The sequence below is a fragment of the Leucopleurus acutus genome (genome assembly GCF_964270905.1).
Source record: "Leucopleurus acutus genome assembly, chromosome: 19".
In the NCBI taxonomy this organism is placed as follows: domain Eukaryota; kingdom Metazoa; phylum Chordata; class Mammalia; order Artiodactyla; family Delphinidae; genus Leucopleurus; species Leucopleurus acutus.
The window spans coordinates 53,985,752-54,049,937 of record NC_139161.1 but is presented as its reverse complement, the minus strand read 5'-3'; the positions used below and the strand labels follow the sequence as shown (position 1 = coordinate 54,049,937).

The window sequence follows — 64,186 nt, the reverse complement described above, 5'->3', positions numbered from 1 at the left end:
TGTATGGTAATTCCTACCTAGTCAAACATTACTTATGTTTCAGCCAAAAAACAACCCGAAGCAACCGTAAGAGTTGTCACAAAGACCATGTCTTTTCATTGAACTTCTAGAACTTCCCATGGAACTTCTGACTCCTTTTTTCTTTTTTTTTTTTTTCTTTTAGCCTGCTCATCTGTTTCCCATTCTATAGCAGATTAGGAAAAGGAAGATTGGGCTCACAGAGGCAAACACACTAACCACAGACAGAATACAGCTGAGTATCTTGCCGTGAAGGTGTAGATATAAAAACTAGAAAGGTGACAAAAATTCATTGCAACCTAGGAACAATTAGTGTAGGGTAAAATCCACGAAGAAACTATAATATCCCTGACAATGTTATTACATCACCTCCCAGGCCCCTGAGTGATCAAGGAAAAGTTAAAGTCTATTCAAGATACTAGATTAAATAAATCAAGATAATATATAATACATTTTAGAAAGTTTTCCATCTACAATGGATTTTTTTAACAAAATAAATTAATGGATAAGAATAGATGTGTTAGATGGACCTAGAGATTATCACAGACAAAGCCAGACAAAGACAAATATATGATATCGCTCATATGTGGAATCTAAAAAAAATTAAAAATGATACAAATGAACTTATTTACAAAACAGAAATAGACCTACAGACATAGAAAACAAATTTACGGTTACCTAAGGGGAAAGCGGGGGGATAAATTAGGAGTTTGGGATTAACATATGCACACTATTATATATAAAATAGAAAAACAACAAGGACCTACTGTATAGCACAGGGAACTATACTCAATATTTTGTAATAACCTATAAGGGAAATGAATCTGAAAAAGAATATATAGATATATACGTGTGTGTGTGTATATATATATATATATGAATCTCTTTGCTGTACACCTGAAACTAACACAACATTGTAAATCAAATATACTTCAATTAAAAAATAACATTTGGGGCTTCCCTGGTGGCGCAGTGGTTGAGAGTCCGCCTGCCGATGCAGGGGACGCGGGTTCATGTCCCGGTCCGGGAGGATCCCACATGCCGCGGAGCGGCTGGGCCTGTGGGCCATGGCTGCTGAGCCTGTGCATCCAGAGCCTGTGCTCCGCAACGGGAGAGGCCACAACAGTGAGAGGCCCACATACCGCCAAAAAAAAAAAAAAATTAAATAAAAATAACATTTAAAAAAAAAAAGAACGGATGTGTTAAATGGCCAATCTTAGGTTTTCCGGAGATTTCTGAGAAGAGGCGCACACCACCTCACGTTTACGATGCTGGGTAAAGGAGATGTAGTTAGCATCCATGCTGTTGATCACCCATCGCTTGACAATTCACCCTGTGGCTGTGCCCTTCACTGACCTTCTTAGCACACTCTGCCCCAGTTCTGCTCGGCCTCTAGGACTCTCTAAGTCTCAAAGATCTGTGTCCAACGTCAAAATCCCTTCGCAGCTGACTTGGCATTATACAGCCTCCGCTGGTCCTTTATCCAAGTAACTTAACAAGAGTGAGAGATCAGGGCTACGACGCCTTTACATCTAGGGAGTAAATGGTGATCCCCCAAATACAGCCAAGTGAGAGTGCTGGGCCTGCACATTGGGGAGTATAAAGGGAGCTGGGGGGACCACACTTTCGAAACTGCTTCGACCGCAGCATCGCAAGGTAAGTGCTCACAAGTGCCCGCTTTTTTGCTCCATGTAGCTGTGATCATACCTGATCAGGTTACCTGGAGAGGAGAGAATGCAACACAGCAGCCTTTGCTGAGGGTCTACTAAGCGTAAGGAACTGTGTTAAGGGCAATATGGGAGACAAGATGGCGAGGCCTTTCAAGAAGCTTCCACAAAGAGTAAAAAGACAAGAATCTAAGCAATTATGACACCAAAAAACCCACAACTAACCTGCAGGATATAAAGCTGAATATAATGCATATTACCCCTCTAATTGTTTAGGTCAGTATTATAACTGCAGTTAGCAAATAAACATGCTAATTTGTGATCTCTCTTCTGTGATTGCCTTGAAGTATTATTTGAAAGTTTTGTGGTTACGTAAATTTTTTTCTTAGGATCTCTGGGAGATGATTGCGGGAAGAAATTCTCTCATGCATTTTATGCATCTCAGAATGCATCCTAGTTTGCTTATTAATGACCAGTTTCCAGACTGCTCATGCATGGCATGCCTTGTGGACTTTGGGCTGGGTCATGTCTGACACTGCAGGAGCATCCCCCAAAGGGATTCGATAGCTTTAGGAGACTTGCGATGCTTTGGCTTCTGGCCATCATCTTCACCAGAATACCTTCTGTCATACATTCACAGGGCTAAGAGAAATCTTGGGGATTTTCTGGTCCATCTGCCTCATTTTACAGAAGGAAACCAAAGCTCAAAGAAATTACAACAGCTACTTTACAGAGCTGGCATTAGAAAACGGAGGTTCTGCCTCCAAGTGTGATTTCGTTTGAACCAAGGATTCAGAATATGATACTTAATCATTTAATCTTTTCCTGAGAAAGTTGTGAGAATTTCAGGATATAGCTGGAGATTATTAGAGACTCATAAAAGGAAGAGACCAAGAGTAGGCAACCAAAGTAGGAAAGCAAGTGCTGAAATGTCTCTTCCTGCCTACATGGTATTTCACGACATGTTCCCCAGGTTCCATAAAAGTACTGTGTGGCAAATGGGAAGTTTAAGTTAAATTTGATATTGAAAATTATTCAGACTCTTATGGTATCCTGAGATCTTCATGTAGGTTATAAACTTCTGGACTGAGATTCCTTAGTCCCAAATAAGTTATCAGCTACCCTACCTTCATATTCTCCAAGAGAATATAGGATATTTAAGAGAGTGCCCTTCCTAGACCTCTTAAAGAAGTCTTGCCCATAATTCACAACTTTTCCCTCATTGCCAAAGAATTCAACTTCTGGTCTAAAAGCATCCAAGTTACAATCCGGATCATTCCCCTCCGTCCTTCCTTTGTTTTTTGACTCCTCACAGCCCCCTACCCTCAGCCGGAAGCATCATCTCTCTAAGTCCCCATAACACTTGATTCAGATGCTTACAGAATTTGTATTATTCTTCCTTGTTCAAAGATTTATTTGAGCATTTCTCTTAACTGTTCCTAAATTTTGCCTTCCTTTAGGGTAGAGACTGTCTTTATCCTTTTTTATACCCCCTTAAGGAGCTGACATGGTACTTTGCACAGACAGAAGATACCCAAAAAAATTGTTAATCAATGCTGTAATTACCCAATTATTTAAAGAATGATGATTTAACCGAAGGGAAAGATGGAAAATTTATTTCCAGCCCACACCATCCACTGTGTACTATTTAAATGTAGCTAAACTTAGAAAAGTACAATTTCTAGATTTATTTAAACTCTTCGTAGTTCATTTGTTCTTCGTTTGGTTTGGTTTTGATTTCTGGAATCACTCTCTCAGAAGCCACTTCATTCCTGAAAGACACTAACCATTGCTTTGGAAACCAAGAAGGTAAGAGTCACTTTCATCTTGATTGGGAATACAATCATTGAAATTAGCAAACAGTGTTTTACACATTCTCATTCTTGCCACACTCACAGGAATCTGAAATTGATGAAATTAAAATCCATTACTTAAGTATTTCTAAAGACAGATTACAAAATATGCAGCTAAGGAAGAAGGGCTTCCCAAATTTGCTCATCACACTAACAGGAATAAAACACACCGCAGAACTGTGACACACAAGCTCCAGGTCAATATACTTAGGTTGGCCCCAAACATGATGTTCGTAGGCTCAAGATTCAGTCTTCACACAAGTCTAACTTTGTTGTTTTCTGAGCAGAGTCCGCACCCCTGAATCCACTCAGCTGTGTCTTCACTCACAAATAATGCTGAGAGAATAAGGAGAAATGGATTCAAACCTATGTCCACTGTAGTAATAAAAAAAAATTACTCCCCCACCTCAAAATCTGTGTTTATTGGAAGTAATTCTAGATGAATTAGGACCAAGGAAACCCAAGTATAATTAAGTCATGACCACACCATTGCTGACAAGATGCAGTAGCTGAGAAATTCCCAGGAGAGGGATGAAAGTTGAGAGCAGTGTCATAGAGCACTGACAGCAGAAAGAGGGGTTGGGGAGCAATCAGAAGGTGGTGCTGGAGGTTAGGTAGACTGGGATGGCCATCCCCATTGGAAGACCCCTAAAGACAGGAACAGAGGGGATGGTTGGAGGGACACAGCTGTGTAGGGTTGGAAGGAGGTCAAGCTCTCAAAATCAAGAAGAAGATAATTAGGGGACTTTCTGGGGGTAGAGTTTCCAGGGACACCATGAGTCATGCCAAGAGAGTTGGATGAGACCTAACAAGGGAAAGTTTTTTTTTTTTTTTTTTTTGCAGTACGCGGGCCTCTCACTCTTGTGGCCTCTCCCGTTGCAGAGCACAGGCTCCGGACGCGCAGGCTCAGCGGCCATGGCTCACGGGCCCAGCCGCTCCGCGGCATGTGGGATCTTCCCGGACCGGGGCACGAACCCGTGTCCCCTGCATCCGCAGGTGGACTCTCAACCACTGCGCCACCAGGGAAGCCCAAGGGAAAGTTTTATCAGCCAAGAATAAATGGTTTTAGCCCTGGGTCCCAGAGTCCAGTTGTATAAATATGGGGACACGATCTGACTTGGCAACCGCACGCACGCAGCGTGCGTTGAGGGGCTTTGCTTGACAGTGAGTGGTGAGTCATCGGTGTGAGGGCAGTCACCACCTAGGGCGTGACACCTAGGTCAGGAGAGGTGAGGGTACATGCTGATGGAGGACAACATGTGGCCTGGATGTCACACTTAAGAGATTAACAGGAGTGAGCTCACTGTGATGGTAAAGGAGATGCAGAAGCATATCACGGAAGAAACAGATGAAGACAGCACTGGGGCTACTTAGCTGGAAAAGAAAAAGCTAAGGAGGGACTTCCCTGGAGGTCCAGTGGTTAAGACTTCGCCTTCCAGGCTCAATCCCTGGTCGGGGAGCTAAGATCCTACATGCCTTGCAGCCAAAAAACCAAAACGTAAAACAGAAGCAATACTGTAACAAATTCAATAAAGACTTTAAAAATGGTCCACATTGGGCTTCCCTGGTGGCGCAGTGGCTGAGAGTCTGCCTGCCGATGCAGGGGACACGGGTTCGTGCCCCGGTCCGGGAAGATCCCACATGCCGAGGAGCTGCTGGGCCCGTGAGCCATGGCCGCTGAGCCTGCGTGTCCGGACCCTGTGCTCTGCAGAGGGAGAGGCCACAACAGGGAGAGGCCCGCATACCGAAAAAAAAAAAAACAAAAACAGCTAAGGAGAACCCAGAGGAGCCATCAAATGGGTGAAGAGTTGTCTTGTGGGGAGAAGGTTTGAACTCTTTCTGTTACCAAGAGCCAAAAGGAGGATCAAACATCCTGAATCACAGAGAGCCAGATTTCAGTTTCAAGCAGGAAGTATCTTTGGCCTCCAGAAACTACCCCAAATGATTTTCCAAAATTTCCGAAAGGGAAAAAAGTCACCTTGAAGGCATCTGAGTAGGCTGGACAACACTTTTGCAAGAATATCGCTGAGACAACTCAGGCATCATCTAGGCAGTAAAACTAGGAGATACTGGATTCTGAGTCATGGTTAGAGCTGTGGGTGGAAGAAGAAAAATCTCCACCTCAACACACGCAGTGACTTGAATCCCAGACGGAAAGTCTTGTTTTTCTAAGAGACCTAAAGGTATAGTTTGACCATGAGTCACTGTAGGCTTTCCCCAACTTCAGACTTCATTCTTACACTACTACCACAAATTTTGCAATACCCATTTAAGACCAGTACTGCTAATTCACTTAATATTTTGATTTACCTTGATTCCTTTTTCTTCTTAGATGTGTTTTTCAAAGTTACCCTATATGCTTGCTACGAAAGTCTGGACCGTCTATCTCAGCATCAGCGGAGACATTTAGATATTCAAAATCTCAAACTCTACTCCAGATCTGCTGAATCAGAATATCTATTTCAACAAGATTCCCAGTTGGATTCCCTATGCCCACCGAAGTTTGAGAAACACTGCTTAATATCACTACTATAAACAGATATTTCACTGTCTCTAAGTGGTTAGCACATATTATTCTATTTTATTCTAACTTTCTTCACATTTTCACAAAATATTATCTCTAAACTTGGGATGCATCTTATAATCAATGAAAGGAGTATTGTAATTAGCAGGATGTTTTCCTTTATTAGTGGGACACAAAATAGTTTATCTTACAATTGATGGCATCTTACATTTTGCTAAAATAAGGTAATAGACTTTAGTATAACTATTAAAATTAAGAAATAGTTACCTATAATCATTTTGTATTTGACCATTGGGACCACGCCACGGTTTTGGAAAAAGTGGCTTTATGAAAGCAAATTAATGCTCCCAAACATCACTGTGTTTGAGGCCCTTGAGAACAATTCAGTTTCCTCAGTCCCAACCACAGAGATTCTGTTGCAGATGATTTTGATGTGGGTCAACTTTCAACACTTTGGGTAGCAGGCTGAACACTAAGTCAAGCTAAATGACATCAGATCGTAAACTTGCAGCCTGACGAGATTCCCTCACACTATAGTGCAACCATTCTCAAACTGTGGCCCGTGGATCCTTGGAGATTCTTAAGAACTTTTCAAGAGGTACATGAGGTCAGAACAATTTTCATAATAATAGCCAGATGCCATGCGCTTTCTTCACTGTGTTGACTTAATGATGCAAAAGCAAGGATGGATAGGAGTTCTGTAATAAAGTTCACTTTATTACAAAATCAAGACATGACATCAAGCCGTACTAGTAGTCATAGTATTCTTCACAGCCATACACTAACAGTGAAAAAAATTTTTTTTTAATTTAAAAAGCCAGCTTCCGGACTTCTCTGGTGGCACAGTGGCTAAGAATCCACCTGCCACTGCAGGGGACACGGGTTCAAGCCCTGGTCCGGGAAGATCCCACATGCTGCGGAGCAACTAAGCCCGTGTGCCACAACTACTGAGCCTGCGCTCTAGAGCCCGTGAGCCACAACCACTGAGCCCGCGTGCCACAACTACTGAAGCCCGCACGCCTAGAGCCCATGCTCCGCGACAAGAGAAGCCACCGCAATTAGAAGCCCACGCACCGCAACGAAGAGTAGCGCTCGCCGCAACTAGAGAAAGCCCGCACACAGCAATAAAGACCCAATGCAGCCAAAAATAAATATAAATAAATTTTTTAAAAAGCCGGCTTCATTGAAAAATGACCTAAAATTTGCAGCAGTGGAAAGTATTAATTTTATTACATCTCAATTTTATCCACATCTTTATAATATTCTACATGATCAAACAGGAAGTCCATGAAAAGCACTCCTGCACACTGGACTTTGACATTTGTCTCAAGGAAAAAACACATGTGCAGTTGTCTGAGCTGCAAGATGAACCAGCCACTTGATTCATGAAGCACCATTTTTACTTGAAAGAACGACAAGCGGACAAACTATTGTTTCTCAGACTTGGATATCTGCCAGACAGCTTCTCAAAAAGCAGTGAAGTGTGTTTATCCTTCCAAGGAAAACTACTGACAGTATCTTTTACTAATGATATAGTTGAGTTTTCAAGCAAAAATTAAAATTTTGGAAGACTTGTATCTACTATCATTAGCTTGACAACTTCCTAATATTTGAATTTTCTAATGAGATCAGTACTTATATTAATGATTGTGATTTTTTTATACTGTATAGTGAAACGTGCCAATATTTGGAAGTTCCGTATAATTCAGTGAACAATATTTTCCAAATGATCAGTGTATGATGTTTACACATGGGTAAAAGTTTCATTCAAAGTTCAACACAGACCAACAGATCATAATGTTTGCTGATATGGTTTCAGATTCCACATTGCAACTAGCCTTTAAGGAACTACCACAGAAACTACCACGTGTCAAGATTTGGTATAGTATCTAAAAAGAATATCTGCAATTATTTGAAAGGGCAATTAAGATACTCTTTCCTTTTCTAAATTATATATCTGTGAAAGATTTTCTGTATCTACTTTAACCAAAAAACAAAAAAAACAAAAAAACCATACAGCAACAGACTGAATACAGAAGCAGGCATGAAAATCCATCCATCTTCTACTCAGCAGACATTAAAGTGAGTTGCAAAAGTGAAAAACAATGGTACTCTTGCCACTAATTTTTCTGTTTTGGAAAATATACTCATTTTCATAAAAACATGTCATTAATGTTAACATGCAATGAAGTTGATAGGAATTTTAAATGAATTAGATTTTCTCAATTTTGACTTCTAATATCATAAATATTGGTAGATATGACCTGCATAAACCAAACTCACTGGGTTCTCAATGATTTTTAAGAGTGTGAAGGGGTTCTGAGAGAACAAAATTTGAGAACTGCTGCTGTCGTAAAACTCACTTAAGCCACAAAAGAAGGGACTGTCTTCACAGATGAGGAAACAATATGGATGAATTCTTCCTCTCCACCATGAAGCCTGCAAGCCAGAGGTCCTCTTTGTGGTGCTATATTGAGCTCCAATCTCTTAACTATGAAAACTTAACCACGAGCACACAGATGGTTCAGCAGGGCCGCTGGCCAAAGTAAAATCAAAATGCAACTTATCCTGAATAAGATCCAGAGGGAAGCAGTTGCTCCTCTTTCTGTAGGACTAGATCCCCCCAGAATCTCAAGGAGGGATATTGAAACAACAGTCAGTTACCAATGAAGAGTAATTTCATAAAGTGTAAGATTGGGGGCAGGGGGAGTTCCAAGAGACAACTATAAAATGTTCAATTTTCCCACTTTTAATAGGAAACATAAAAGGCCTTATTCAAAACATATGAACTACTTCTTAAGAGAGATATGGGGATACATGTGTGTAATTGAACTCCATTTTATGGTCACTTACAGAAGAATGTATATAAAAGAAAAAGCAGAGAAAGAAAGGGAGAAGGGGGAGAGTTGTGGGGAAAAGAAGTAGAGGGTCAGGAAGGATGCGGGAAGAGGCCCAGAGGGAACAGGAAAAGCAAATGCAGATGAGGAAAAGGAACCAGAAAGGTCACACAACCTGCAGGGGCCTTAGAAATGAGCTAGGCTTGCTTCTTCATTTTAAGTGAAATTAGTGGCCCAAAGAAGGTAAGTGGTTTGACCAAGTTCAGTGCTGGGACTTTAAGCCAAAATTTCTAGCTTCTAAGCAAGGAAAACACATAAAGAGAAGGTCTGTGAAAGGGGATGGTTTGGAAAGAAGTGATGGGAGGGATGAGCGGGAGGGTGGACAGAGAGAGAGAGGCAGAAAGATACATAAATACATGCACATGCACACACACACACACACACACTCACACACACACGCTAAGCAGTGAGTTCTAAAGCAGGTATTTAATTAAACACTGTTTGTCACACCCTGACACTGCTACACATAACTAAAGTTTGGAGACCCCTGCCTTAAGCCCAGGATTTCTCAACTCTACGATGCCTAGAAATCACCTGGAGATCTTGTTAAAGTGCAGATTCTGGTTTTGTAATGCGGGGTGGTTCTGAGATTCCAAATGTCTAACAACTCCTCCGTGATGCTGATGCAACATGTTCAAGGATCACAAGGACCACACACAAGTTCCATTGCCTAGGAACTTGCTAGAAATGCATATTCTCAGGCAACATCCCATACCTACTGAATCAGAAGCTCTGGGGGTGAGGCCCAGAAACCTGTGTTTAAACAAGCTCTCCAGGTAATTCTGGTGCATATTAAAGTTTGGAACCATTGCACTAGGCCATAATGTCTCCTATCACCTTGTTGCCCGTAATTGGCTAAACAAGTGTGGCAGTACTTTATGTTCAAGTCATTACTTTTCACTGGGCTATCTGAACTTTCTACTAGGAATTATCAACATTCCAATAATTCTTTTCAGACACCCTTAAGATCTGGGAATGCCACGGAGATCATGAGGCTCAAATGTGATGTGTGATTAAGGAAGTATTTTCTGGGGCCTCGTTTATTAGGCTCAGCTTGGCTTCCTCTAATTGGTTTAGACTTCCAAACCTGGAGCTGGACTAAGAGATGTCCCCTCAAACCTTTTTCTTGGAGTAAAATATCCCCTTTAGCTCATCCCCACTTGCCCACTCTAGGCCCCTATACCAGGTCCTGGATTCCTCAGAACATAGGTTAATCCCAGGAACTTTTGAATGTGGCCCCCTGTCTGAATGGAAATAACAGGATGGAGCTCCCCAAAGCTCCAGACTCAGCAGCCCTGGTCTTCCCAGCCCCTGCAGTCATGAGCTCTGATGCGGAGATGGTCATTTTTGGAGAAGCAGCTCCCTACCCGCGGAAATCAGAGAAGGAGCGAATCGAGGCTCAAAATCGCCCATTTGATTCTAAGAAGGCTTGCTTTGCAGTGGAGGATAAGGAATTTTATGTGAAAGGTATGATCCAGAGCAAGGAAGATGACAAAGTCACAGTCAAGACCCTCGACGACCGGGTAAGTGTTGATCTCAGATGTCCTTGCTAACATGGGCATCCTCCTTTTCCTTTGGAGTAGAATAGTAGAAATTGCATGCTGGTCCACAGGAATCTGAAGATAGCACAAGCCTCACACTGATCTCCCCTGAGCGAAGCCGCAGGTAAAAACTGCCATGGCACGTACCTCTGCTCTGGCTCTTTCCTTTGAGGACTTGGGCTTTGAGAGTTTTTATGATGTTTGCTTTGGAGAAAGGGGAAGGTGGTGGTGGAAGCGTTTGGACTGCTTAAGGGAGAGACTGATACAGATTGCTGCTGGATGGGCGAATATACCGAATAGAACTCTCTAGGCTGCAGAGTGACTTACAGAGGGAGCTCCGGAGGCAATGCCTAATTTAATGCAGAGAATTACAGAGCACCATTCAGTTCAACACTTACTGGACACCCATCATGTCTAGGTCACCGTGTCTATCACTTTGCAAATGTGAGCACATCTCAGTCCTGCTTCCCCAAAGTTTATCATCTAGTGTAGGAATCAAGAGTACACGGTGGGTATGGGGACTTCCCTGGTGGCACAGAGGTTAAGAATCTGCCTGCCGATGCAGGGGACATGGGGTCAATCCCTGGGCCCAGAAGATCCCACATGCCGCGGAGCGACTAAGCCCGTGCGCCACAACTACTGAGCCTGCGCTCTAGAGCCTGTGCTCTGCAACAAGAGAAGCCATGACAATGAGGAGACCGCGCACCGCTCACCACAACTGGAGAAAAGCCCGTGTGCAGCAAGGAAGACCCAACGCAGCCAAAAATAAATAAATAAAATAATTTTTTAAAAAAAGAGTACATGGTGGGTATGAATCGCAGTTCACAAATTCAAGCATACGAGACAGATGATGATGATGATGATGATTGTTATTATTAAACTTAACCTCTGGTGTCAGCCTCTTTTCACAGGGCCGGAAATAAATTTTCTGGAGTTACTATTGGAGTCCCCTCCCCAGAGCCATGCCACGTTTTCAGTAATACCACATGGGGTGTCTCTGCCCCCCTAAAGGATGTGCTAAGAAACAAGCCCCAGTTTCTGAATCTTCAGGACACACAGATTCCATCTCCTTTATGCTATTTTGGGTGTCTCTCTCTCTCTAGTTTAGGGCAGTGGGGCAGAAGGACTTCCTTTCCTCAAGAGATTTGGTCCATATCAACAAATCTCCCTTTTATCTTTTCGGTAAAACCCTCAAAGCTCTTCTAAGGATTTGGGCTTTTGGAAAACAAACGCTAGAAAGGCTTACAGGCTCTCTTGCTTTTATGCCCCATTTTCTACCTTTCCTGAGTAATGGAGTGCCAGTTGTATGCTTAAAGGGAAGGGAAAGCAGAGAGGGGAAAATTAGGTAATAGTCTCAAAATACTGTTCAGCCATGGACCATGCTTCAAGTCCAAGTGTTTTAACTATGAGAGCAGCGGTGCAAGGATTTCTGGAAGCCTTGAAAGGACAGGGGAGAGCAGAAACAGGTCATGGAAGAGGTGGCACTTAAGAAGAGCTTTGCAGGTTGCTAGATGTAATTTCAATGTAGATATATTCCAGACAAAGGGACCCACATGAGCAGAGGTATTGAGGTGGAGATGCACAGAATACACTGGAAGAGTTTTTTCCAATATTCCAAGCTTGAGCTCATTGCAGCACTCATAGCAAATGGGGTAAACAGAGGCAAGCTGCCGCGGCCATGCTGAGTTCCACCGGCCACCCTGAGGCTGAAGGGCTCTCAACGTTGCACACCTCTAACCCGCTTCTGGCACACAGAATGGCACGCTGACGTGGGGGCATCAGACCAAAATTGGTTACACACTTTGACCAGACTTAGATTTATCAGGAACAGTTATTTACGGATCATCTCTGGGCACAGAAATGATCCATAGAGTTAGCCACAGTAATGGGGTAATCACACCACACTATCTCACCGTTTTCACCACACTGGTAGCTCACCACATCGGCTCTCCCACTCATCACGTGATTTTCCTCTCAATATCCAGACACTCACTCTGAACAGTGAACAGGTGTTCCCCATGAACCCTCCCAAATTTGACAAGATCGAGGACATGGCCATGATGACCCACCTGCACGAGCCAGCAGTGCTGTACAACCTCAAAGAGCGTTACGCAGCCTGGATGATCTACGTGAGCGCCCTTCAACCTCTCTTTATTCCATTCCCTTCTCTGAGTAAAATCAACATCCATAGGTTGAATTTTCTGATTTTCTCAGACCTACTCGGGCCTCTCCTGTGTCACCGTCAACCCCTACAAGCGGCTGCCGGTGTACAACCCCGAGGTGGTGACGGCCTACAGAGGCAAAAAGCGCAGGAGGCCCCGCCCCACCTCTTCTCCATCTCTGACAACACCTATCAGTTCATGCCGACTGGCGAGTCATTCCTTTAATGCATATTAAAAAGAATAGTTTTAGTGAAGCATTCAAGTCCTTTACCTGTACTGGTTCTTAGTTCATTACTCGAGCCCTTCACAGGCTTTGGTCATCCAAATGGTGCAATGACCAAAGTGACCTCAGGAGATGCAGAGGATGTCAGGATGGAAAGCCAGGGGCGCAGCATCTTCCATTACCAGTCACGGTTCTTGAAGCCACGCTAAGTACATGCTTCTCTGGGGGTGGACGTGGAGCACAAGGACATGCGCTGCCCCCACCTCCAAAGAAACCCCCAACATGAACACACTTGGAAGAGAGACTATATTAGTAGCCACTTAGGAATGCAAAGTTGGAGAAACGGGCACAGCAACTTCCCTTCGCCTGTTTTCTCAGGCTCCCTCTTTCTCCTCCTTAAATTCCCAGAATAGCAGATGAAATGGCAGAGATGTGGTAATACCGTCACCCTGTCATGCCTAACATCACTTCAGTCTGTTCAACTTTCACCTGATTTGACTTGGTGCAGAGAGAAGAAGTAGAAGGAAGCATCTGAGATCTGAAGATGCTTAAAAGTCATCCAGGACAATGTTGCCCAAACTTCAGCCATGCCAATTTCACATTCGCGATCCTGGCCATTTCTGCATATTTAAAATCTTTCCTTATAGTGACTGAAGTTCCGTCCATTTCAAAAAGGAAGAATAGGGACTTCCCTGGCGGTCCAATGGTTAAGACTCTGTGCTTCCACTGCAGGGGACACGGATTCGATACCTGGTCAGAGAACTAAGATCCCACATGCCACGCGGCGTGGCCAAAAATAAAAATAAAATAGGAACCGAACAAATCTGCCCTTTGATCCGGAGGAAAACTATTTTTTAAAAAAAAGGAAGAATAATATCACTATTAGTATTAGTTTCTTAGGACTGCCGTAACCAAGTACTACACACTGGGTGGCCTAAGCAACAGAAATGCATTGTGACATAGCTCTGGAGCCTGGGAGTCTGAGATCAAGGCGTCAGCAGGGTTGGTTCCTTCTGAGGGCCGAGGGGGAGAATGTGTTCCAGGCCACGCTCCCAGCTTCCAACGGTTTGCTGGCCAGCTTTGGCATCCCTTGGCTTATAGAATCATCACCTTGATCTGCAATTTCATCTTCACATTGTGTTCTCATCTGTCTCCAAATTTGTGTGTTTATAAGGACACCAGTCATATTGGATTAGGGGCCCACCTACCCCAGTATGACCTCATCTTAACTAATTACATCTGCCATGACCCTATTTCCAAATAAGGTCACATTTTGAGGTACTGGGGGTTAGTTAGGGCCTCAACATATTAATTTGTTGGGGGGAACACAATTCAACCTATAACACTCTTGTCAATGGAAAACCGCGGTCACTATCGACAAGTAGAAAGTAAAGATGACAGAAAAATGCAATGACAACAAACCAGTGTCCAGAAATTCTAATTAGAAGCTGTGGCTTCTTACAAGTTCTAAGTCTGAGACTTGCTTTCTTTGTTGAAAAGGGAGATAAGAAAGTGCTAGAGAGGAGGTAAAGATCTGTGAACATGAATAACTTTCACACTGTGGGACTCACCATTCACTTCCCATGCTGCCCACGTTACACATCCAGCATTTGGGAAATCTGCCCAAATTGTCTCAGAGAAGACTAGACATGACCAAATCATCACACCACTAAGTTAATGGCAAAGCCAGAACTAGAACTCATGGGCTCTGTCTACCCCCAATGTTGCCTGATTTGTATATCCTGCCTATATGTTGTTTATTTACTCCATCCTGCTTCCTTCTGCGTTTCTAGATCGAGACAACGAGTCCATCCTCGTCACGTGAGTAACCTGTGTTTTTGCCATGATGACTTGGAAGGGGCTGTCCATTCCTTCTGCTCTCCTTTATCTCACTTTTAAAAAAAAATTTATTTTATTGAAGTATAGTTGGTTTACAATGCTGTATTAGTTTCTGCTGTACAGCAAAGTGATTCAGTTATACATATATATTCCTTTTCATATTCTTTTCCATTACATTTTATCACAAGGTATTGAATATAGTTCCCTGTGCAATGCAGTAGGACCTTGGTGGTTATGCATTCTATATATAATAGTTTGCATCTACTAATCCCAAACTCTCAATCCATTTGTCCTCCATTCCCCCTTTCCTTGGTCCCCTTGGCAATTACAAGTCTGTTCTCTATGTCTGTGTATCTCACTTTATTTTATTTTACTTTATTTTATTTTATTTATTTTTGGGTGCGTCGGGTCTTAGTTGCAGCACTCGGGATCTTTTGTTGGGGCACGTGGGCTCTTCATTGTGGCGCACAGGCTTCTCTCTAGTTGTGGCGTGCGGGTTTCCTCTTCTCTAGTTGTGGCACGCAGGCTCCAGAGTGCGTGGGCTCTGTAGTTGTGGCACGTGGGCTCTAACTGAGGTGCGCAAGCTCAGTAGTTATGGCGTGCGGGCTTGGTTGCCCCACGGCATGTGGGATCTTAGTTCCCTGACCAGGGATCGAACCCACGTCCCTTGCATTGCAAGGCGGATTCTTTACCGCTGGACCACCAGGGAAGTCCTTCTCACTTACTTTTAAATCAAGAGCGGAAAATCCGGGGCTGGGAAGACAGTGAACACCCAGCGTGTCGTCCAGTACTTTGCAACAATTGCGGTCACTGGGGAGAAGAGGAAGGAGCAGCGGCCGGGCAAGATGCAGGTGAGCAGCTTCCTGCACCTGGAAGGCCTGCTGGAATAAGTATACCTTAACTCCCAGGTGAGCACCAAGTGTTTGCAGGGCTTTGTGCCCAGCAGAGATGCACAGCACGAGGTCCTGCCCCAGGGGGTGTTTACGGGGCAAGGCGGGAAATGGCTCCACCTTGTGGACTCAGGCTCTAGCACCAGCTCCATCAACAACAGCCGAGTGACCTTGAGCAACCCCACATCCTCCTTTGGAGAAGGAATGGTTTAGGCCAGTGGTTCTCAAGCTGGAGAGCACATCAGAATCACCAGGAGGGCTCGTTAACAACCGATTGCTGGTCCCCAGGCCCAGAATTTCTGACTGAAATTCCTATCTCACATTCAAAATCCTGGCATGTTGCATTTCTGTCGTGTTCCCATTGTTCATGCTGCCGGTCCAGGGATCACACTTCGAGAACCACTGGGCTGGACAGCTCTGACGTCAGAAAGGCAAGCACTCATGTGGGGAAGGGGGGGAAGGTGAAAGCTCTGCTTTCTATAAGTGCATTTCTACATAATAATTCTCACAAAATATTTTATGCAACTTAAAAATTTTTTTGAGAACCACTGTTTCTATCATGTGGGTCACTTTCATTGCTCACAGTCTATTTCTACTTCTGAACCCGAATATCTATATAAATGGGTCCTGGTGCATGCAGGAACAGAGGTCTATATTTTACAAACCCATGATTTATAATAAAATGTTATCAGAGTAAGAAAGGCCATCTGGGAGATTGAGATGTAGCAGGTAGTGCTCCAACCTGGAATCTGGTGTGGCCAGAAGCCACTTTGATGCTGTGCTAAGACCCCTTCTACGATGGGACCTTGAAGCCTCCTTGGGTGGGGTGGGGATGGGCCTGTGGGTACTCAGCACAACTGTACCTGCCACCAGCCTGAGCCGGGCGACATCTCTCCCTGGGCCCTTCCCAGAGCATCCACACTTTTGAGTCACTGGGAAGTTACTTCAGAAGACGTCCAAAGTCCTCTCTTTTCCTCTTCTCACTTATTATTAGGGAACCCTGGAAGACCAGATCATCCAGGCCAACCCCCTCCTGGAGGCCTTTAGAAAGGCCAAGACCGTGAGGAATGACAACTCCTCGAGATTCGTAAGACTCAATCCAATTGTCAATGACCCCCAGAAAGAAAACCCTCTCCTCCAATGCTGCATATGAAAAATGGCCACAAAAACTAGGACATACCTGGCCTTAGTCTACCCCCAAGTAGACTGACTATACCGGGATATTCTGATAACCCTTCAAAGAACATTTTGTCTTATTCCCAGCCGAAGGAAGATTTAGCTGTCCTTCCCTAACTAATCAGCATCGCCTCAGAGCATCCTGAAGGTACAATGATTCCAGATTCAAATTCCACAAGTACAAAATGACTTCTCTGTGCTAAAATTGGTCTCTTCAGGTGGAAGCATTTTAAAATACCTAAGTCCGTTGAACAGTATCCACTGACTTATTGGCCATGAAAACCATAGCGTGAAGTTAGTTAGCAGATCTGACCTCCAAGTCAGGAGGTGCTGGGAGGAGGGAAAACCTGGTGGAGGCAGCAGAGCTCAAAACTTGGGAAGAAGTTGATACTAGAGATATTGAAGGATACGTCCCATCCTTCAACGTTTCACTTAGGTTTAGCTCAACCAAAGAGGCATTTACTTCCGACACTGGCAAATAAACAAGTATCCAGTCTCCTATCTAATTTCACCGGCCAGTAGAGCAGGTACCCAGAGGCATTTCCATTCCGCAGCTAGAACTCCTGAAGAGCGAACACATAATTCACATAAACCTCCACTGGTCCTTCATTAATTCTCCTTAGGCTTCATTCAGAAAATACTGAGAAAACTACTGAGTACGTACTACATTCCAGGGTCTGCGGGTGAACAAGCAAGGCAATATTTTTGCCCTCAAATTGGCTCACAGAGTGGTAGCGACCAATTAAGCGGGTGATGTAAAAAGGGAGTATACACACGCACACATATACTATATATAATTTCACCTCTCACTCCCCGAGATTGGGGGAACCCAAGGGCTGAGTGGGTCTTTTGGGAGCCAGGAGGCCTGGCCTGGGAGCTAGGTTTGCATGTAGTAAGTAGTAAGGAAAACTGAGGCAAGAAATCTCAGAAGTAACATTCAGAGGCAAAAAAAAAGTCAGATAGTCCAACCAGGTTATCAGTTCAAAGGTGTTATAAAGAGTTTGAGCGGGATAAAGACCAAGGAGACAGTCAGGTGTGAGGTAGTCCCGAACAGAGACTTGAGAGGGAGCCTGCAGGCATCCTCAGAGCTGTAGGAACAGGGCCAGGTGCTTTGGGCAGAGCTACCTGAGTCTTAGCTGAGCCGGCGTGGGGACCAGATGCCAAGCAAACAGAGAGGAGGAAAGACCTCATGCTTCTGGCATCACCTCCTCCGTGACCCGACACATCCCACCCATCCTCAGTAGTACCTAACGGAAGCTGGCTACAGTACCATATAAAGAAAATAGCTGTGTTTTTCAATCTGTCTTTGGACGGGGGAAGCTCATTCGCATTCACTTTGGGGCCACAGGAAAGCTGGCGTCAGCAGACATTGAAACCTGTGAGTCCAAACACTCTATCTGGCACCTTGGACTTGGCCACAGAGGCATCTCCTGGGGACCCTAAAATCACATCGTTTTTTGTTACCTCAGATCTCTTAGAAAAATCCAGGGTGACATTTCAGTTATCCCGTGAGAGAAGCTATCATATTTTTTACCAAATCATGTCAAACAAGAAGCCGGAACTTATCGGTAAGTTCCTTGGTTATCATTCTCATCTTCCAAATCGATCACATTGGAAAAAAACGTAGAGTCAGTTGTACATAAGATGCTAAAGGGATCCTTCTGCTTCACAGACCTGCTTCTCATTTCAACCTACCCCTTTGATGTCCCCTTTGTGAGCCAAGGAGAGGTCACCGTGGCCACTGTTGACGACAGTGAGGAACTGTTGGCCACTGATGTATTTTGTGTGTTTATTTACTTAAGTAAGGAATTGTTGAATTTATGAACCGAGAGGTACCCATGATCTCAGGAGGCAGCTGGGATGCAGGGATGCTCAGCGATTAGACCCAAGAGCTCAGAGAATTAGTACAGATCACACCCCTCCCCCACTTGGTTCCATTTCAGAAGATTCCAGAAATGGGAATACAGAAAGTTCTCCAAAATAGGCCTTCAGTTCCACTCGCCAGCTTTTTAGAGTAAATGTTTGCATGGATAAGGCCTTTAAAGGTTTTGTTGGAAGGTTTCAGGGTGCAAAACCATCTACATGGCTATTAAGAAAATCTAGAAAATACAGGAAAGTCTAACGCAGGAGAAAAAGAGTCCCGCCCTGCAGCAGCCATTCCATTCCTCCGGCTACCTGCCACCTCGGGCTCACACACCTGTCAGGCCTCTGGCCTTTAGCTTTGGGGAGTATCTCCAGGGTCAATAACTATAATATTAACTAAGTGCATTGAGCACTTACGCGCGCTGGGAACTGAGCAAAGAGCTTTACCTCAACGAAACCTCCGGCATCAGCACCACTGTTACCCCCGTTTCATAAAGGTAGAAGCTGAGTCTTAGGAAAAAAACACACAATTTGCTCGAAGACAGTTTGTAAACGACAGTCGGAACCCAGATCTGCCCAACCCCAGAACTTGCATTTTTAACTAAAATACACCCATCTCAGTGCAATTAATCTCTACCCCTGCTGGCTCTGCCCTCACGGAAGCTCTAAAAGCTTTTGGAAAGCAGTCTCGCCCAACACCCCAGGGGCTCCTGCCCAGGGCCCAGCTCCCTGGCCTTCATTCTGTGACATTTCCAGGTGATGCTAATTGTTTTAAGGCAAGGAGAAAATGTTCATGGTCAAACAAACTTCATTTTACATTAGTCTGGCTATTATATATTCTTAACCAGCTTTCCCCAATCTTTACCAGCTGGGGAGGAGGGTTAGTGACGGATACAAGGCCTCCAGCCACCCTCCCCCACCCCCCGAAAGGCCCTCCTAAGGAATTCTCAAAGTCCCCAGAGTATCTCAGGTCCTCACCAGAGATCCCTGCCGTCAGGGCTTCTGTTGCTCCTTCCTCCCACGGAGCTTCTCCAGGGTGATGGTTTATGGCCAGATGGAGGGGGATTGTTGCCTCCAAGTGACTGCGTTCTCCAGAAGGCTCCCACGCAGTCGCGCTCTCACCTGCTTCCTTTCAGCACTTAGCGAAAGAAAGTTCTTTCTCTAGTTTCCCGCAGCCGCCCGTTCCTAGGACACAGATATGCATCAGCTGGGATGGGATACAATTCAGGGCCTCAGAATCTCTCCTCCTCTCTGTCAGCTCCTGGCGTGGACTCTCCCTCCTCCACAAGGGGGCGCCACCCCAAGAGTGCCTCACGCTTCAATACCACGATCTGTCCCACCAGCTTACCTGACACATCCAGACATGTTTCAACTCCACCCCTGGGCATTGCTTAGGCTTGGGCTGCAAACCCTGCTACACAATCATATGTATACCCCAGAGAAGGATTTTCCAGTTTAAAACCATTGTGGCAGAACAAAAGGTTATAAAATCAAATCAGCATCTGCTATAGGCTTTGAAGTGACCCAGCGCTGCTCCCATCCCCTTTTTATCACATCCTCCCTGCAGGGAGGTCCCTCAGAACCTCAGTTCTTCACCCAGAAATTTGGAAAAAATCTGCACACCTATAAGGTTCTCAACGGGACTTAATGAGATAACATAGGGATGGTGCTGTCGACTTAAAAAATATTCACAACCCAAAAGTTGAGAGTTATGTTTTATTTGGTGGGAATTTTTAGGACTTCCAAGCTCAGGAGGCAGCATCTCAAGTAACCCTGAGAGAAGTGCCCCGAGGAGGTGAGGGGGGAGCCAGGTTATACAGAAGTTTTGCCACAAAGGGCAGGTAGTCTGAACATCAAAAGGTTACTGTTAGTTAAAGAAAACCAGCAATCCCAAGTTAAGGAATTTAGCACTTTCCTATGTGTGGGAAGATGCAAGCATCTGAGCTCACCGAAATCACTCCTTCGATATGCACCTCAGCCATCTGGGGCCAGTATCCCGTGTTTTCACATCCTGAGTTTCCTCAGGGCTCACCGGGAGAGCGGCTGCCGTCTGATGGCTGCTAGGTGGCACAATCGTTGGAGGGCTGCAATCGCTGATGACTGTGACATCCTTTGTTTACTGATGTGGCAGGAAATATTCCATTTCTCAGGGCCTAGCCCCCTATCCAGCTCCTTTCTCATTTGAAAAATATCTTCCCTTCCAGTTCTAATAGTCTACGGCGCTATATTATCTCCATGCTGAACTACACTGTAATTCCTGGGTTGCAATGCAAAGTTCGCAAGCTCTGGTATGGGGCCCGTGAAAGTACATCCTCCCAGCATCACACAATGTTTCCCAGTGTTCTCATCCAGAAAACAGTGCCCACATCTATGCACAGTGGGAAAGGATTAAAATCAGATTATTCACATTTTCTTCCCATAATCTTCACCCACCCACACAAACATGTTCAATTAAGACACGGTTTTTAAGCCCTCACTTGTCATACCCCACCTGTCATCCACTTACTGGGGTAAATGCTGTCTCACGTGCTATACAAAATGCCGGGGAAAAGCAGCATTTGGGTCCCTGAGGCCTGCTGTGATGGCTGTCCTTTTTTTCTAACTCCCAGAATGACACTGACATCCTGGGCCTCAGCTCAGAGGAGGAAGTTGGGATCTACAAGCTCACAGGCGCCATGATGCACTACGGGAACATGAAATTCAAGCAGAAACAGCGGGAAGTGCAGGCAGAGCCAGATGGCACCGAAGGTACCACATCTGGGAACGGGACAGAGGTTTGCCTCTCCCCCTGCGTTCACGTGTGGACTGGGCCACAGGAGATAAACCTTGTGTTCATCTCAAGAGCTGCTCTTGGAAAACCATACAAACTGAATTTGGGTTGTCCAAAGCTTTTTGAACATGCGCTGGGGAAGTCCATTCACTTGGTCAAGGAATCATTTAGTGGAGACTCCTTCGCAAACAAGAGCATCAGCTCATAAGTGAATAATCTCTGTCCAGTATCTCTCACCGTCAGTTTACCTGTTATTTTAGGGTGGACATTTATGATGGTTGAGTGAATTTCACTTTCTTTCTGTGCTTACATATCATTATTAATATCCAGAATATTGTCCTACTCACTGAGCCTAAAATAAGAACCTTGGTTAGGCAGCCATTAATTCAGGTTAATAAATTAATTAACCTAAATTAACGAATTAATTAGCTGCCCATTTAGGTGGCAGATAAATTTCTCCCTCCTATCACTGTCTCTTCCGCCTCCTACATCTGTTGAACTGACCCTGAACCAAGGACTGGTGAACAAATCTTCCTCCCCATGACTCTCACCACCTGTCTCTGCCTTCATCCCAAAGAGGCCTGGAAACAGAGTAGAGGGTAGTGTAGGGGCTGACCGACGGCCAGACCCATCGCCATATACCCTGCATGCCGCATGCCTCTAGCACTTCATCTTACAAGCTCCCAGAGTCAAAGGCTGGTTCATCCCTAATAATTCTACCTTTTGATAACATCCCCACACTGCATGAAGCAGTGCGTCTGGCACCCCAGCTGATAAAAAGGAACGATAGCCATGAGTTAAAGGCCAGGAAAATATACACGACTTTATCACTGTCCATAAAGGCTCTCCTGATCAGCTTAGGTTTGTCCAGGATGGTCTCCCTTGTTATTAACTCAAAGTCAACTGATTAGTAACCTCATCCTGGGAGTGATATCTCATTACATTCACAGGTTCCACCCACACTCAAGTGAAGGGGATTATACAGGAAATGTACACCCACGGGTGCATCGTCCTCCCAATGGTGCACGGGAAGTAACAGGAGAAAAATTCAACGTGTTCAGAGCAGGGAGCCCTTCTGATTGGGGTAGTCAGGGAAGGCTTCCTGAGGGAGGTGGGGTCATTGACTTGGACTTTGAAAGATGGGTAGGATCCTAAAAGGTGGGGGGGCAGGCAGTCTAAGCAGAAGAAATGATGAGCAAGGGGGCTAAGGAAGGGATGTGATGGGGACAGAGAAGCAGAGAGTGGTCCACTTTGGCTATAGAAGACGATATGTGTAGTGGATTTGTAAGAGATGGGAGTTAAAAAGCGATTATTTTGGCCTCAGTTTGGAAAGGCCTTGACTGCCAGGATAAATGGTTTAGAATGTATGTGATAGACACCAGAAGCCGCTGACACTCCAAGCAGCAGCGGGGTATGTGTGACAGCCTGGAATCAATCCATCTGTAGTCATGCTCACCCAGAATGTGGAATGTAGGAAAAAAATGCCTCAGGCTCCTCAGCGCAGGTGGACCATATGGATACGTATCACGGCAAGGTCCCACACCCTCTTCCAGCCCTGGTCCCACACCCTCTTCCAGCCCTGGCAGCCACGTGTGCAGTGTTGAGAAGCAGAAAGAGCCTGGCAAAGGGGAAAACGGTGGCTGTAACCGGGGCCTGAGCTCCTCTGATGATGTTACCGACCCAAGTCAGTGTTTGCTGAGTGCTTACTGTATACCAGGACTGCTCCACAGCCACCCAGTAACATAAGTACTGTCACTGTCCCCCAGTTGACAGATGGCAAGACTGAGGCATAAAGGAGCAAAGCCTAAATTTGAACTTTACTATTCTACAGTCTAAATTTGAACTTTACTATTCTACAGTCTTAGAAACCATAGAGATGCAAGCTATTTTTAAGGTGAAATGAGCAGGACTTAGATGCCTCTCTCAACACTGCATGTCAGGGGTGAAAAAGAAGGATGGACCACCCCAAGCTTCCAAGTTTAAGCAACCAGAAGAATAATGGTAAATGGGCAAAGTAGGAAGAAGGGATGGTTTGAGCAAAGAGTGAAGCACACAACTGGTCTCTTACTAAGTCCTTCACAAACACTGCCCTGGATTTTTATTATCTTGGCTCCCGAACCAGCAATGAGGCGACGGTCCCAACCAAGGAGGAGCTATCCTTGGGAAGCAGCATTTCTTTACCTTTTCTATGAGCTCAATGCAGGCAGCCCAGTGCATCCCAAAGTCAACTGAACTCCTAGTGAACTATATGAAATTGCCCATATTCAACTGAGCTTGACCATCTCCAAATACTTGCAGGTGGGGTGAAGGTTTCGTACTTCTCTCTCAGCTATTAGCAGGGCACTTTGCAGAAATTAGGAAGGTGCTGAACTTATATTAACTGTCCAAATGGTACTTCCTTTACTCATATACCATGTTGCTGTATTATCAGACTCCAACAACACTACATAACAATATGTTTTTTAATGAAATTTAAATATCAGGAAGTCAAGATCAACCTATTTCTAAAGATTGTATCTAGAAGGCAAAGTGAAAGTTCTCGAAAACCCAGGACCCTGGATTATGGGGTCGAAATTCCATTAGTCAAGTCCAGGCCCGGGGCGTGTAGGAAAACATAAAAACATCCAAAAGGATTCTAGAAAATACTTCTAGGAGGACCCAGGGCCTAATTGGCTGTTTTAGCAGCTGCTGTCTGTGTGACACCATTTCTCCTCCTCCTTCAGGGGCTGACAAAGCTGGGTACCTGATGGGTCTGAATTCTGCAGAAATGCTGAAAGGCCTGTGCTGTCCAAGGGTGAAGGTTGGGAACGAATATGTCACTAAAGGGCAAAATGTCCAGCAGGTAATGGAGATGCTCTGAATCCGAATGACTCATGCATTTTGCTATTTTAACCACCAACCTAAAGTTCTTTCGGTTGCAGGAATCAGAAACACGTATGAAGCTGGCCTCACCATGAAGGGGGAATTCATTCTTAGGCCTCAGGGGTAACTCAAGGAGTGCCTTGGGTGCCATGAGGGTCTGCAGCCAGGAAGTGAAGAGCCCTCCAGAGCCAGGCAGCCTCTCTGGCAAGACAGCTCCAGGCTGTCTTCTCTCTCCTGCTCTGTTGTGTTCTCACTAGGTGGAGAACACCTAGTGTTCTAGGAACCTCTCCTGCCCGCGGCCACCCCAGAACTCCCAAGTTTACATCTCCGTGGTTCCAGCCTCACCCTGAGACTGAGACCAGCATCTTTTGATCCCAATTCCAAATTCTCAGGAGAGACACTCTGTTTAGCCCAACTTGGACCAAATGTCCACCTCTGGTTCAATTAGGTGTGGCCGGGGCTAGAGTCACGTGTTATAACCAAGGTTGGGAGAAAACGATCTTTGTAAATGGGATAGACCTCACGGAACGGAGCAGATGTCTCAAGATAGATGTAATATTAGACTGAAATATATGAAATTGCCAATCTCCAGCTGCTCTTGACTTTCAAGATGTGAACTTTGTCTGTTTCAACTTAATACAATCATAAAAACATTCATTTGAGGGTTGAGTGGATGTTCGTTTTTTCAAGGTGACCAATTCGGTGGGCGCTCTGGCCAAAGCCGTCTACGAGAAGATGTTCCTGTGGATGGTCACCCACATCAACCAGCAGCTGGACACCAAGCAACCCAGGCAGTACTTCACTGGGGTCTTGGACATCACTGGCTTTGAGATCTTTGACACGAGTTGTTTGCATCAATGACAAGCCCTCAAAGCACCCTTCCGCTTTGTGTCTGCTTTGCTGAGTCTCCACTGGATTTTCCAAACTCACTCCAACTCTTTGGTATTCGAAATACCCAGTTCAACAGCCTGGAGCAGCTGTGCATCAACGTCACCAACGAGAAGCTGCAGCAGTTCTTCAACCACCACATGTTCGTGCTGGAGCAGGAGGAGGACAAGAAGGAGGGCATCGAGTGGGAGTTCATCGACTTCGGGATGGACCTGGCCGCCTGCATGGAGCTCCTCGAGAAGGTAGAGAAACTCTGCTCTCCAGGGACAGCTCCGCCTTGGTCGGACGACCACCTCTTTGCTCTAACTCTTTTCTGCTAATGGATTGGCTCCCCTAAACCCACTCCCCCAGGCTCTGAGCCTTCAGGTAGCTGAATTCCCTGTGCAGAAAGGGTAAATGTTTGGAAAGCACACAGAATCTGTTCAGACACTTAAAGAGGTGTGTGGGTGATTAAGATTCCAGGGCTCAGTTACCCCTGAGAATGTGCATGGAGCCCAGGGGTGACTGGGCATTTCATACATACCTGACTTGTCCAAAGACCCCAGGAGGAGGACCATGGAGCAGTGGGCTTCCTGGAGGAATGTTACTATGAAAAAAGCAAGGGCTTCCCTGGTGGCGCAGTGGTTAAGAATCCACCTGCCAACGCAGGGGACACGGGCTCAAGCCCTGGTCCGGGAAGATCCCACATGCGGCGAAGCAACTAAGCCCGTGCGCCACAACTACTGAGCCTGCGCTCTAGAGCCCGTGTGTCACAACTACAGAAGCCCGCGTGCCTCGAGCCCATGCCCCACAACAAGAGAAGCCCACGCACGGCCACAAAGAGCAGCCCCCGCTCGCCGCAACTAGAGAAAGCCCATGCGCAGCAACGAAGACCCAACGCAGCCAAAAAAAAAAAGATGACATACATTTTTAAAAAGGAATTCCCATCACATTTTGAGCACTGGTCATGTTGGAAGCCTATCTTCCTAAGCTGGCTACTGAGAAACCCAGATTTTATTGCTTAAACTATTACTCATGTGATTTTATGTCTAAGTATCCAACTTTACATTTTTGGTAAATCTATTGCTAAAAGTGAGTAAGTTGGGGAAAACTCAGCTTTTTTCCTTCCTACGTAGGGAAAAACCCAGTTCTTTCCTACTGCGTGTTTCTTTCCTGTGAACTTCCTTTACCACTCACATAGACGCCTCGTTTTCGATACTTCTGGTCACCAAATGTGTGGAGGTTTTTCCTCACAACGACAAGCAATTCTCTGCAACACCAGCTGGGTGTCCTACAGTTTAAGTCAATTCGGACACTATCTACCCAGAGATGCCAAGTGCAAGCAGTAGGTCCCTGGTGCCCTACAACCTCTGACCTACTGGGCTACAAATCGAACGGTCCCACAACCCCGTCCTCAGGTTTAATGAATTTGCTAAAGGGGCTCACAGAATTCAGGAAAACGCTTACTCACGTTTACCAGTTTATTAAAGGATATGATAAAGGATACAGATGAACAGCCAGATGAAGAGATACAGGGGGCAAGGGAGGGTCCCAAGTGCAGGAGCTTCCATTCCCATCGGGCTGGCGTGTGTCACCCTATCGGTGTGTGGATGTGTTCTCCAACCCGGAAGCTCTCAGAACCACCTACGATTGGGATTTTATGGAGGCTTCCCATGTAGGCACGATCGATCATTAACTCCATTTCCAGCCCCTCTCCCCTCTCTGGAGGATGCGGGGAGAGGACTGAAAATCCCAAGCTTCTAATCATGGCTTGGTCTTTCTGGTGACCAGCCCCCATCCAGGAGCGCACCCAGAGTCACCTCAACAGAACAACAGATGCCCCTAGTACCCTTATCACTAAGGAAAATTACAAAGGCTTCAGAAGCTCTTTGCCAGGAAACAGGGACAGAGACCAATATATATATTTTCTATTACCTCACAATGAGCTACATTTATATACATGCAATTTCATTCCATGCTCTTTTGTTCAACAAATACTAAATTAGCACCTACCATATGTCGAGCACTGTTCTGTCATTGCACCAAACAGACCAACAGCCTTGTTCTCACAGTACTTACATCCCAGTGTTCCTAGTAACAGAGTGACAGCACCAAAGAAGTTGTCCTCGACTCCTACAGATGATGGAGTCATTGGGATGTACTAGTAAATGCTGAGGATAATCTGTTATCCTCCTTCCAGCCTATGGGCATCTTCTCCATCCTGGAAGAGGAGTGCATGTTCCCCAAGGCCACAGACACCTCCTTCAAGAACAAGCTGTATGACCAGCACTTGGGCAAGTCCAACAACTTCCAGAAGCCCAAGCCTGCCAAAGGCAAGGCTGAGGCCCACTTCTCCCTGATCCACTACGCAGGCACTGTGGACTACAACACTGCCGGGTGGCTGGACCAGAACAAGGAACCCCTGAACGAGACGGCGGTCGGCCTGTACCAGAAGTCTTCGCTGAAGCTGCTGTCCTTCCTTTTTTCCAACTATGCTGGTGCAGAAGCAGGTGAAATTTTTTTTTAATTCTCCCTGTGGAAACTCTGTGTAATTACTCATAACTCATGAAGAACCAGTAGCTGGACATGAGCTTCAGGTTGAGCTTGATTTATTTGTCTGTCTCTGATCTCTGTTTTTCTTTCTCCTACTTCTATTCTTCCTCTTCCTTAAGAGATCAAGCTCTAACCATATGACCCAAAACAACAAAAACACTGGGTATATATCCAAAATATATATATATATCTCTCCAAAAAAAACAAAACACTAATTGGAAAAGATACATGCACTCCAATATTCTGGGTATATATCCAAAAAAAACAAAAACACTAATTGGAAAAGATACATGCACTCCAATATTCATAGCAGCATTATTTACAATTGCCAAGGTATGGAAGCAACCTAAGTGTCCATCACCAGATAAATGGATAAAGAAGATGTGATATATATATATAAAATGGAATATTACTCAGCCATAGAAAAGAATGAAATTTTGCCATTTGCAGCAACATGGATGGACTTGGAGGGCATTATGCTAAGTGAAATAAGTCAGACAGAGAAAGATAAATACTCTGTGATATCACTTATATGTGGAATCTTAAAAGTATAACCAACTGGTGAATAAAACAAATAAGAAGCAGACTCACAGATACAGAGAACAAACTAGTGGTTACCAGTGGGAAGAGGGAAGGGGGAGGGGCAATACAAGGGTGGGAGGGAAAAAAGGTTATTATGAGATTATATGAAATCATGTTGTGAAACTTGTGAAAATTGTAAAGCACTGTAGAATTTAAAGAAATTTTCATTCAATAAAAAATAAATTAATGTTTTTAAGTCGAAAAAAAAATTTTTTAAAGAGATTAGGTTCTACGGGGGTGAACAGGGCCTCCCAGTGGACACAATAGCCAATACCACATTCTTTAATAGGTTTTTTTTTTACTGAGATATAATTCATATAGCATAAAATTCACCCTTTAAAAAATTCAGTGGTGGGACTTCCCTGGTGGCGCAGTGGTTAAGAATCCGCCTGCCAATGCAGGGAACACGGGTTTGAACCCTGGTCCGGGAAAATCCCACATGCCGCGGAGCAACTAAGCCCCTGCGCCACAGCTACTGAGCCTGCGCTCTAGAGCCCGTGCTCCGCAAGAAGAGAAGCCACCGCAATGAGAAGCCCACGCACCACCATGAAGAGTAGCCCCCGCTCACCACAGCTAGTGAAAGCCCGTGCACAGCAACGAAGACCCAACACAGCCAAAAATAAAATAAATAAATAAATTTATCAAAAAAAAAATTCAGCGGTTTTTGGTATATTTATGGGTTGTGCAACCATTACCACTACGTAATTGCAGAACATTTTCATCACACCAGTAACCCTTTAGCAGTCACTTTCCACCTGCCTCCTTCCCAGCTTGTGGCAGTTGCCAAACTACTTTCTGTCTCTACGAATTTGCCCATGCTGGATGTTTCATGTAAGTGGAATCATACACTGTATGGTCTTTTGTGTCTGGCTTCTTTCACTTAGCTTAACGTTCTTCAGGTGTCCACGTTGCGGCAAGTGTCAGCAATTCATTTCTTTTTATAGGTGAATAATATTCCACTGCGTGGATCTTAACACAGTTTTGTCTATCCACTCATCAGTTGAGGGACCTTTATGTTTTCCCTACTTTTGGGTACTATGAATAATGCTGCTATGAACTTTTTATAGAGGTTTCTATGTGGACATTGTTAATGCTTTGGGGTACATACCTAGGGATGGAACGACTGAATCATATGGTAACTCTATGTTTAACTTTTGGAGGAACTTCCAGACCATTTTCCCAAATGGCTGCACAAGCCAGTATCACTTGTTCAGATTACCTATATATTTTTAAAGTAATTTCCAGAATAAGGTTTAAAAATTATGGACTATTTTAAATGCATTAATTTAACAAATTAATGCTTTTAATTCATGCAATATAATCATTCATTAGATAATTTTTTACAATTAATGTCTAGTGTATTGGGCAGTATAATATAAACATGGGCATAACTTTAAACTTGAATGATGAACACCATCGTCTTCAAATCTAATTAGGGCATCTCTATAACTGTATTGCATAACCTGACTTAGCAATGATGCCAGGACTCTAAACATAAGTTCCTGTGTAGGCATGAACCTGGGGAAGTGGCTCTCCTGCCTCTCCTCCCCCCCCAAACACATGGTCATGCTAGACCCTGGGGACAAAAGGGTGGAGTGAGAGGAGGGTGGGGGAAATGAGACATGAAATTTCCCCAAGGGCTGAATCTTGATTACATATCAGAAGATAAATCTGAAATTGAGCCATTCAGAAAAAGTAGACCCAATATCACTGATGCCTCATTAAGCTGGCTGTTCCTTCTAGACAAGAAAAAAACGGACTTGTAGAATATTCTGAGAAACTTCAGTTGTTATTACTTTCAGTTACTTCCTCATGAAGAGATAAACAGGGACTCAAGAATTTTTAAAAGGGACACTCATGAAAGAAACCACACTCACCAAGAGGAACATCTCAATCTTGCCAACTATTCAGTTGGATTTCATGTCTGATGTCTAAAGGAAAAGATTCTCCTTGGATACAGAGAGTCTAAATTATACTCCCAGTTAAATGCCACCCATATCCCACCCCACTCTGTTCCCACAGTGATAAAAATCAGTGTTCCCAAATCTGAGTAGTTTGGAGGAATTTTAAGAAGCAGAATACAGAAATGAACAAACCAAGAAACGCTCAGCTCTCCTATGTCAAAAGAAAACCAAACTCTCACTTCAGGGTTTGGAGGAAGTGGTCTAGAAAGGCCACCACTGACAAAACGGTGCACTGTTAGTGGAGATGTAAATTTGTGAAGCCACTACAGAAAACAGTATGGAGATTCCTTTAAAAATTAAAAATAGAACTACCATATGATCCAGCAACTCCACTTCTGGGTATATACCCAAAGGAAATGAAATGACTATCCCAAAGAGATACCCCCATGTGCATTGCAGCATTATTTAGAATAGCCAAGACATGGAAATGATCTAAGTGTCCATTGATGGATAAATGGATAAAGAAAAGGTCATATATAATGGAATATTATTCAGCCATAGAAAAGAATGAAATTTTGCCATTGGCAACAATGGACCTTGAGGGCATTATGCTATGTGAAATAGACACAGAAAGACAGATCCTGTATAATCTCATGTATATGTGGAATCTTAAAAAACCAAATTCATAGAAACAGAGATCAGATCTGTGGTTGCCAGAGGTGGCGGGTGAGAGGTGGGAGAACTGGGTGAAAGGGGTTAAAAGGTACAAATTTCCAGTTATGACATAAATAAGTTCTGTGATTGTAACGTACAGCATGGTAACTGTAGTTAATTACACTGTGCTGTATATTTGAAAGTTGCTAAGAGAGTAGAGCTTAAAAGCTCTCATCATAAGAAAAAAAACTGTAAGTGAAGGGATAGATGTTAAGTAGACTTAATGCTGTGATCATTCTGCAATATATACATATATCAAATCATTATGTTGTACACCTTAAACATATACAGTGTTCTATGTCAGTTACATCTCAATAAAACTGGTGGGGCAGGTGGGTAGGAAAGGCCACCACTATGTCCTCAGGACTCACCGGACACGCCCTCTGTGTCCGTCTCCAGGCGACGCCAGGGTGAGCGAGAAGGGCGGGAAGAGGAAGGGCTCCTCTTTCCAGACCATGTCCGCTGTGTTCAGGGTTTGTTTTTTGGCAACTTCCACATTCGGTTGTATTTCTGCCCAGTGCAACGGCGTTTGCTAAGGTAAATGTGCTTCTTCTGGTTTGTGTCCCAGGAAAATTTAAACAAATTGATGGCCAATTTAAGAAGCACCCGTCCTCACTTTGTGCGATGTCTGATTCCCCAGACTCCTGGTGAGTGAGAATCCCTCAGAGCAGGACTCCCTGAAATGTATGCAAAGTTCTGTGGGTGTGGGTATGGGTGCACACGTGTCTGTGTGCACGCGCGTGTGCGTTTCCCTGGGGACAGGATCATGATAGCCTTTATCACTTCTCAGTCTATGAAACAGGGCTGCCAGATTTAGCAAATTAAAACCACGAGACGCCCCATTAAATTCGAATTTCAGATGAGACAATGAAAAATTTCTTAGTATAAATATGACCCGTGCAATATTTGGGATATACTGTTATATATGTTATATATAAATAACAGTATTTACTGTTTCTCTGAAATTCAAATGCAACTGGGCATCCTGGGCATATGTTATCTGGCATCCCTACTACGAAATTATATCCAAAATGTTATGTACCTATATAGGTACATTAAATCCATACCTTTCATAAGATTCTTAAAAACCTTTCCCCCCAAAGTGAAGAGCCACTATATTTGGCAAATAATCAGCTTAGGTGTTCTATAATAAAAACAGCATCAATAACAACTGTTTTCTGAGCCTAATGCAGTCCCATTATTATGTTATCTCTACTGTTTACAGCAGTTCACTGCAAGAAAAGCATAATCATCTCTATTTTATAAATGAGAAAACTGAGAGTCAGAGACCAGATATATAGACATAGAACACCATGTGGTACAGCAGACCTTTAACCATCAACAATCCTGGATGCACAGATATGGCGGAGTTTCAGGGCCATTTGTCACAAAGGAAAGAACAAACCATCACACAGACTGTGGCTACGAGGCAGCTCTCTCACCAGCCAAGCTGTTGAATCCCAAAGGCTGGGCTTCTGGCATCAAGGTCCTGCTTCAGCAATGTTACAGGAGAGCAGAGGAATTAGATGATCAAAGAAAAGATCCCAGCTCCACCTACTACTGCCCAAGGGACCACAGCTGAGTCCTTCAGCTTTCTGGTCTATAAAAGGAGGATTAAAATGGCATTTTCTTTAGGCATTTGCTTAGTTATTAATTCATTTATTTATTGAGTGAGCGCTTATAAAGTGTTGACTCATTTTGTAAATATTAACACATTTAACCCGCCTTAGAGGGCTGTTGTGAGGATTAAATAAGCCAGTACACGTAAAGCATTTGAAACAGGTCCCATTACAGGAACAAAACAATTGTAACTATGTATGTGGACGGGCGGAGGTTAACCAGACTTATTTTGGTGATCATCTCACAATATATACAAATATCGAATCAATACGTTGTACAGCTGAAACTAGTAAAATGTTACATGCCAATTACACCTCAATGTTTTTTAAATGCTGGTAGATAGCACTACAACAATAGTTGTAGGTGAATTTAAATAAACTCTGTCAGCTCATGATTAAAGAGGCAGACCAAAATATATAAGAGTGGGGGCTTCCCTGGTGGCGCAGTGGTTGAGAGTCCGCCTGCCAATGCAGGGGACACGGGTTCGTGCCCCGGTCCGGGAAGATCCCACATGCCGCCAAGCGGCATGGCCGCTGAGCCTGCGCGTCCGGAGCCTGTGCTCCGCAACGGGAGAGGCCACAACAGTGAGAGGCCCGCGTACCCAAAAAAAAAAAAAATTATGAAGAGGAGGTGACGCAGACCCTCACCTCCCCGCCCTCTTCCTTGGAGCTGACTATGGCTTCCTGCTCTTGTCTGGGGATATTAATTTACTCGGTCACCCCTTTAACCCACATTTACTGAGCTGCAGTTCTGCGCTGGGGCCTCTGCTTGGCACTGGGGATGCAGAAATGAGCCCTGGCCTCCAGGAACCCGTAGAGGAGCAGAAAGCAGACACGTGCGTGGCTAGCTTTAATGCCTATGGCAAGCGCAATGTCAATTATATTCGGGGCGGGGGGGACTCGTTGGGGTTGGCGTGAAGGGGTCAGCAAGAAAGAACTTTCTGAAGGAGGCTTTGCATGGCCTGAGAAAAGGTGGCCTGGGGGGAAGGAGACCGACAAGCAGGTCACATGCCTGGGGCGAGGCGTGGAGGTCCCCACATGCCACATTAAAGAGCCCAGGTTAAATCTTCTAGTTGATGAGAAGCCATGGAGGAGACGAGTGAGAGGATCAGGTTTATAGCTCAGAGCAGTCACTCTGGGGGACTTCCCTGGTGGTCCAGTGGTTAAGACTCCGCACTTCCACTGCAGGGACCATAGGTTCGATCCCTGGTCGGGGAACTAAGGTCCCGTGTGCTGCACGGCCAAACACACACACACACACACACACACACACACACACACACACACACACACACACTGAGAGGTTGCTCTGGCAGCTACAAGAAGAGCAGGCCTGAGAGCACAAGAGGGGCCAAGACCAGGCTGTAACAGAAGTCCAAATAAAAGATGACAAGGACCTGAATTAGGAAACAGATCATGGGGGAGAGGAGGGGAGGCACTGAAGAAAGCTTGAAGGGCCTTAGGCCTTCAGTAATTCAACAGGAGGAACAGCAGCTCTGATGGCTGGTCCTGTGTGGGAATGTCAGGGAGAGGGGAATTTGATGGAAGCACCTTGTCCCGATTCCCCAACATCCCATACAGCTCTACCGTTGTCATCGCCATAACACGCCACCATTACATATTAGTCAAGAATACCTCCCGGGCATCTGTCCCGGTGAAGGGAAAGGAAGCCAGCATGGAAACGAAAAAAATCTCAGAGAAGGGACCAGTTTAATGGAAAGAAAAGCAAGTTTTCAGGTTCACGTGAGTTCGATATGAAGCTGTGGAGGATGAAGATTAGGAAACAGTGTCTGTGTCACTGGGACGTAGGCTACAGTCTAAGTTCGGAAAAAAGATCAGTCCTAGAAAGGCAAGAGTCTGGGAGGTGACCAGTGGGCTGGAGACAGGTCCTAGGTGGACACCAACACTTCAGCAGGAAGCAGGAGCCCATATGGCAAAACACAGCGAAACAGGAAAACTGTCTTATCAGGGAATCAAGGGCAAAAGGATTGGGATTGACATATACACACTACTATATATTATAAAATAGATAACTAATAAGAACCTACTATATAGCATGGGGAACTCTACTCAGTACTCTGTAATGACCTATATGGGAAAAGAATCTAAAAAAGAGTGGATATATGTATATGCATAACTGATTCACTTTGCTATACAGCAGAAACTAACACAACATTGTAAATCAACTATATTCCAATAAAAATTCATAAAAAAAAAGGTGAGAGTTAACTCAAATGTGGGAGAAAGACCCAATAAAACAGGAATGAAAGAAGCTCATCACATTGTAATTGGAGGCCACTGACAACCTTATGCTGAGCATTTTCAGTAGGGTAGTGGGGGTGGAGGCCAGGTAGATGGGAGACCCTCAGTGGCCCTGGACCCTCGCTCACCTCCCAGATTTGCATGTGCTGTTTCCTCTGCTTTTCATTTGCAGAAGGGACTCTGGAGTCCATAGGATCTGCACAGCTTGGCTGTACCTCCTTCCCACCTGGACGGGAAAGGTGAAGGTCATGGGGCCTGGGGGGCAGGTGAGTGGAGACTGGGCCTTGCTATGGCCCATTAACCCCAGTCCTAACGATGCACAGGGACTCCATCTGCTGCATCCAGCACAACATCTGATCTTTTATGAACGTCAAGCACTGGCCCTGGATGAACCTGTTCTTCAAGATCAAGCCCCTGCTGAAGAGTGCAGAGGCCGAGAAGGAGATGGCCACCATGAAGGAAGAATCTGAGAGCCAACGAAGAACTGGCCACAGCTGAGGCTCATCGGAAGGAACTGCAGGAGAAAATGGTGTCCCTGTGGCAGGAAAATAATGACCTCCAGCTGCACGTCCAGTCTGTAAGGATCTCCCTGAGACCAGGAGGCCCCACCAGTGTCTATTCAAGAGACAGTAGTGCCACTCAGTGGGCCTACAGCGTATTGCATGACTACCCTGCCAGGGAAGGAGGCCAGCCCTCAGATCACCCTGGAAAACACATCTGCAAAGTGAATTTCTGCTCACTCTGATTTCTCCCTGTCTTCCATAGCGGAGCAAGATGTATTTTGCTGTGGGCATGAGGGGGATGTGTCTGTCATCAGAATAAAAAGCTGTCAGGAATGCACCAGGTCTTTTTAAAAACTGTAAATAAAAAGACATCACTGGAAGTTCCCTGGTTGCCTAGTGGTTAGGATTCCGGGCTTTCACTGCCGTGGCCTGGGTTCAATCACTGGTCAGGGAACTGCGATCCTGCAAGCCGCACAGCGCGGCAATAAATAAATAAATATTTAAAATTAAATCATTCAATTCAATGTAGAAAGAGTAACTTTCTATATGTGATTTTCAAGAAAATAATTATACTCTAAAAATGCTTTATATATACGTAATTCATAAATTACTGTTCATTTCCTTTACAACAAATATAAAATAAAATAAAAATGCTTTAAAGATATGCATTTTTTATCAAAGAAATAGGGAAAATGAAACCATACAACGAGTAGGTAACACTCTGGCAGCATAATGGTCTCTTTTCACAGAGTTAAGACATTTATCGTTTGCCCTTTTTAATAAACCCCCAACATTTTACTGCTCCCCTTTTCACTTTCCCAGTCAGTACATGCAGCTGTTAGGAACCCTTTCCCAAGCACAGCGGGCAGAACAAGTTTTGGAATCAGATCTCTTGGTTTACATCCCAGATCCCCCACTTGGGAGCTGTGTGATCTTCGGCAGGTGACATCCTTTTTGTGCCTCAGTTTTCTGTAAAATGGGCACAGCAAGAGTAGCCACCTCGCAGGGTTGTTGGGAAGATCAGGAGAGTTCGTGCTTGTACAATGCCAGCACACAGCCCACGTTCAACAAACACAGAGGCTATTCCCGCCAGACTCTTTTCATCCTTTACCTCGAAATGTGTGTCCAGTTCTTACAATACTCTGGTAGGAGAAGACACAGTCCCATTACGTTTAAGAGCATAATTAGCTAACCCTGGCCACTCCAAGAGACTCAATACAGAGTCTTCTGGGACACGTATGTATTAAGTGATGACACAATCACTCATTTTTGTCTATTTGGAGTTTTCAGTTCCGTGGCTTGAGGAGGCAGGGCTGAGGAGACACAGGGTGCACTTTTCTGTGGAGAGTCTAAAAAGGTAGTCATGGTTGGGAACTATTAGTTAGCTTGTGAAAGCACAGAGCAGATGAGTTGTTTTTCAACTCCTGGTAGAAGGAAGAGTAAAATGGCTGGGGGTCCAAATGTGGCAAATTTGCAGAGGCTCTATGAATGCCATGAACGCCTTTGCTTGAGATTAGCTTAGGTGATTTTCTATTCAGTAGATGACATCCTTAGTGGTTAATAAAAAAAGGACTTGGATGATACGTATGTGCAAGTGTGTGTGTGGCCATGACTCACTCCTTGACTTGGGTCCGGATAATGGCCTTTTGGAGGGCAAAGCCCTTCCCTTCTGGGGTTGGTCAAGAGGCTGATCCAAAAATAACAATCTGTAAACAACAAGACGCTACTGTAGAGCACAGGCAACTATATTCAATATCCGGTAATAAACCATAATGGAAAAGAATATGAAAAAGAATATACATGTATAACTGAATCACTTTGCCGTAGAGCAGACACTCACATGACACCGTAAATCAACTATACTCCAATAAATTCAATTTTTTAAAAGACATCACGATCTGGTTCTTTCAGGAAACAGAAAGCCTGATGGATGTCGAGGAACGGTGCGAGGGGCTCATCAAAAGGAAGATTCAGCTGGAGGCCAAAGTGAAGGGGCTAAACGAGAGGCTGGAAGAGGAGGGGGGGATGAATTCTGAACTGGTTGCCAAGAAGAGGAACCTGGAAGATAAATGCTCCTCCCTCAAAAGAGACACTGATGACCTGGCGCTGACCCTTACCGAGGTGGAGAAGGAGAAGCACGCCACGGAGAACAAGGTGAGCACGCCCAGCCCCCGCCAGGAGGAGAGGGGCGGGGAAGGAGCCCGTTCACCCCACATTGTCCAGAAGTGAGAGGGGAGCCAGTGGACGGGCAGTTACATTCCAGCGAGTCCAGCCTCTGCCCTGTTCTAGACCCCATGGGCTCTTCCCCCGCTCCGGCTGCCTGCCTGGTTGCACCACAAACTTCTAGCCCTAACCCTTCCTCCACAAGCCGAGATGCTTCAGGAGAAGCATGTGGCACAGGGGGAGCCGACAAATGTGCCTACAGGGCCAGGCAGATGATGAGGGAAGCAGGTGATGAAGAAGGCAGAAAGTGGACCACACCAGGGATTGGCAGGGAGGTTAGAGGCACAGGGACCCTCGTGCATGCACGAGGTTAGAGGCACAGGGACCCTCGTGCATTACTGGTAGAGTGTAGACTGATGCAGCCTTCGGGAACGCCATCTGGAAATTCTTAGTCGAATGAAGAATCCACACATCCGGACTTCCCTGGTGGCGCAGTGGTTACGAATCCACCTGCCGATGCAGGGGACACGGGTTTGAGCCCTGGTCTGGGAAGCTCCCACAGGCCGTGGAGCAACTAAGCCCGTGCGCCACAACTACTGAGCCTGCGCTCTACAGCCCGCGAGCCACAACTACTGCAGCCCGCGTGCCACAACTACTGTGCCCCTGCGCCTAGAGTCCGTTCTCTGCAACAAAGAGAAGCCACCGCAATAAGAAGCCCGTGCACTGCAACGAAGACCCGACGCAGCCAAAAATAAATTAATTAATTAATTAAAAAAAAAAAAAGAATCCTTCAACCCAGTGATTCTGCTCCTGGGTACACAGACCAGGGAATTCTTCTGCCAGGTCCACGAGGGGACATGTATGAGGATGTTCATGGCAGTGTGGCTTGTGGTGGGGGGTGCTGGAGGCAAGATCGGGGTCCACCCTGGAGGGATGGAGAGGTACGGGGCAGAGGACGCACGGCAGGGTATACTACACAGCCATCAGGGCAACAAGATGGATGCAAAAGAGGACAAAGGAAGAAAGAGAAATATACAGCATGGTACCATTTATGTAGACTAAAATCACACGCACACAAAATCACATACACTTTACAAAAGTAAATGAAAAACACAATCCATGATTCACACCATAACGGTTGCCAGTGAGACAGAGGCAAGGATGAGGTTGGCCAGGTGTGAGATGACCCGCGTCAGTGTGGGACAGACAACCGGGCGTTGATAGGGAGGTGATAGGGAGGGGTGGGGACTGCGGCGAACTGGAGAGCACTTGCCCTGCCCCCAGGTGGCAGCCGGGGCCCAGCGCCAGCCAGCTGGTGCCCGGTAGCCATGTGAGTCCAGCACCGCCAGAGCTTCCAATTTTCCTTGAGAAACCAGACATCCCAGATTTTATGTGAAATCTCATGTTTTTTCAACTTTTATTCAAAAGTTGTAAACTATTATGTGGCCAGATTCGGCCCATAGGTCAGGAATTACCAACCTCTGATCTAGCAGAGCGTCATACATGAAAAAAAGTTCAATTTAACGCCTTAAAATCTCTGCGGTTGGTGCCGCTGTCCTGCTTCCTGACACACGGGACTCCTGTTCTGGATTTTCCTGCATAGCACCTCATGCCTGTCCTTCTTCCCCTTCCTGCCTCATTCTAAACCCCGGGTCAGCTAATAAACAAATCCCCATGGATGTACTGCGATGAATATAGACTGTTGTGTTCCTTCCAGAGGCGGCATATTTGCATTTATCAGTGTCCTTCCTTGTACCATATAACACCCTCTTTAAAGGAATCAGCCTTTAGGGGAGGGTTTGAGGCTCTGTGATAGGCCAGTGAGGATTGAAAAAACCAGAGGCTGCCAATTTCAGAATGATGCAGCCAACACTGTGAGCACCTGCTGCGGAGGCAAAGAAGCAGTAGCCAAAAAACAAAAAAGGCACAGAAAAGGGAGAAAAAAGAATCAACAGCCTTTGCCAGAAGCTTCTGGTTTAACTGTCTGAACTTTCAATTGGTGTTGATACACTCTTAGGTAAAGAATCTTTCAGAAGAAATGACATTTCCAAACTGACCAAAGAGAAGAAATCTCTGCAGGAAGCCCATCAGCAAACATTGGAGGATCTTCAGGTTGAAGAAGACAAAGCCAGTGGTCTCACCAAAATAAAAGTCAGGCTGGAGCAGCAAGCAGACGACGTGAGGATATTTTATTACTACGCCCTAACATTGATTACTTGTGGAAGCGCAGGCAGGATGGGGTCTACACAGGACGCAGGGGTTGAGAGTTCCGACTCTAGAGCCAGAATCCCCGAGTTCAGATCTCAGCCCATTCCAAATGAATCTGGAATGCTGAGTGAGCCACTTAACTCATGAAGCCTCAGTCCCCACCTTGTGAAATGGAGATACAATTAGCTCTACCTCGGAGGGTTTGCATGGAAAGCTCTACCTCAGAGGGTATGCGTGGAAAGCTCAGCACGTAGAGGGTGTTCAGTAAAATGTTAGCTGCTAGTGTCATCATCATCACTAGCATCCACTTGAATGTAGGTCTTTGGGTTCCGAAAGCTCCAATCCTGTTCTAATTTTGTTAAAAGTGAGTTCCAGGGCTTTCCTGGTGGCGCAGTGGTTGAGAGTCCGCCTGCCGATGCAGGGGACACGGGTTCGTGCCCCGGTCCGGGAAGATCCCACATGCCGCCGAGCGGCTGGGCCCGTGAGCCATGGCCGCTGAGCCTGCGCGTCCGGAGACTGTGCTCCGCAACGGGAGAGGCCACAACAGTGAGAGGCCCGCGTACCGCAAAAAAAAAAAAAAAAAAAAAAAAGACTATACTGTAAGAAGATCCCATGGTTCCTTTGAGTGTCATCTTCTCAAAAGTTTGTTTACAAACCAGTAAATACTTATCTATTAAAAGCTGATGGTCTAAGATATTGGTGATTAAGCAGCAATCACACATAAAAATAAAGAAAACCTGAAATGACCAATTTTTTAAACTGACCTTTATGTGTTCTGTATTTTTATTCTTATTTTACCTAATGAGAAGCTAAACTGTCAAACGGTTCAATACTGGGCACCAGGGACCCATGTTTCCCATTCATGTTGGCTTTTTCTTTTCTTTTCTTTTTAAAGAGTAACGTGGAAAGAACGTGCCGGACTGTGGAAGACCAATTTAATGAAGTCAAGGCCAAGGATGACCAACAGACACAGTTAATCCATGATCTGAACATGCAGAAGGCGAGGCTGCAGACCCAAAATGGTGAGGACGGGCAGGGACCGGTGGTGGGACCACTGGGCCGTGGGAGAGGGTGGTCCAAACTCTGACGTGGGGCCACATCTGTTTGCCAGGGGAGCTGAGCCACCAAGTGGAAGAGAAGAAGGCTCTGATTTCACAGCTAACCGAAAGCAAGCAGGCCCTCACCCAGCAGCTGGAGGAGCTTAAGAGGCAGCTAGAAGAAGAAACCACGGTAAGGGTGGTTGCCTCTGTTCAGGAAGGCAGAGTCAGGTGGAACCTGAGAAGTCACCAGGCCGGCTGGGGGCACTGCTGCATCATGAAGCGTGATGTTCCTCTTCCTTGTAGTAGAAGGAACCTGTTCTTGGAGGTTACAGGACCTTGGCATTGGATCTCCTTCTTCAGAGCTAGAAAACTCTACCAGGGTGCTCCATCCTCAGAGCTCCTCTGTGCCCCACTGGAGGGGCTGATAAACGCCCCTCCCCAGCCAGGGGCATCCCCTCCCCATCACTGTACTAGCTTGGGCATCTCTGCCTCTGTGCATTCTTTCACTCTGCCCAGCAATTCATCCCAGCCCCTTGAATGGCCCTCCTCTTTCTCCTTCATCACTCTTTGTGTATCACCAGCTACAACACCCACATTTAAGCCCCCCTCCTCCAAGAGACCACATTTGGAGCACCCTTGGGACATCTGCATAAACATGAACACCATTATCACCTTCTTGACGTCAATATCAAGCTATTTATGTTTATAATTCATGTCTCCCCACTAATCTGTAAACTTCTAAAGGGCAAGAATTATTTTTCCCCACTGTAACGGTAAACAGTAAGTACAGAACAGTGCACACAGTAGGTGCTTAGTAAACGCTGTTGATGGGTGTTCGAGCACTAGAATAGGAATCTAGAAGTCCGCAAACCTGCATGAGTGTAATTCTGAGGTTACCATGTGCCAGCTAAAACTTACAGGGCAGTCTCTTGGAACTCCACCAAGCTCCATCTGCCCCTTCCAAAAAGGAAGTGCTATATTAGTCTCCCATCCTCCTATTATAGGGTAGGGGTATTTGGTGGACTGGGTGGAGGCAGGGGGAGTGGAGAGAACCAGAACCTGAGAAGGTCCATTACAGGAGCAAGGCTGTCCTCTGGCCAGGATACAGCTAAGCTTTCCTTCCTGGGCAAAGTTTTGTTGTTTATTTGTGTCTTTAAAAGGATAAAAATGTATGAGTTATTGCACTGGGTTGACCAGAAAGTATTTTGTGACCATTATAATGAGAGCTACATTGTCTTCCCGACCAGGTGGGAGTGAGTGATGGAGGCCTCTGGGCATGTCCCCCTCCTGCTTGGGAAGAGGTGGCAGAGCTGTGGAAACGGCATAGCTCATGTCAGAGTTCCCGGGTGGGGACACAGCCCACTGGTGACACCAAAAGATGCTTTTGGGGTTTTCATGGTCACAGTACTCCATAACACTGCATTAAGTAGTGAGAAAATTATTCTTTCCAATTCTACTTCAATTCTTCTGATTAAATAAGGAAAACGTCTCACTTTGGATACCATCTCTCTAACACCGATGTATCTTCCTCACTAAGACGCAGAGAGTAGGCCTCAGACACAGAGGCACAGCAGCGAAGTACTTCACTAGAAGGTGAAAACACCGCCTTACCTCCACTGCATTTATTATAGTTATCTTCTGTTTATGGCAAATGTTAATGGTTTTCCATTTAAATAAATATATTTAAATATAATAAAGGAGTCAACTTTTTAAAAAATGAAGTAAATAAAACAGGAGATATACTGCTACAGCAAAGTTTGTGAAGGCAGCAAGGGAGTGATACAAGTTGGGAAACACTGGTTGAAACAAAAATACCTTAACTTGGAAAATGGCCACACGTTTTTGCAATCTGTCACCACTGTGATTCCGCAGGCCAAGAGTGCCCTGGCCCACGCCCTGCAGTCCTCCCGCCACGACTGTGACCTGCTGCGGGAACAGTATTAGGAGGAGCAGGAAGCCAAGGCCAAGATGCAGAGGGCGCTGTCCAAGGCCAACAGCGAGGTGGCCCAGTGGAGGACCAAATACGAGACGGACGCCATCCAGCGCACGGAGCAGCTGGAGGAGGCCAAGTAGGGGCTCCCAGGTTACGGTAGGAGAGTCGACCCTAAGACACAAGGGAAGGGACAGAGGACAGACCTTCTCTTCCTCCCCAGGCCTTTGAGTTTTCTTAAACACGCAGACCTGGTCTCCCTGCCCCTCTCCCAGGGTACTGTCCATTCCGCCTGGTCCCCTCGGCGCCTCCTAGGTGACTGCTTTGCCCATCTGGGGACTCTTCAGGTGATACGTACTGTCCAATCATCAAACTCTAGGTCTTCTCAAACTCCAGTCCTTTATAGATGGCTCAATTCCCTTCCGATCTGATAATTACTTCTGAAATGGTCCACCTTTGTCAACAACAACAAACCTGGTTCTCTTAGGAAAAAACTGGCCCAGAGGCTCCAGGAAGCAGAGGAAAACACAGAGGCTGTGAGCTCCAAGTGTGCTTCCTTGGAGAAAACCAAGCACAGGCTCCAGGGAGACGTGGACGACCTGATGCTGGATTTGGAGCAGGCCAACAGCGCCTGCGCCTGCCTGGACAAGAAGCGGAGGAACTTCGATGAGGTCCTTCCCCGCCGCTTGACGGCAGCCACAATGCAAGAGATGTGTGAGATGCACACCTTCGGGGAGGCCCTCGAGCATCAACTCCCAGTGTGGAGGGTTTGGGGCTTTGCGCTGTCTCTTTACTTTTGTGACAGACCCTCCAAAATGAATTTTATTTTTTGTTAAAGTTAATTCAACTTACTTTGAGATCAACATATCTTTCAAGAATACAGCAGATCTCTGAAGTGATATCAGAGTTTGGAACCCCTGAGTTTGGGGCTCACCCTGTTTCTTTGGTCCCTAAGGATAGAAGGGTCCAACCTTGTCATTGCTGACGGCCCTTGTTGACATGACTCATCCAAGTCCCTGGCCCTTTCGGCTTCTCACGTGTCCCTCTGTCACCTCCTAGGTCCTCACAGAGTGGAAACAAAAATTGGATGAGAGTCAAGCTGAGTTGGAAGCTGCTCAGAAAGAGCCCGGGTCACTTAGTACTGAAATCTTCAAGATGCGCAATGCCTACGAGCAGGTGGTGGGTCAGTTAGAGGCACTGAGACCGGAGAACAAAATTCTGCAAGGTGAGCTCTCCCCATCACAGGGGTGTGACAGTCCCCAGCTCTCTCCCCATCACAGGTGACAGCCCCCAGCTCTCTCCCCCCAACAGGTGTGTGACAGCCCCCAGCTCTCTCCCCATCACAGGTGTGTGACAGCGCCCAGCTCTCTCCCCATCACAGGTGTGTGACAGTCCCCAGCTCTCTCCCCATCACAGGTATGTAACAGTACCCAGCTCTCTCCCCATCACAGGGGTGTAACAGCCCCCAGCTCTCTCCCCATCACAGGGGTGTGACAGTCCCCAGCTCTCTCCCCCCAACAGGTGTGTGACAGTCCCCAGCTCTCTCCCCCCAACAGGTGTGTGACAGCCCCCAGCTCTCTCCCCCCAACAGGTGTGTGACAGTCCCCCTTCTCTTCTGGCCACCCCTCCCCCATTTGGCCACAGCATCCTCCTTCCTGCTGCCCCACAAAATCCTCACATCTACTCAGTTTACCCTGAGACCCAAACTCCCCCGATGTAAGGCATACTCACAGCCAAGCCTTGTTCTTGAGAACAGAGGGCTCACCGGGCTGCTAAGCTCCCTGCTCTTCTACAGAACACATCTTCCATGGATTCTGTCTCTACATGGCTTTCTGTCCTTGACCCTATCACTAGATCCCTTAGGATCTCAGACTGCTGACCTCTAAAACTAGACCAGACCCAGTGCCCCCTAAAGCCCCTTATGTTTCCGAGACCATGATTCGATGTGTTTTCTCCAGTTTTCTCCCCCGGTCCTCTCTGTGCCCATTCTGTGTACTGTGTGAAGGTTCAGGGTCATACAGGTGTTCTGTTGCTTCTCCCCACACATCTTCAGGTGAGGCCACACACCTGTGTCTTGTCCACACCTTCCCCGAAAGGTTTCACTGTGCTTGTTCTCTCCTATATGAATGTCATGAATGAATCGCCAATCCCCAAATTCCCTGGCAAATGCCTGTGCTATCAGACAGAGCCTGTGAAAACAGCCTAAATCAGGCCTGTCCTTTGCAGAAGAGATTTCCGACTTAACCGTGCAGATTGCGGAAATGAGCACGAATCTTCAGGAAGTGGAGAAGACCAAGAAGCAAGTGGAAAGAAAAGCCAGACCTCCAGGCTGCCCTAGAAGAGGTGGAGGCAAGTGTCTGAGATGTGAAGGAGGGCGGGGCACTGAGGAAGGGGACTAGACCACCCCCAGGGGCCCTTCCTGCGGGAGGCACTGGGGCTCCAATGGGAAGAATCCAGCCCCACCCCCGCCGGGGGGGGGGGAACCAGCTGCTCTCTGCTGCTTCGTCTCCTGGGTGTCCTCTAGTCCACCGTATTTCTCCTACTGAATAAATAAACTTGTTCATTATGTCCTCAACGTCTTCCTCTCAGAAAGCAAGAACTCAATCACCAAACATCCTGAGAGCCAGCTCAGAATGCCTTAGTTTAAACAGAGAGTTATACACAGTCATCTTTGGCTGTTGGGAATTCTGTGTGGTCCAAAGAGTGCAGTATCCTGATGTAATCATCAGTTGTGGCCAGTGAGGGGTTTGGGGCTTTGCGCTGTCTCTTTACTTTTGTGACAGTCCCTCCAAAATGAATTTTATTTTTCGTTAAAGTTAATTCAACTTAATTTGAGATCAAAGTACTTACTTTGAGATCTTAAGACGTTCTAGGGAAATCTGCACTATGCAGGATAACAGGAGAGCAATTCCTCTGTCTTTCTCTGTCTTTTTTGAGAAGAGGTTGGCTCCCGACTTATGGTCACTATTTAAAAAGACACAGTAATCAAAATTTTTACTAATTGAAAACGATGCTCTGTCCTCCTCAAGACATAAGATTGTTAACCACAAAGCTTCAGTTCTAGTTTCATTACTAGTAACAACTTGGAAGCAAACTGTTTGACCTTTTTGAGTACTGTTGTATTTATTTGTAAAATGAGTCTACTAATACCCATTTTATCATAATGGGGATGAAAAACCTCATTCAAGAAGGTGGCTGCCCCGGCAATCCCAAGCACTCCTTGACTTTTATCAGGGTTCCTTGGAGCACGAAGAGAGCAAGATTTTGCGTGTCCAGCTAGAGTTGAACCAGGTGAAATCTGAGCCTGAGATCACTGAGAAGGACGGAGAAATCGAGCAGCTGAAAAGAAGCAGCCAGCGGGCAGCAGAGGCCATGCAGAGCGTGCTGGATGCTGAGATCCGGAGCCGGAATGATGCTCTGAGGCTGAAGAAGAAGATGGAGGGGGACCTCAGTGAGATGGAGATTCAGCTGCGCCACTCCAGCCGCCAGGTGGCAGAGACCCAGAAACACCGTGCTCAGTCCGGAGCCAGCTCAAGGTGAGTACACGGCCCCTGGAGGACCTGGCGGGACCTCAGCCTGCCCTGGGCTCCGGTCTCACCCCTGGTTTCTCATGAAGGACTCCCAGCTGCATCTGGATGATGCCCTGAGGGGCAATGAGGACCTCAAGGGGCAGCCGGCCATCGTGGAGCGCAGGAATGGCCTCTTGCTGGAGGAGCCGGAGGAGAGCAAGGTGGCCCTGGAGCAGATGGAGCGGACCCGTAAGCTGTCGGAGCAGGGGCTGCTGGACGCCAGCGACCGCGTGCAGCTCCTTCACTCCCAGGTGTGTCCGTCCTCACTCCACCCAGGGTCCCCCCTGGAGGCAGGCAGGACCCAGGCTTGATGGAAAGGAGTTCCCACCACTCCTTCCAGGCTAGTGGTCAAGACAAACTTTCATTAGGCCTAGTTCTTGGAATAACTTTGTCTCTAGATGGACAGATTGCTAAGCTTTCTTTTATCTGAAGATAAAAGATCATGGGGAAATCGGAGCAAGGAATGACGAATTATTGCATAAAAGGGCTGGAAAAGGCTTCACAGAGGCAGTAACATATAAGCTGCAAGCTTAGAAAATTAGGATTGTCTTTTGAAATAATTACTTTTAGGAAAGTTGAAGAATTCCTTGTTTCATTTTTTACTTTTTTGGACCACGCTACATAGCATACGGGATCTTAGTTCCCCAACCAGGGATCGAACCCGCGCCCTGCGCGGTGGAAACACAAAGCCCTAATCACTGGACCGCCAGGGAATTCCCCCAAAATTCCTTGCTTTAAAAACTATTTTTTGAATTAGCCAAAAAAATAGAAAAATATCAACCATATTGTTAGCATTTTGGGATCTCTTATTCTAGGCTCTTGTTTCTATACATAAATATGATATTTTTTGTAAACGTGATCAATCCTTTTGCAACTTTTTTTCATTTAACAACGTGTTGTGAACATATTTCTATATTTTAGGGGTTTTTTGGTTTTTGTTTTTTGTTTTGCGGTACGCGGGCCTCTCACTGCTATGGCCTCTCCCGTTGTGGAGCACAGGCTCCGGACGCGCAGGCTCACCGGCCACGGCTCACGGGCCCAGCTGCTCCACGGAATGTGGGATCTTCCCGGACCGGGACACGAACCCATGTCCCTTGCATCGGCAGGCGGACTCTCAACCACTGCGCCACCAGGGAAGCCCATATTTCTATATTTTAAAATAGTTTTCTACGATACAGTTTTTTAATGGCAGAAAATCAGTCCATTTTAGTTGTGTATTATGACACTTTTATTTAATCAGTCTTCTATGGTTGGATATTTTTAGACTGTTCCCAATAAAAATTTTTATGATTAGAAGATTGTATGACAAACTTCTTCATAACTAAATTTTCACATATATCCATGATTACTATTTCCTTAATATTCCTGGAAGTATATATTCATGGTCAAAACAGCAAAGACATTTATGATATGTTGTAAACTGGTCTTTAAACAAAGTTGTCCCAATTTTTATTCCCATGGGGAAAATATGTGAGTGCTTAGCTATTATTTTTTTAATCTTCACCAGTTTTATGGTTGAAAATGCCTCATTTTAAAAATTCTTGTTTCTTTGATTACTAATGAGGTGGAACATTTTGTCCTATTTGTTGGCTACTTGTATTTCTTCTGGTGTGTCTTAGCTTAGTACTTTTGCCCTTTTTTCTTAATGATTTGTCTTTTTTACATATTAAGGAAGGAAATATCTTTTCAGTAATGCACACTGCAAATGTTTTCTCATTTGTCATCATCCTAACAACTCTATGTACAATGTTTTGATCATGAGAATTATTTTTCATTTCACAGTTATGTCAACCATTTCCTTGTTCCAGCACGTTTAACTAAATAATCTATCCTTCCTCAAATATTTGAATGTCCACATTTGTCATTTACTCAGTTCTTTTCTGTACAATTCTCGGGCCTGTTTTGGGATATCTGTCCTATCGAAAATGAAAGCGTCTTTTTAATTTTTTTCACCTGTGTGAAAAATAAGAAATGGAACGTTCTCGAGATTGACTTCTTTCCCCACCCAACCCTCTCCCTTCCAATCGTTGTACGTGTCCAAATGTAGCCCGAACCTCTTATCTAATTTTTCTTGTAGAACACGTGCCTGATAAATAGCAAGAAAAAACTGGAAGGTGGCATAGCCCAATGCCAGGCAGAGGTGGAGAACTCTATCCAGGAGTCCAAAAATGCAGAGGAGAAGGCCAGGAAGGCCATCACGGATGTGAGCTCCATTCTTTCTTATCAGAGATGCTGTCTGGAGATGAGAAAGGGGCTTCTAAGCCGGGACCTGCAAGTAGGTTTCCTCTCCTCACCCCTGCATTCAGTCAGTGGTGGCTTCCTGGAGAGACGGAAGGAGATGGAGCCTCAGCAGAGGCCAAGCGGGAGGGGAACCATGCAGAATCAGCGGCAGCTGCGGGAAGGAGGAAAGCATCAGCATGCCTAGTACCAGCCTCACAGCATCCTCCGTGTGCCCGCATAGGAGGGGTGGGTGGCCCACTGATGCTCCTGTGGACTTACCCAGGTGGCCATGATGGCCGAGGAGATGAAGAAGGGGCAGGACACCAGCGCCCACCTGGGGCGGATGAAGAAGAACCTGGAGCAGACGGTGAAGGACCTGCAGCACCGCCTGGACGAGGCTGAGCAGCTGGCCCTGAAGGGCGGGAAGAAGCAGATCCAGAAGCTGGAGGCGCGGGTAGAGTGGCGGGAGAGGACTCTCGCTCCCAGAGGGACACCAGTTCAGCCGCCTCTGGTAGAACCACAGTCCAGAAACTTAGGTGGCAGGGAATTGGGCACTGAGTCAACTGTAGGTTCAGTTTGAGGACCACTTGTGAAACTCCCTGTGAGCCAAATGTCCCCCCTACTTCTCCCTCTCCAGTCCCTACGCCCCAAGACGCACACAAACCCATTTTTGAACGCGTATCCCTCGATACCTACAATATAATGACATTTCAAATGTTCACATTCCGTTTTTATACAGATTCAGATCTACATAAATGGAAGGGGAAACATACCTTACAATCATAAGATTACACATTTTGGTGCAATTTACATTTTGGACCAGGCTCCACTTTGATAAACAATGGCCCATCCTACATAAGATATGCAGTCTCCCTTGCCCTCCCATTCCGGGATCTCATTCCCTTCCCAGATTTCCTAATGTCAAAACACAACTTGCAGTTCTGCTGCCTTCCTCAACTCCATCCTAAATGCAGGGTGATTGGCGTTTCCCCCGGGCTAACTCGCCAGCAAAGTGCGATCCACACACAGGACAGTCCTGATTTTTCTTTACCTGGGAGCGTATTTTTTAGTTTTTAGTTTCTTTGCTGGTGGTTCCCTTTGTTTCCTATACCCCTTGCTTTTCCTGTTAGACCCTGGATGGTTTGTTTTATTTGTTTTTCTAAACAGGCTGCATTACCCATTTGCAGTTTGGAGAAGGGCTCGGAGGAAGAGGATGTTAAACTGTCTCTGCTGTCCCCCAGAGAAGGGGCATGAAAGAGGGAAAGAGGATGAAGGGGAGGAGAAGAGAGGGAAACAACTTCTCCCAGCAGGAAAGACCCGAACACATTCTTCATGCCAGCCTCCCAAGGATGTGGTCACCAGCACTTGTACACTTTAAACGTGAAACAATTTTTTGGCTAAAAACTACAAGGCTGCAGACACATGAGTAACAAAAGTAAACACCAGGGAAGTCAGAGCTCCCCCCAGAATCCTTTAAATGCTTATTTTTAATTATTCCCAGTCCTCTTCTTTAAAACAAACTTGGGCTTGTCCTTCACACGGACCCCTCCCTGGACAGAGGAATTAGATCCCATGCCACCCTCTTTGATACTCTGATTCCTGGGTTGGCCGGGAACCCTCCTCCAACCTCCCCTCTGTCGTGGTGAGGCACCTTGACTGTCCTCCAATCCCCAGCTGCCCAGTTATCTTAGCTCCATGAACCTTACAGAGGCCTAGAGAGAATTCCCAGGGAAGCTGATGGAAGACAGCTTCCGGGGGCCGGTGGGTGGGGTCTTCTCTGGAACAGTGCCCAGAGCTGCCTGTTCCACTGGTAGATTTCAAGGTTGATCCAGTGGGTCTGCAGGCCCAGAGCCGCCCTCTCTGTGGCTACTGGGATGCCCAGGGACTGGCTGCCACCTCCACCACTGGGCTGTCTCTGGATTGAGGAATCGGGCCCCAGGTGGTGACCTGCACTCTCAGTGGCTGTCCTGCCCCCTCACTTCAGGAAACGCAGACACAGCTATGAAATCAACAATACCTGTGTAGTGCTTTATCATCAAAAAATACTTCCACAGACTTTGTCTCATCTGATCCCCACATTCAAGGCAGTTTGGGCAGGAATTATCATCACCATTCTAAATACACGGAAACTCATACTCAGTGATGACAACAGGCTTACTTTGGATGGATCAGCTGGATGGGGGGCTGAAACACACCTTGGACTCTACCTGGCTCAGGTTCTCTCCATGACCCCTGCCACCTTCCTTGATCAGGAAGCCCTCACCAAGCTGCATGGCCCCAGGGGAGGCGTCACTTTTTTGCGAAGCCTGGTCCACTAGGCGAGGCGCGTGCACCCGGGGTGCTCCTGCCCAAAGACGGCGTCTCATTGTCACGTGCACAAAGCCACGGCACGGACTAGTGGCGGCCTTGGGAACCACATGTGTTCCTGAGCCCCAGGAGGAGTCATCTGCGCAAAATATAAGTAGAGCACCTTGAGTTTACCCTAAAACAACCGGCACGTGAGTGGGTGAGAAAAGCCTGGGAGGCGTGACCTGACCTCTGTGCTCTCTTCTGGGAGCAGGAGTCACATAGCAGGCTAGAGGCTGCGCAGAAGAGGGGAGCCCAGGCCCTGAAGGGCGCGCACAGATACGAACGGAAGGTCAAGGAAATGACTTACCAGGTAGGCAACGGCTCTCCTGCATCCCCTGGATCTGACCCGGCAGAAGCAGCGGGGGAGGGGGTCTGGGGCCCTGGCACCGACGCTGTGTTGGCAGGCCGAGGAGGGCCGCAAGAACATACTCAGGCTCCAGGACCTGGTGGACAAGCTGCAGGCCAAAGTGAAGGCTTCCAGGAAGCAGGCGGAGGAGGCCGTGAGTAGGGGGTCCCGGGGAGTGGGGGGGGGAGGCGCCCTGGCCCCGAGCAGGAGTCCGTCCCTGTTTCACAGCGCCCGCGGCAGCTGAGGCCTGAGTTTTCATTTGCAGGCTATAAACACAAGCTCAGGACGCCTGCCCTTCCCCTCCCCGGTCTGCATTACGCAAACCTGCCCCACCTCCCCCTCCCCTGGGCCTCCTGCCTCACTAGTCCGGGCCCCGCCCCTCCATCCCTTCCCTCTGCCTCAGCCCACCTGGCTTTAATCCCACCCACACTGGCTGACTCCACCCACCCCCAACTTACTCAGAATTCCCTGCCCGGTGAGCTAACCTTGAACACCTGGCCTTAATTCACATCATCCCATCTCAGCCCTGGCCCTGGCTTCTACCACATCCATCCCTCCCTGGCCTCCCTAGCTCCCACCCTCCAGTTCATCCTTTTTGATCTGCCCTTGAGCAAACAGGTGAAACCAACAGTGAGGAAATAGTCTGGGCTGAAACCAACATTTCCCAAATATCTTCTGGGGCCACTAGGTCTGGAGGATGTTAATAGCAGGAAGTTGGGGCAGCAGATGGGGGGAGGGGGAGGTATTTTACAGAAAAGAAATCGTTTGGGAAACTCTGGGTTACACAAAGTTGGACGATGGGTGGCTTTACTTCAAGGATTTCTCAGATTTTGCAGGGAATACGGGATGGACTCCATAGTGGAAAAGGCGTTCTAGATTGTAGCATCTCCCACCCTTTAGTGGACCTTGGCATCTTTGTATTGGAGGCAGAGCCTCCCACAGGACTAGTGTCCTGAGGAACAAAACCTGGGGGAGTCTGGCCTAGATAAATGACGGAGGGTGTGGCTTCTCCCCTGTCCTTTTTACTCCCCGCCCAAGAGCCTGGTGCTTCTGTCCTGACCTCTGGGAAGCAGATCTGAACTGGTTAAGTTGGGGGAGGATCAGTACAGTCGCAGCAGGACTGGCCAGGCTGGAGGGGCCCCGGGAGGCCACCTTCATCAGAAACGCTTGGATGGCTCTCAGACCCGTACAATGCCCGGGCTGCAGGCAGACAGCACGGGGAGCAGGCCCAGGCGGGGTTGCGGGGGGCGGGGGCTGGCCCTTTGGTGTCTGACAGCTCCACATGCCTTGGGACACTTGGATTTCCTCCCAAGAGCTCCGGGGTTGGGGGGATGGCAGAGAGGCGGGGTGCAGGGGAACATGCAGGCATCCTGGGGGCAGCAGACCCGCAAGGTAACCAGGCAGTGCACACAGGCGCCAGGGGCATGGTCTTCACCACTGCAGAGCTCAGCTTTCCCTCCTCTGCCGCCAGGGCATTGGGGGCCCAAGCTCTCCTGGTTCCGCAGCTCCCCAGAGGCCACCAGGGACCGGGGGCCTCAGCGCCAGAGTGAGGGACTTCCTCAGCCTCCTGCCCGCTCCACCTTCCGTTCAGGAGGAGCAGGCCAACACACAGCTGTCCAGGTGCCGGAGGGTCCAGCGCGGGCTGGAGGAGGCCGAGGAACGGGCGGACATCGCCGAGTCCCAGGTCAACAAGCTGCGGGCCAAGAGCCGCGACATGGGGGCCCAGGTGAGAGCAGACTTCCTCCCCAGACGTCCTAGGACCCAGGACCAGGCAGCACCCAGCAGAGTTTGGAGGGTGCCTGTCAGTGCGCCTTCCCCGCTGCTGGTCGTGCAGCCACAAGACCCCGTGGTTGTGCAGCCACAAGACCCCGTGGCTCCAGGCTCACAGGAGCAGTGCGGGACCAGGGGCCAGACCACCCTATCATCCCCGCCCCTCCCTGTCGCAAGAGGCGCTGCCCAAGAAGCTCTGCTTTGGGGGGGATTCACCCCAACTCCGGGAGCTCGACTGCTTTGTTTTTACAACGCGCGAAGGGAGATAAAGCCATGCCTGAATATTTTCCTGAGGCTCCAGCATCTCAGCTGCCCCCACTTGAAGACGGCGCCCAGCCTCACCTTTGGTTTGACTCATTTCCTGTGTACAATTCTTTTTCTCCCCCAGAAGATGGAAGAATGAGCCCTTCCCCCCCGTTGCCATGGGACACCTCGGGAAAACGGAGAGAAGGTGTTGTGAGAAATCAATTCTCCTGACTACTCGGGTCCCTGGCTCTGCTGTGTTTATCATCACCGTCCATTCTTCCTCTGTGGGGTGGTTTGCAGATTCTTGCCAGGTCTATTTATAAACTGTAAAGAAAGTAAGGGACGTGAAAGCAGACCCTCCTGGCCCTGAGAAGGAAAGGTGGAAATCCAACCATCTGGAGATATATCACCAGCTCCCCAGCAGTTAAAAATAAAAACCCTTTCAGATAAGCACACCCCTTTTTCTGCCTAGGAACTCATGATTCTTTCCAATTCAGTTCCCCTAAATTTACAGACAGGGAAACTGGTCCCAGATAGACTAAGCACTCTGACTGTAGTTGTCCAGGGTGGTGGGAGACTAGACCCCAAGATCCCAGGCCCCCCAAGCAGGGCTCTTTCCACCAAGCAGCTCTGCTTTTCCATCCCGTCCCCCCCCCCAGCGGCCGTGTCTCCACTCCTCTCAGACCACCCACAGCTCCCAGAACATCTTTGGAGGCAGTAGGCGCTCCTGAACCTGGGATGCATTCCTGGGAGGACAGATGCTTCGGGAAGGACTGCCTAGGGGCTGGCCTGTCCGGCAAGCCCTGCCCCTCCTTCGGGTCCCTCCTCTCCACGCACATGGACCCTCCCCCTGGTGCTTGAGCCGAGGGTGAGGGGCGCAGCTAGTCTCAGGGTTGCTCCCAGATCCCAGCCAGATCTTGCTGAGTGTCATTATGTTGGTTTGCTTACCCTGAAGGGTCGTAAAGCAGCAGGACAAACAAGGACAGGATCAGAAGCCGAGACAAAATCTGAGCCTCGGCCTGACCCCTTCGTAGCAGCAGCTGTGTGGCCTGGGTTGGCCGCATACATTCTCTGAACCTGAGTTGCCTCAATGGTCAGACTGACCCATGTGGTCAGGGGCACGGACTTTGGGTTCCAGCAAACCGGGATGGAATCCCAATATTATCACATACCAACTGTGTGGCCTCGGGCAACTTAAGACTAACGGTCTGAGCCTCAATTTCCTTATTCTGTCAGGCAGAGATACCAATAAAAATCCCAGCTTTCCCGGGACAGATGGGGGGTTGGGGTGTTGGCAAGGCGTGCAGGGCTCCTGGCTTACTATGTACCAGGCACTGAGATGCACTCTCCTCTAACATCTTAGATCGTCCCTTCTCTCTGGCCTTCTAGGTCCTCCTTTCCATCTCATCACCAGCCCACCCCTTGTGCCTTTGACACAGTGGGGCTGGAAGTCAACGATGGGTGGCACCAGTCGTGGTGGCAGGAAATGATTCTGAGGTCGGGTGATCTCAGATGTCTGACATCGCCACCACCATCATCACTATCATCCCCATTCTCATCATCACCATCATCATGGCTAAACTTGAGGACTGAAAGGGTCATTAAAAATGATCTCTTCGGGGGCTTCCCTGGTGGCACAGTGGTTGGGAGTCCACTTGCCGATGCAGGGGACACAGGTTCGTGCCCCGGTCCGGGAAGATCCCACATGTCGTGGAGCAACTAGGCCCGTGAGCCATGGCCGCTGAGCCTGCGCGTCCGGAGACTGTGCTCCGCAACGGGAGAGGCTGCGACAGTGAGAGGCCTGAGTACCGCGATGAAGAGTGGCCCCCGATCGCCGCAACTAGAGAAAGACCACGCACAGAAACGAAGACCCAACACAGCCAAAAATAAAATAAATAAATAAATAAATAATTTTAAAAAGCTAAAAAAAAAATGATCTCTTCAATCTCCTCAGTTTTACAGGCAAGGAAACCAAGGCTGTTCTCAAAGTCCCCAGACACCAGATCCTAATCCTACATTTCTGCCACCCTACTGCATCGCCCTCCCAATAAAAGTAATACAATTTCAAATACACGAACAATTTTGTATGATGCTGAGTATTTATGGGACCGTTTTCCTCTTTTCCATCCTGGCCTCCCAACAAGCCCATCAGGAGGTCAGGCAGATATTAATACCTTCATTTTCTAACGGGGCTGCAGATGGACTGTGGCTTTTCCAATGCTGAGGAGGAACGGACATGGCAGCTCTTCAGACTCACCGTGCAGCACGGAGTCTCACACAGTAGCCTTTCCCTCTGTGTGGGCGTGGGCTTTCGTGGTGAGAGCCCTGGGGCCAACCTGCCGGGGTCCCAGTCTTGCCCTGCCATTCATAGCTGTGTGATTGGGAACAAGTTACTCCATGGCTTTAAGCCTCAGCATCCTCACGTATAAAACGGGATGTAACAATGTACTTTAGAGGGTTATACTGAGAAGTAAGTAAGAATATGCAAGGAACGCCCTTGGTCTGGAGCCAGACACACAGTTTGTACCCTGGTAGCCTGGCATCACGGTGGGCAGAGGTAACACATGGTCTAAGGGCACAGGTGGAGTGTAAGACAGGGGCCCAGATGGGCTGGGGCTTTCACGGTGTCTCTAAGGAGCTTCCTCTGGTTTGAGGGGCTAACACACCATGCCTTTGAGGGTCATCAAAAAAATTTCCTGTGGAATCACTCCTGACACCCCAACAAAAGCAGATCTGGATTCCATCTGCTCAAACACTCCCCAGGTCACCGGGAGCTGCCTAGCATCTCTGCACTTACCTGGTCCCCCACCTCCCCACCCTGGGCCCTCAGATCTCCAGCACATCATACTTTCCAGAAGGCCTTGGGCAAGTAAGGGAATGTCTCTGAGCCTCAACATGGGGTAGGAAGTCCTGGAACTTCCTACCTCAGGATGAAGTTGTTGAAAGATTCCTGCGTGGTGCTGCGCAAGAGATTTCCCCAGAAACGCAGTACTGCGCAAACTGGAGATGTTTTACTAACAAGAATGATAATAATAATGAGATCGTTGTTGTTGTTGTTATTATTATCATTCAGCAGTGAAACCTAGCCACCAAACCTGGGCTTCGAGTTCTGGGGCCTGGGAGAACAGAACCTACCCTGACCCACAGGCCTCTTCAAAACAGAGCTTTGCTGCCACCTCCTGGCTATGGAAAGACATGCTTTTCATTTTGCAAATGACCTACAGATTGCACCCCTGAAGTCTTGACATTAGACGTTCAGAGTCAGAGGTGTCCTTGGGAATCAGAATCATGCCATCCAGGCCCCTGGTTTTGCAGATGAGAAAATTCAGATTCGTGATAGGATCTGGTAACCCCACAGGATGAAGTGTCAGAGCCAGACGCCCAGGTCTCGGGGCTCCCAGACCAGGGCCCCCTCAACTGAGTGTCCATAGAAGAGGACCCTGCAGAATCTGAGATGGAGGCCTAGGACCGGACAGGCAGCGAGCGGGCCCCAGCGATGGCCCTGGCAGCAGAGGGTGGGACCATGGCCAAGGGTCTTCTCCCAGACCTCACTGCCCTCATCCCAGGAACCACCAGACTGCAAGAGAAGTGTTGGCCCCAGAGTGGAAGGCAGTGGACCTCCACAAACAGCCCCCTGCCCCTAGCAGGGGTGGGTGATCAGACCCCGGGTTTCTCTGGGACGAAGGTGGCCCGTGGAATTTCCAAAAGTGAGTCTCTTGGCCCTTTTCCTAGGCCCAAGACAAAGAACCAGGGCGTCCACTCCACAGTGAGATACCCAAGTCAAGGCCTTTGCCATCTGATCCTTCACACCCCTCCCACCTTTCTCCTGTCCCAAAAGGGGTCGAAACAACGGGTTTCCTTGCCCTCTGGCCTTTGGGTGGATCCAGCCAACAGGGAGCTGAGACAGAAAAGCAGAGGGGAAGAGGAGAGAGAGGCCCTTTATTCCCTGCAGGCAAAGGTCCCATTCCCTTCAGGCATCGCACTCCCCAGCCCTCTCTGTGTCCATCTCCAGTGACCGGTCCCCTCACCCTGCTTGCACCTGGAGCTCTGCCCTACCCCTGTGGCCTCCCTAAACCTGCCCACACCTCCCAAAAGAGTCTCTCCCTCAAACACCCCACACAATATGCTGATCTGAGTGTGTCGCCTGCTTCCTGCCGGAGCCCTGGCTGATACACACCCTGCCCTGCACATCTATTTCCCTGCTCCACGGCCCTCCTATGGAGCGGGGCCAGCTGACCATGCAAAGCACCACTACCTCGCTGCGGCCAGCGTACATCTCCAGGTCATAAATCCCACTCGGATCGCTAATGACCCATTCCGTGTCACTGCACACTTCCACTTGACGCAGACCTCCCCTCAAATGACGCTTTTAGGATTGCATCCAGGTCCCTTTTTTTCATTTAAACTCATAGCTCTTAAACCCAGGAAGAAGCAGTCCTTTCCTGCTGAGATCTAAGTGGCATCGGTGGTGTCCTGGAACCAGCCCGTACCGGTTCGCAAGAGCCAATTATAAAACTTTTTAGGAATTCTGTGAACCAGTTCTTACAATTAAATTTCATAATTCACTTACTATTAAAATTAAATTTTGTAATATTACAATGAGATAAATTACAGATCTTCCTCGGCTTACGATGGAGTCACATCCCAGTAAACCCACTGTAAATTGAAAACACTATTAAGTCAAAAATGCATTTAACACATCAAACCTACCAAACATTGTAGCTTAGCCCAGCCCTCCCTGAACGCGGTCAGAACCCTTACATTAGCCTACAGTTGGGCAAAATCATCTAACACAAAGCCTATTCGATAGTAAAGTGTAGACTCTCTTGTGTAATGTATTGAATACGGTACTGAAAGTGAAAAATACAATACTCGTCTGGGTGCAGAATGGCTGTAAGTGTATCAGTTGTTCCCCCTTGTGACTGCATTGCTGCCTAGGAGCTGTGGCTGCTGCCCTGCCAGCATCACCGGAGGATCAGACTGCATTCCACTAGGCCGGGGAAAAGGTCCAAATGCAAACTTCAAAGCACAGTTTCTACTAAATGCATATTGCTTTCCTAAAGTTGAAAAATTGTGAGTCGAACCATCTTAAGTCAGGGAGGACCTGTATACTAAAAACAAAGGGACTAAAAAATCAATACATATAACTAATTTACTACATTTTGTTATGATCTATGACTATTACATCCGTGTGGTAGAAATACTCTCCGATGGGGTGCTACTTACATCTCTTCCTGTCTCCGCATTCAGTGATGTCACGGGGGATCCTGAACCTGGCCGTGGTGGAAATATTTACGCCACGGAAACTGGCAAACAGGTCAATGCAGGGCTTTTTTTATTTGTTAGCTTGTTAAACATTTACCAGCACACCACTAAGTGGAACCCATGAAACCCAAGTAAAAACAAATGTGCAATTCTGTATATAAAGATATTGGAGTATGTAGGGCCAAGCCCACCCTCCATGTTCCCACAGGTCCTACCAGGTCAACTGATTCAAGGCAGCAAATTGAGAGGATTTCTCGGGGCTAAGTACTGCACCCTGCAGAGTGTAGGGAAGTTGGGGAGGACGGGAAGGCAATGTGGACCTTGCCATCCAAGTCCCAATTCCACGGCTAGGGCATAGGAACTCATTCAGCTGTGACAGAAGTTCAGCTTCAATGTCTAGGCAAAAAAGAAGATTTATTGGTTCACCTAAATGAAAATTTCAAGGGTAGTCAATCTTCAGGCTGACTGGGCCCACAGACATGTAGTTGGATCTAGGTTTTCAGATGACTTCTTATTTTTCTCTTTCCATCTCTCCATTCTGCTTTCCTCTAAATTAACTTTATTCCCAGGAAGGCTGCCCCTCTGTGATTACAAAATGGCCAGGCTTATATCCTGTATCTTACCATCTTATGCCAGAGCTTCTCTTGCCCAGTAGTTCCTGCAAAAGCCAAAGGGCTGGTTTTCATTGGCTGTAATTGCCCGGATGGTCAGGCCCCCGGTCGGGAGATGGTAGGAGGATGTGAGGCTTTGACTGGTCAGTTCTCAGTCAAGGGGGACCAGCTGCACCCAAACCCCATGAACCCAGAGTCAGGAGGGGTGTTTCCTATTCCTCTTACTAGGTCAAGCGCCTATTCCCGGAAGCAGTGTCGGGGGAAAAAGGGCACCGACTCTTCATTACGAGGGCTCACGAGCACAGGGCCACGGGCTTTGCTGAGTCTGCTTCTGCTTTCGGAACTGGGCTGCCTTCCCACAGGGTCACTGTGTGGACAAACCCATACAACAGCTGTAAACCCCCTGGCACAAAGTGCGCTTCTAAAATGCCAGTTGGCATTTTCCTTTCTTCCTTACTTATCGCGTTCCCACCAAAGAGGCACCACTGCTGACACAAGTTTCTCAGTCATAGGGTATGTATAGGATCTCTCTTCACTCGCTGTGGACCCAGCTGGCACGGCAGACACCCCTCGTCCTTCAACACTCTGCTAGAGTGCAACTTCTCGTAACATCACATCATTTCCTCCCCCACCAGTGACCTGAATTCCACTTAGGGCCTCTTACTGCTGACGGGAGAAGGAAAAGCCCGTAGCTCAGAGGCACTGCCCCAAGGCCAGGAGCTTCCTGTCTCACGCGACGGGAGGGAGAGCTCTGGGTGGAGCCAGACAAAACATCTGGACCCAGATCAGGACACGGCTGGGATCTGGACCCAGGGCCAGCCCACAGCAGGCTGGGGGCACTGCCGGGGCATTGCTCCTTCTGGAGAGCAAGCAGACGACGCATCCAGCCAACAGTGAATTGACGGAGGGCCTGTGACATGCCGGGAGCTGTTCTAAGCTCTGGGAACAAAGTGGGGAAATAAATAACAAGCCTGAGAAGTGCCTTCCTCCCAAAGGTATCACAAGTTCATCGCAAACCTCCAGCGCTCCACCGAGCAGCTCCTGACTCTCTCACCTGCCCCACTTGCCCTCTCGCATTCCTCTCTGGCCCCTTGAATTACTGTAATCCTCCACTTCCTGGTTTCTCAGCATCACTAAACTGCCCTCTCTTCAAGGGCCAGCACCCTCTTCATCATCTTAGAATCCTCTAGTGCAGGTGAGGCAGTCCGTAGAGGTTGCTGGAAAGGATGAACATTCATAACAGCATTTTCACAATAATAAAATAATTTCAAATAACCTAAAACGCTTAATAATCGAGGGCTCCCTGAATACCTTATGGGAATAGTTACAACAGCAGCTGACATTAATTGAGCACGTTTTATGTGTTAGACGCTGTTTTAAGAAACTGACATGCATCATCTCATTTAATACTTACAAAACTTCTCTGCTACTGGCTCTTATTTTCTCCTCATTTTACAAGTGTGGCTCAGAGAGGTTAAGAATTTGCTTAATGTCACACAGCTAGTAAGTGGTAGGGCCCGAGCTTGCAATCACCACGCTAGTCTAGGATTACTTGGAGGGTTATGTATCCTTTAAAAGGCAACAGCACAAAGAGCATTTGACTACATGAAGATGTAGATATTAACATATTTACTCAAAGAAGTTAAATGAAAGAAGCTTAAGTTAATATATACATGCTGATGACAGCCCTGTGTCAGACAAGCCCACAATCAGGGTGATGAAATGGAGTTTCTCATATCTTTGAGGTTTCATTTTCTATTAAGCTGTGTATAATTTTTTAAAGTTATCTACCTGTGAGTTTTATGTCCTGGGGGCTGGGCAACCTATTCCCTAATTTGATAGACGAATCCTGGCTGAGATGTTAGGACATGAGACTGACTCAGTTCTGCTCCTTCCCAGCAAACAAGGATCTTCTGAAACAAAGCCCTGGCTGAAGGCCGGCTTTGGGGGGGTCCTGAGAGATGGAGGAGGGGGCTTCCGGGAGGTGGGCGTGGGGGATCCTTGTAGAGAGGGTCACAAAAGTGTCAACTTGGTCACAAAAGCGTCCCCTGGGCGCTCAGAAGTGCAGAATCCCAGGCGCTCCCAGATGCCGTGGATCCAAACGTGCCCCTGAACAGGATCTCCAGGTGATCTGCAAGCACATTCAATTTGAGAAGCACGGATCTGAGCGATTCGACTCCCGTTGCGGTTCAGAGGCCAGGGCCCATCTCTGAGCTGTTTGTTAACGGTCTCCCGCAGGGTAAGTACAGAACTTGAGAGTGTTTGCCGGCTTCTAAAGCCATGTGACAACTGCAGTGATATCCAATCTCCTGACCCGCGGACCACACTCTGACCATCTTTGGTGTTGCAGAACCGGGGCGATGAGTTGCATCTGGTGTGAGTGGAGGACTCGTCCTGCCCGGTAGGGCTCAGAATCACCAGGAGGGCTTGTTAAAGTGCAGCCAGCTGAGCCCCATCCCCAGCATTTCTGATTCATTAGCTCCGGGGTGAGGCCTGGGAGTCTGCATTTCTAACACACCCCCAGACGATGCTGACACTGCTGGTCCTGGGATCACATAGTGAGAAGACAGGTCCCGACCAGTGGGAAAGAGTTACAGGACCCATATTCTTGCTCAAGAGAAAGAAGAAAGTTACAGCAATGTTGTGTAGCGCAGAAACAGGTGAGCTCACTGTTTACGAAATGCTTTAACATTCCTTACTTCCCTTGGACCTCACAATAGCCCTGTGGGCCAAGTTGTTACATTACCATTTCTATTCTAGAGATGAGGAAACTGACTTGTCCAAGGTCAAGTGGCAGAACAGGTCCACATCACCTGGTGGTTCAGATGGAGCCGGGGTGGGAGTCTGGGTCTGCTGGTTTTAAGACCCCTCCTACCTTAAAGAAACTGGGGCCTCTTCTTTCATGAATTCTAGCCAGCTGGCTTCACTGGAGCTCATGCAGATTTCTCATCCTTTCTTCCCCAGAGCTGAGGTTCTCCTTTCACTGGGGGTCAGGCTCTGGACTAAAGTGCTCAACCACGGTGAGCCTCAGACCCTACAGGGGTGATTGTTGTTAATGGGTTAATTGTGGTTATTTTAGATGAATTAAACATTTTTAAATGCCTCAGTCTTATTTTCTAGCACAGTAAATATCCCTAGATAGGATCCACATAGACAAAAGCCCTTTGGGGTCCTCAATAATTTTTTAAAGTATAAAAAAAGGTCCAGGGACGTCCCTGGTGGTGCAGTGGTTAAGAATCCACCTGCCAACGCAGGGGACACGGGTTCGAGCCCTGGTCCGGGAAGATCCCACATGCGGCGAAGCAACTAAGCCTGTGCGCCACAACTACTGAGCCTGCCCTCTAGAACCCACGAGCCACAACTACTGAGCCTGTGTGCCACAACTACTGAAGCCCACGTGCCTGGAGCCCGTGCTCCTCAACAAGAGAAGCCACCGCAGTGAGAAGGCCGTGCACAGCAATGAAGAGTGGCCACCGCTCGCCGCAAACAGAGAATGCCCATGCGCAGCAACAAAGACCCAACGCAGCCAAAAATTAATTAATTAATTTTTTTAAAAGGTCCAGAGAACAAGACTTTTGAGAATGGCTAGCATAGGACTTTAGCTAAACCTTCAGGGGTCTGTTGAGGACAGAGCCTTGGAAAGGAAAGTAGATTCTCCTTCTACTCCTCTGCCAGCACGACCTCAACCTGCCTCCAGGACAGCAAACCTCCCCAGGATGCAGGACAGGAAGAGGCAAAAGGAACCCTTCTCTCTTGCTTCCCTTCCTGGAATGTGCCCCGCCAGCCTCCCCACTGGTGTCACACCCTGTCCTTCCAAACAAATGCCCCTGGAGGTTCCCCCATCAAGGAAGATGATACTGAGAATGCCTTGGCCAGTGGGAGAAGAGAGGGTTAAAGGGAGGAAGTGGAGCTGGAGAGCGTGGATGACTGTCTGTCCTCCATGCTTTTACACTGATTCTGCTGCTTCTGGACAAACCTCCAAGGAATAGCTTTGAAGTCAAGGTGAATTTCCCTGCTGCACTGGGTGCCTGGGGCTCTACACCTTGGCTTTCTGTAATCCCCCATCTCCTCCCCACCCCTAAAAACACACCCATGGGGGCACCTCCCCCAACCATCACATATCTTCAGCCTAAGGAACGACTGACTGGTGTAAATGATCTGCGATCAGCCCATTGCCTCCAGTGTTGCAAAGCCCAGAGAGGATGAGCCACACATGCTCTCCTCCTGGCTGTAAAGGGTTAGTGTAACTCACGAGGGGTGCTCCAGGGCTCTGGAGAGAAACATACAGCAAAATGGTTGTGAGACACTCAAGTCAGGATCCTGTATTTCCTGGCCGTAGACACTCATGGGAGTGAAATATTTAAGGAAGAAATAATTCCAAACTTACCCAAACCCTTCCAGAGGAAGACACACACACACACACACACACACACACACACACACACACACCCCAGCTCATTTTATGAAGTCAGTGTATAAACTTTGATATCAAAACAAAAATTATAGGTTAATCTCAATCATGAACATGAACACCAATGCAAAAAATTCTAAAACATGTATTATCAAACGGAATCCAGCAACATATAAGAAAGATAGTGTATCCTGGGATAAGACTGGGTTTATTCCAGGATTGTACATTTGATGGAACGTTATAAAATCAATTAGTGTTAACACTCTACATACACAGATTAAAGGAGAAAAATCATATGATCGTTTCAATGCATGTGGGACAGGAAGGGGGCAGGGCACAACCATTAAAAGAATGACAGCCATGGAGGACAGACATAAACTGGTGAGAACCTACTAGGACCAAGACAGCGAACAATCTGACTTCCAGAGGACCTTGAGCCTCATTGTATACTCACTGTAATACAACAGCATGCTAAATGACACACCCACCAGCGCCATGACAGTTCCAAGGCTGACCACAAAAGGCTGAAAAGTGGGCGGTGACCCAGTTCCCGGAAATCTCTACCCCTTTCCCAAAATAGTTGGAATAATCTTCCCACTCATTAGCCTATGAAATGACCGAGCCCATAAAAACTAAGAACCTCGTACCCTGGGGCTTCTTGCCTTCTGAGATGGCCCACGCTCTGTCTATGGAGTGTGTATCTCCCTGAATAAACCTTTCACTTTACTATGCCTCACTCTTGAATTCTTTCCTACTGGAAGCCAAGAAC

At 47.1% G+C, this 64,186-nt stretch overlaps 1 protein-coding gene across 1 annotated transcript; it reads left to right on the top strand.

Annotated features, from left to right (window-relative positions):
* Window positions 1-10,278: 10,278 nt before the first annotated feature.
* LOC309976156 (myosin-13-like) lies at window positions 10,279-53,466 on the top strand (the record flags this gene model as incomplete). The annotated part of the gene is given in 40 exon segments (XM_082861634.1): window positions 10,279-10,482; window positions 12,486-12,629; window positions 12,715-12,805; window positions 12,808-12,870; window positions 14,679-14,706; window positions 15,464-15,575; window positions 16,609-16,701; window positions 18,105-18,168; window positions 18,260-18,358; window positions 18,463-18,566; window positions 21,263-21,401; window positions 24,147-24,265; window positions 24,976-25,125; window positions 25,245-25,415; window positions 27,353-27,662; window positions 31,305-31,378; window positions 31,474-31,552; window positions 35,094-35,140; window positions 35,144-35,250; window positions 35,252-35,363; window positions 37,201-37,443; window positions 39,470-39,494; window positions 39,497-39,630; window positions 40,556-40,682; window positions 40,772-40,890; window positions 42,573-42,641; window positions 42,645-42,769; window positions 43,118-43,301; window positions 43,690-43,855; window positions 44,857-44,938; window positions 44,940-44,979; window positions 45,865-46,141; window positions 46,144-46,166; window positions 46,247-46,450; window positions 48,277-48,402; window positions 48,703-48,873; window positions 50,980-51,078; window positions 51,173-51,268; window positions 52,706-52,840; window positions 53,273-53,466. Coding segments are annotated over 40 exon segments (4,770 nt in total). The 3' UTR covers window positions 53,288-53,466.
* Between the last annotated feature and the right edge of the window lie 10,720 nt (window positions 53,467-64,186).